At 36.6% G+C, this 72,089-nt stretch overlaps 1 pseudogene; it reads right to left on the bottom strand.

Moving 5' to 3' along the window:
* Positions 1 to 14,247: 14,247 nt before the first annotated feature.
* Positions 14,248 to 48,042, bottom strand: LOC149194510 (uncharacterized; annotated as a pseudogene).
* Positions 48,043 to 72,089: the final 24,047 nt, after the last annotated feature.

Here is a 72,089-nt window from a genome sequence, read left to right as displayed (position 1 = left end):
TTGGGACAAGAGGATGTCATGGGAGGGGTGGATTGCTTGGACAAGGGCGTTACTGATGAAGGCCACGGAGAAATTGTGGCCTCACACCTCCTGAGGCATCTTGAATTTAGGCCTTGTCAAGTAAGGCTAGAATTTCAGATATTAATGTTATTCTGCAGGTTGGGGGACCTTAAATTTAGGCCTTGTCAAGGCCAGAATATCATATATTAATGTAATTCTGCAGGTAATAATTTTATTTTTCGCTTAAATTTACTGTTACATAGTAAAATTTATGAAAACATTTTAATGTAATGGACTCGAAACAAATGTTTGTTTGGAGTGAAATATGCCATGGATGCTTAGAGTGATTTTTACGATGGTCATATTGAATTTAAATTTTCTAATTTTCTTTGATATGTGATGTAGCAGTGTCTGATAAACCACTTGGGGTTTTCATGCATCGATTCAGAATGCTGAAATCCAAGTGTTAAGTTTATTTTATTGGCTTAAAGTTATATATATATATATATATATATATATATATATATATTCCATGTCATTCTTGTTTCCATTTTCATTAAGCTCTGGAAACTTTAGTTGTTGCTTGCATTTTAGATTTCACAGAAAGTTTCTGCATTTTGTTTGTTTTGCACATATTATCCTATGCTTGATGTGCATCTCACTTTTGCTAATTTGATCAATTTTTAAACATTGCTGTTTTATCCTCAATATGTTTATTATTTAAGCTACTAGCTTACAACAATTAGGTATTCCACACACTGTGTGGCTTGACCGTAATTACTGGTAGAAGGAAGGATCACCTTTCCACTTTGTCTCAACAGGAAAATTACAATAGTGAGGTGAACATTCTCTTTCAATCTGACTGCAAAAAAGGATAACACTTAAGGGAAACAATAACTGTTATCCTTATGAAATTTTACGTTGGTGATGCAAAACAAGTTCAGCAAACCACAACAATTCTTTATGGCTTATCAACCAATAAGTGTGCAAAACAAATAAGTGTGCAAAACAAACAAAATGGCTTATCAACCAATAAGTGTGCAAAACAAACAAAATGCAGAAACTTTCTGTGAAATCTAAAATGCAAGCAACATCTAAAACAAAGGCTGCCCCAAGATGAAAGCTCCAATGCCATTTGTTGGAGCTCTATGTATGATTCACAAACAGCCCCCAATGCTCCAATTGATGTACTCCCAATTAGTTGGATGTTCCCTAAATGATGAACGACCAGTGCGCTGGGGATATGACAGAAATATCTGTCTCACCAACAAGTTTGCTATCTCAACATGCTCATTATCTATCTCATTAACGCCAATCCCTTTCAAGTGAGAGATTGCACATAAAGCTTGCAAAACAACTGCTTTCAAACATCAAGAGATGAGACTGTGAGAAGGAGAATCAGGTGTCTTCTTTATGGCTTCCTACATGGGCTAGCCATGGATATAATGAATCCTCTCCTCTCACTTCCAGGTATACGTCCTTGCCTCTTGTGTTATCTCCACTTGCATTCAATTCTCAAAATTTCCAGCAGAATGCATAAGTGATTAAATAAAGAAAGCATCATCAAGAAGCAAAGAGTGAAGGCAAAGGTGGATTATTTTGGCAATAGTAAAAGGGGCAATGCCTGTCGTTAAAATATTTTAAGGAAATTATAGATGAATTTTGAAATAAATATCAGCAGTATTTTCAATCTATAAAATTAATGAATGAAACATCACTAGTTTTATATGTTCTGTTTTTTCAATTAAGTGCAAGTATTCTTAAAGACAATCATTTTAGTAGCTGGCTTCTAGCTGTTTGAAGCTCAAATACTATAAATGCTATGTAACTAAAGATTTTCATCATGAAAACTCGAGTTTGAGAGGACCTTTTGAAATGCCTTAAGTGTTATCCTTTTTTGCAGTCAGATTGAAAGAGAATGTTCACCTCACTATTGTAATTTTCCTGTTGAGACAAAGTGGAAAGATGATCCTTCCTTCTACCAGTAATTACGGTCAAGCCACACAGTGTGTGGAATACCTAATTGTTGTAAGCTAGTAGCTTAAATAATAAACATATTGAGGATAAAACAACAATGTTTAAAAATTGATCAAATTAGCAAAAGTGAGATGCACATCAAGCATAGGATAATATGTGCAAAACAAACAAAATGCAGAAACTTTCTGTGAAATCTAAAATGCAAGCAACAACTAAAGTTTCCAGAGCTTAATGAAAATGGAAACAAGAATGACATGAAATATATATATATATATATATATAACTTTAAGCCAATAAAATAAACTTAACACTTGGATTTCAGCATTCTGAATCGATGCATGAAAACCCCAAGTGGTTTATCAGACACTGCTACATCACATATCAAAGAAAATTAGAAAATTTAAATTCAATATGACCATCGTAAAAATCACTCTAAGCATCCATGGCATATTTCACTCCAAAAAAACATTTGTTTCGAGTCCATTACATTAAAATGTTTTCATAAATTTTACTATGTAACAGCAAATTTAAGCGAAAAATAAAATTATTACCTGCAGAATTACATTAATATCCGATATTCTGGCCTTGACAAGGCCTAAATTTAAGATCCCCCAACCTGCAGAATAACATTAATATCTGAAATTCTAGCCTTACTTGACAAGGCCTAAATTCAAGATCCCCCAGGAGGTGTGAGGCCACAATTTCTCCTTGGCCTTCATTAGTAACACCCTTGTCCAAGAAATCCACCCCTCCGATGACATCCTCTTGTCCCAAGTTGTACCCCACTCTAACATTAGCCTCAGCCCTGTCTCTGCTTCCTTATGTGCTTCATCATATCTCCCCTGGGAATTGTATATCTAAGTAACAACAACACGGGGCTCTCCTATGAAAGGATTAAGCTCACAGGCTTTTGCAAGATGGGTCTCCACCTTCTCATGGGTCTTCTCCCCAGGGGGCATACAAACAGCTTCCCAATAGAAATCTCTGGCAATCACCTGATCTGATGAAAATAGAACAGCTCTGCAATGATCAAACACGAGGGATCACAAGCTCTATTTCTTCAAAACCCCTCTTCTTCTTCTCTTCTTCGTTCTTCTGATTCCTTTCTTCCCTCTGGAGCAGTTTCTCCTCCCTCACAATTACAGTATAGAGAGCTCCCATTCGAGAAATGAAATTCATCCAAAGCCCAGGCTTACCATCTTTCATATTATAAAAAATTGCAGGGAACGATATACTAACATTGGATAGGAGGCAAGAGATGTGAGAACGAGAAGAATTCATAGAACTGGCCAAGTTTAGAGGGAAGACACATTCCTGTCATATCCCCTTTATTTGTGGCCTCTTTGGTAGCAGCCATAGCTGCCATGGCCTCAGATTTCCCCTCTTTCGAGGATTTACTTCTTCCTTCACCCTTAGAAGAATGTTGCTTTGAGTTCTCCTCTCCATCATTTTCTTTTTCACTAGCCTCAACCTTACCTTCAAATTTTTGAAAGGTCTCTCGTTTATTATCTTTTCCATCCTTGTTTGCTTCTTTTCTTTCTTTATTGCTAGGTAAGATTTCTTTAGAGCAACATCGTTGTTTTGTTCAGCTACATTCTCTGCCATTGAGTGAGCTGATTCTTTTCCACCTCCCTGCCCAGACCGAGGTTCCCCTTGCTTTCCTGAAGAACCGAAGCATGTTGTACAGGCAACAATGATCAGTAATCTTCTAATGTGTGCAACTGCATGCTCTTCAGTGTAGTCCTCTACAAAGGAAAAATAAATGAAAATCATATATGGAGTATTATGCAAACTTTGAGTATAAACAATGCATATTCTTCTTTGCATATATATTTGAAGCACGTATGCAAGTAGAAATTTATTTTAGATCACTTCAAGAAACAAGAGAACAATTTTGTAATATTATGATTTAACATTATTTCTGACCCCTTTTCAAGATAAAAACATTTATATTTTAAAGAAAGGCAAGACAAAATTTCTAGCTATCTCTGTTGTTGGGAAAAGTATCCAATACGGAATGACCCTATCCCACTCTAAGGGTGATAGTTCCTTAGCAACAATCAAAGCAAAGCTATCTGAGATTACTTCTTTATGAGATGTAAAGAGGGAAGAAAGAGATCCACTAACCGATGTCTTTCGCTAATGGTTGATCCAATCTTCTCTCCTTGCTGCTTGCCCCCAGCTCCTTGCTCTTTCGCTGGCCCAGCTACACCAAGATCCTGCAAAATGGCAAGAGAGGGAAACGACAAGAAGCATACATTCATAATTGATTCAAGGATTAGAATAAATCAAATACACAAGCACAACAATACACCATTGAGACACATGCATATAGAAGAACCTCAAATGCTTTATTAATGGAAGAAGTAAGGTTCAGGAAGTGATACAACCATAAGAGGCCCAATCCAGCATCACCTTCCCAGCAGAAAGAAATATCCTCTTCACCTCCTTCAAAGAAAATCACCCAATAGTTCTAAACTCAAACCAACAGCAATTCTTTACATTCACAAGATTCCAGCCTCTGGATCTCATGGGAGAGAGATCCATATATAGGAGTTTGGAGAGAGGATGAGTCAGCCTGAGATGTGACTAGTGCCCTCTCCCACCCTAGTTCTTCTTCAGTTCTTGAGTCCACTTGGAGGTTCTTGCTTCCACTTGGAGATCTAGAACCTCTTACTCATCACCAGTCGAATTCCTTGATCCAAGTGTCATTTTGGAAGCTTCCTGGGCATTGACTCATTGAGGAATGAGACCTCCACATGTCAAAACTCGCTCAGCGCAGGTAGCCTTTGTTGGAGTTGACATTCAATGCAGGTGGTCCATGGAGCAGTTGACATTCAGCGCAGAGGCTCAGTGGAGCAGTTGACATGATCCAGAATTGCCTTGTTTTTGAGTAATTTGCAGTGGAGAACTTGTTTGGATTGCTGTGGTTTGCTAAACTTGTTCCCCTAGGGGTAGGAACAACATGTTTAGGGACTTTGGATCCCTTAGATTATGGAAATTTTGTGCTTCATGCTGTAAGGCACAAAAATTTCTATAACAGTTGCCCCCTAAAGTATGAGGTCGTTTATCAGGTGAAATGCTTTATTAGGAGGATCCGAAGTTCATTCAATCGCTGAGAGGTGACCTGTAATAAGATACAATACAATACATTATTTTTCATACTGCTTTCATGATCTAGCTGAGGCGGGCATTCCCATGCTCAGCTTTATAAATACATTTTTCTGTACATAGAACAGACAATTGTCTGATGGTAGACTGATAATTCTCTGTTGAAATTATCATCCTTTGAGTAGGATGATCATCTGCTGCACATGTCAATGTCTTTATTTCCTGAATATATATCGCAGCCCGGATGGATGAAACTAGATTCGGGGTCTTCAAGCTCGTCCGATCTTCATTCTAAGTACAAGTCGATCCATGTGAGAAATTCTTCGAGTCGAACATGGAAAGACATCGCTTTATTACCAGTCAATGATGTAAACTGTTAACAAGCGCGAGAGGAATCACCGATAATGATGATGACCCTCAAGGTACGGTAGTACAATCCCCGTGGTGTGAATAAAGGACTTGGCGTCGAACACCACGCAGAATCGTTCGGTCGAAGGTCATTGATGTATACCTGTCGCCGGAAGTGAGAAACTTGCCATTGAGGCATGCAAGCTTCAAAGTACTGAGGGGGTTGTTCCTAGATCAACTTCTTGGATAATGAGTTGAAGTCGACAAGAAGCGATCCATCAAAGGAGGGCCTTAATGAATCCCACATCAGTGACACGGAACGGAGCTAATGATTGTGATGAAGGTGAAAACGATCTGTGAAATATGATTCAGGGTGGCGGTCATGAAAGGATGAAAGATGATGTACGGTAGTGGATGGGACACGGTTGACTCTTTCTGAACAACATCTCTTAAACATATAACGACACTGATGCGATGGATCGGTAGCATTACCCCAAATGTGGATGGTTTGGCGAGACCATGGTGATGAGACCGGTGAATGAAACAACCCAACCCGATGTGGTACGGAGGAAAAGTGTCATGTTCAAGAGCGACTCGCTACCATTAAAGCTTTGAGGTTCTCCCAATTTGTCCCCAGTCATTTCTGACCAGTACCTCTTTATTTTTGTCAAGCTTGAGGAGGATAACATATGCTTGTTCTATAACCTGCCCTTCGGGCAAGCCCATCGCTATGTTTTAACGAGCCTAGCGATAGGGAAGCTCGTTCTCGTCTAAAGACAAGTTTGTCGCTATTTAATGCATTTTAACGAGTCTAGCGACAAAGACAACTCGGTCCTTTTCATCTTTAGAGAGTCTGAAAAGGTACGTAAAGTTAACTCCAAAGGTCCTTTTTCGTCATCTAATCCCTTAAGTCCGAAAAAGTATAAAACAATACAGAAGGGATGAATGTTCGATAGTTTTATCGAGCCGAACCAGACAAGCGCTTGATCTTTTTGTGCAATAATCCCTCAGGTCCAAAAAGATTAAAATCTAGAGGAGGGATAGCTCTTCCGGTCATTTTAACGAGCTGGAAGGCCAAAACTCGACAAACTTTTCATATTTTACGAGTCAGAAGAAAAGAGCTCAAAGAAGACTCGTATTTTGAGGAACGAGTGATAAACAGGGATAGCAGCAGATTCTAGGTATAGGTTGGAATTTTCCAATCGCGGCAGTGTCACAAGGATGGCTAGGCGAAATCACTCTTCGCAGTTGTCCCTCAAAATAGGTAAACAATCATATGGAGTTAAACGATCGGCCAAATGAAAAGTGGATGTGACGGTACACAAACACGACCAAGGCTTTTATGGTTGATCAGGTTACATTCTTAATGGTTATTTACCGGGATGGGTTCATTTTTTAACGAGCTTGAATGCGCCAAAACACTGCTCAATTGTGCGTTTATTTTTTAACGAGCATGAACTTTGCTAAAACTGCTCGTGTATACCAGTCATAAGATAAGAATGTCTCCTATAAATACGGCAGCTTTTGGATTTTTGCCCCACGTCCTTTCTTTATGCAAGTTCAGCTACGACTAATCCTACGAGTTTAAAGGGTTAGACCTACAGGTTTAAAGGGAGGACCTAAAAATTTAAAAAAACAAATAGCCGCCCTTGCTTGCACTCCAAAAGGTTTGCATGCCCCCAGGTATAATATACGATTTCAAGGTTACCCCTACTTCACCTCCGCCAAAACATTTGTTTTGCCGAGAGAGGCCTACCTCTTTCTGGTTACCCAAATATTGTCTCGTTCGCGGCTACGAATAAAACATTTTCTTAGGCGATGTCTACCTAAATAGACAACGGTGAATGACCATGTTCTGTCAAACACATAACTTTGACAAAAGAATCTTGCTCCAGAACAACCCCTCTTCCTCTACGGACGGGGTACGGACTAGTCATATTCTCCCGCGGAAACCTACCTTATACACAAGGTTTTCTCTGCCCGAAGCAGACCAGGATGCATGCCCCCTGGGTTCCAGTCCCATCTTTCTGAATCACTCGCACTCATCGGGAAGAAGGACTGGGGGTGGATACATTTCTTGATTGAATAGACCATTCAGGGTTGGTATGTGACTATTTGCGATGCGTGATCCCGGAAATGAAAGTTGGTCTACGAGCTTGACCATTCTTTCTTCGTGTGGAAAACACATTACTCTAAAGAGTGAGGATACTATTGCTCCCATGCAGTATATATAGTCTCGTCCAAGGAGTAGGTTATAATCCAAGGGTCCTTGAACGACCATCACGTTCATTTGAACGGCCTTCCCTTTCAATGTAATGGGCACATTGGGGAGGATCCCTAATGGTCGACTGGTTCCTTTATCGAAACCCGAGAGATTTCTTATCTCAGGCAAAAGCGTCGGGGAACCCAGTGCTTTCCAAGCAACAGAGGAAAGGATACTCACAGATTCCCCTTCATCAATGATAGTGCCAGCCATTACCATTCTGTATATTTGGACTATGATTCTGAATGGTATACTGGCTGGCAACCAGGGTCTGCCTAGTTGGTTCCAATCAAAGGACACAACCAGGTTGCTTGGTGGTGGGACCGAATACACGGCCGGATATGACCCTGAAGATGTTCCTTCTTGCGATAAAGGAATGGGCGCATTTCCCTGACGCTCGTCAGAGACTGTGTTGATGAAAAGAATCTGGATGGTGTCATCCTTATTCTCTTCGGTGAGGGTGTCATTTGAAGATGAATCTTGAGTGACGGTGTCATTTGAAGATGAAACTTCTGAAGGGAGAACCGGGTCAACTGCCGTTTCGACCTTTGGACTTTCGTCCGGTCTGGATTCAGTAGGTTAATTTTCAAATACTGACGCTTCAGCTGACCACTTGAGCGGGCCAGCTGTATTCTCAACCAACGAATGACTTGGCACGAGTTTTTTGTATCCAGGAGGAAGTCTCAACGGTGAAACCGGACGATCTTCCAAAACTCTCTTCGCTTCGTCTAAGAAGGGACAGCGGTGGATGGCGTGATCGCCTTCACACAGTCTGCAGGGGGATCTTGCTCCCCCTCTTTGTCTTGAACCTTCACTTTCGCTGGTTGACGGTAAGCATTCAACATGGCTATCAGAGGTTGATGCTCCCGAACTGTGCAAACGAGGGGACCAGTCCCTTAGTATCCGGGGAATATAGGGACAATCTCTATGGAAGTGGTCTCCTCTACATATGAGACATGGCGATTTAGGCCCGGTCTGTGTTGTGTGTGGATTTTTGTCAGATGTCTTTTGCTTGCCCCCAGTCGCCTTAGGCTCCTTCTTCTTCTTCTCTCTCTTCTTCTTCTCCTTCTTCTCCATGGGAGCTTGGCTTTTGCCGGCTCTACCTTGCGAAGATGAAGGATTGGAGGAAGAGTTATAGGAGGTAGAAGGCTGGTGGGCAGCTCTAGACTGATCTAACTGTTGACTCGACTATTCAGGAACCATGGTGTTCTAAACTACATTGGTTGAGAATAGCCAGATTGGCAGGCCAATTGTCAGTCCTGGAAGCGACAATGTGGCCATGTGGGGCGCACCAACTTCTCCCCAAGAGGAGAAAGGACTAGGATTTCCATCATGGGGAATTCCTTGGTTGGTGCGTTCCATGTTCTCAACCTACAGATCAACGCAGGAATAGGAGGTGATTATGTTCCGTTTTAAAATAAATTTTATAACGACGCTTTAGATACAACTTGCTTTTTCACTTTTTAAGAGTCGAGAAAAAGCTAAAGATGACTCTAGTCTCCTTCGATGTTTTAACGAGCCCAAAGTGACAAATGATCGGATGGACTTTTTCAGTTATAGAGTTTGAAAAAGGCCAAAAGAAACTACTCTGGAGTTCTAGGCAGAGGGTGTGCCAAACTTTTCGCAAAACCACAGAATACGTTTTACGGTACGGGTGGTCGATCTTCGTGAATGCTGTGTTCACTGCATTGCGATCAATAGGGCGGCTGACACAACTTCCTATGGATAAAGGCTTTGTTCCTATAGGGGTCTCCCAATATATACGTGATGGTACATGGGAGCAGAAGTCCATATTGATACTTATCGCTTCACCTTGGAGGAATCACCCAACCACTCAACGATAAGATATCACGTTTAACGACGCCGGAACACGTCTCTAGCTTAGACCTCTATGTTTGCGTTATGTTTCAAAGCGTTGTTATGTAAATTCAATTTATTTTAGGTTGATCTTGTTTAGCAGTTTGCCTTTATGGATCACCACGAGATGTATGGTACAACTCCTAAATGCAGTCTAAAGATGAGAAGCAAGCTTTTTCAATCTTTTCAACTTATGAAAATCTTAACTACTGAGGGAAAAGAAAGACATCATCTTTTCACCCAGATCATAGAGCACACACTAATGCACTTATTCCTACATCAACATGCAAGCTGTCAAAATGCACATGCACAATGCAGGTATTTCTTTTCTCTTTCTTAATGTTGATGTACTACAAAAAGAAAGTTGTTGTATAACTTTGAATTCAATTTCAAGTGAAAGCAAACAAGCTTTTGTCCAAAATCAAAAGACCCCTTAAGATTTACTTGTTTCAACACTAGAAATACATAAATTCAAACCATATGATGAAAGCAAAAGCTCAATCAACTATAAACAACAAACAAACTAACTCTTAAGGTCAGAACGACACTTATCACAGGTCTAGATCTAAGAGGCCACAACAAGACTAGTTCACTTTCGTTATGGGAAACTGCAAATGATGTAAGAAATACACAAAGAACAAATACAGTTTCTTTATACAACCGAGGCAGAATAGTGGCAAAGAAAGGTGGTTTCAGATAGGTACATTGGCTGATAACAGGCTGCAAAAACAGGGATGAAAACAGGGCAACAGAAAGCAGATAACCCCAGTTGCACAAGGCCTAACTGGTTCAGCGCAGGTAGAACACAATCAGTTTGACATTCAGCGCAGGTAGCCCCTTCGGGACCTGCGTTGAAATGTAGACTACCTTCACAGTGCCTGCAATGAAGGAGAAACTCTCGTTTCTCTTAGGTTCTGGGTCACAGATTGCTCAGAAATCAACAGTTTTTGGCCAAATCAAAGCTACCAATCAAGTACACACTAAAGGATGATTCAAAGGAGGATGAAAAGCTATCACTAAGAGTTGTTCAGAGTCCTTGTGTATCAGCTCTTCAAATCATAAACATGCCCAGAAACTGAGCTAGAGTAGCTGCCCTCTACTTTGCATTTGAAAGATCCAAATGCAGTTCGATTCGGTACTCCCTGTGTTTAGGAAATGAATAGCAAAAACACAAACAACCAACAAGATACGTTCCCCAGCGGAGTCGCCAATTTGTTGTTGGGAAAAGTATACAATACGGAATGACCCTATCCCACTCTAAGGGTGATAGTTCCTTAGCAACAATCAAAGCAAAGCTATCTGAGATTACTTCTTTATGAGATGTAAAGAGGGAAGAAAGAGATCCACTAACCGATGTCTTTCGCTAATGGTTGATCCAATCTTCTCTCCTTGCTGCTTGCCCCCAGCTCCTTGCTCTTTCGCTGGCCCAGCTACACCAAGATCCTGCAAAATGGCAAGAGAGGGAAACTACAAGAAGCATACATTCATAATTGATTCAAGGATTAGAATAAATCAAATACACAAGCATAACAATACACCATTGAGACACATGCATATAGAAGAACCTCAAATGCTTTATTAATGGAAGAAGTAAGGTTCAGGAAGTGATACAACCATAAGAGGCCCAATCCAGCATCACCTTCCCAGCAGAAAGAAATCTCCTCTTCACCTCCTTCAAAGCAAATCACCCAATAGTTCTAAACTCAAACCAACAGCAATTCTTTACATTCACAAGATTCCAGCCTCTGGATCTCATGGGAGAGAGATCCATATATAGGAGTTTGGAGAGAGGATGAGTCAGCCTGAGATGTGACTAGTGTCCTCTCCCACTCCAGTTCTTCTTCAGTTCTTGAGTCCACTTGGAGGTTCTTGCTTCCACTTGGAGATCTAGAACCTCTTACTCATCACCAGTCGAATTCCTTGATCCAAGTGTCATTTTGGAAGCTTCTTGGGCATTGAATCATTGAGGAATGAGACCTCCACATGTCAAAACTCGCTCAGCGTAGGTAGCCTTTGTTGGAGTTGACATTCAACGCAGGTGGTCCATGGAGCAGTTGACATTCAGCGCAGAGGCTCAGTGGAGCAGTTGACATGATCCAGAATTGCCTTGTTTTTGAGTAATTTTCATTGGAGAACTTGTTTGGATTGCTGTGGTTTGCTGACCTTGTTCCCCTAGGGGTAGGAACAACATGTTTAGGGACTTTGGATCCCTTAGATTATGGACATTTCGTGCTTCATGCTGTAAGGCACAAAAATGTCTATAACAATCTCCCCTGACTTGTTCAGATGGGGGAGTAGAGTTATTAGTTACCTTCTACAATAGTAAGGGCACAGGGCTTCAAGGTTGTAACATCTGATGAATACCTCAACCTGTTGCCACGAACCTGGTATAATTCAAGTTTTTACCAATTCATGCATATTTCATGAAAACTAAGATGGCCAATGTTGCCATGGTCACACTTAAGCTTTACAAACTAATAATAGAACCAGTTTCACTGTACATGGCTATTTCTATCTTGACACAAACACCTGTGTTGTTAATGCAAGTAGGGTCATACCACATGATATCCTTAACAGAACCAGTCAATTGCAATCCACCAGCCTGTCAAACAATCCCATTATTTAATGAGCTTCTGAACTACTGATTTTCTTACCTCATGGCATAAAGAAAAGTTGGTCAGATGGCATGTCTCCACACTCACAGCTAATAATCGGCATAAATCAAGAATACAGTCTGTGGAAATTCCCTGTTTCCATAAAACAAACATATACTAAAATCTACTGTCGAACCAAACATAACTATCCATAGGTTTAGATGTTGCAAGATTGGATTATATTCATCATAATTCTTAAAGCTGGATCGAACATCTATGACAAGACTTATGTTACCACATACCATCATAAGCACTGGATAATATTTTTTATGAGATAGCATACCTTTAAAATAACTTGAGAATCATCTGGAGTGTTCAACTGTGACGTCAAGCACAGTAGGCAGGACTGCAAGCAACAAACGATACCATATAGTCATTGGTTGCCACCCTAACAATTTCTTATTTTTAAAAGCAAACAGAGACCTCATATTTGTATTGATATAAAAGTACTAAGATCAGATGAACTTGTGAATAGCCAAGAAGCTTCCCACAGCTGGTCTTTGCCTTTTCAACCAATTAATCACATCGAGATCAGAGGAAACAACCACCAAAACTTAATGACAGGGCATCAGAGAGTAACCACAACAGTATAAGAACATCTAATATTACCATATAAAAGACATTTCACAAAGACACTTTATGAAGATGAGTAAAGAGAGATTATGAATCAAAGAGTTTTGACTTGGACAATGAGCAGGAAATTTTGGTGAAAATTGAGCCTTTGGAAGCTGAAAAAAGTTTATGAATTAAAAAGCTTTAACTCAGACAAGAATTAGGCAATTTTGGTGAAAAGTGAGCTTTTGGAAGCCGACTTACAGATGGTAGCTATAAATCCCTTGCTAGGGGTGGACCGAGTTAAAAGAAAAAGAAAAAAACAACAACATGATTGAGAATTTCTTTGTAAAGTGGATATTTTTGAATACCTAAAAGAGTATCTATTTGTATTTACTACATACCCTTGAATAATGTGATTTCCATTCTTTTTTATTTAGGTTGTACTACATATTTTTTTTAAATGATATCTGTTCCTTTTTGTCAAATAGAGGATTTGCAATACTTTTCCTTGAAAAAGGAAAAAGGAAACCACTCAGGTTGTAGAACACCATCATTTTTTTATCAGTAACTGTACATTGATGTATGACATAAAAAAATTTGACTCCTAAAGATGAATAGACAAAATTTTAGATGTTTGAAAGCAGTTGTTTTGCAAGCTTTATGTGCAATCTCTCACTTGAAAGGGATTGGCGTTAATGAGATAGATAATGAGCATGTTGAGATAGCAAACTTGTTGGTGAGACGGATATTTCTGTCATATCCCCAGCGCACTGGTCGTTCATCATTTAGGGAACATCCAACTAATTGGGAGTACATCAATTGGAGCATTGGGGGCTGTTTGTGAATCATACATAGATCTCCAACAAATGGCATTGGAGCTTTCATCTTGGGGCAGCCTTGGTGAATTATATATGAAGCTCCAAATATTGCCAATTATATCACCTATCCATCTAGCAGCTAATGTTACTATTGTGGGAAGAAAATTGTTCGTTTGTTCGTAAGTAATGTACCAAGAGATGAGACCGTGAGAAGGAGAATCGGGTGTCTTCTTTATGGCTTCCTACATGGGATAGCCATGGATATAATGAATCCTCTCCTCTCACTTCCTGGTATACGTCCTTGCCTGTTGTGTTATCTCCACTTGCATTCAATCCTTAAAATTTCCAGCAGAATGCATAAGTGATAAAATAAAGAAAGCATCATCAAGAAGCAAAGAGTGAAGGCAAAGGTGGATTATTTTGGTAATAGTAAAAGGGGTAATGCCTGACTTTGAAATGTTTTAAGGAAATTATAGATGAATTTTAAAATAAATATCAACAGTATTTTCAAACTTTAAAATTAATGAATGAAACATCACTCGTTTTCATAAAAATGTTTTCATAAATTTTACTATGTAACAGCAAATTTAAGCGAAAAATAAAATTATTACCTGCAGAATTACATTAATATCTGATATTCTGCCCTTGACAAGGCCTAACTTTAAGATCCCCCAACCTGCAAAATAACATTAATATCTGAAATTCTGGCCTTACTTGACAAGGCCTAAATTCAAGATCCCCCAGGAGGTGTGAGGCCACGATTTCTCCTTGGCCTTCATCAGTAACACCCTTGTCCAAGCAATCCACCCCTCCCATGACATCCTCTTTTCCCAAGTTGTACCCCACTCTAACATTAGCCTCAAACCTGTCTCTGCTTCCTTATCTGCTTCATCATATCTCCCCTGGGAATTGTATATCTAAGTAAGAACAACACGGGGCTCTCCTATGAAAGGATTAAGCTCATAGGCTTTTGCAAGAAGGGTCTCCGCCTTCTCATGGGTCTTCTCCCCACGGGGCATACAAACAGCTTCCCAATAGAAATCTCTGGCAGTCACCTGATCTGATGGAGCTCTGTAGTGATCAAACACGGGGGATCACAAGCTCTATTTCTTCAAAACCCCTCTTCTTCTTCTCTTCTTCATTCTTCTGATTCCTTTCATCTCTCTGGAGCAGCTTCTCCTCCCTCACAATTACAGTATAGAGAGCTCCCTTTCGAGAAATGGAATTCATCCAAAGCCCAGGGTTACCATCCCCAGGCCAGAGAGCAGTCCATGTATTCCCCTTATATGCTGTAATTTGTTTTCAAACACAACGTCCTAAAAATTGAATAGCTGATCAATAAAATCTGCCATCCTCATGAAGAGGAATATGGCAACCAATCTTCTGGGCACCTGAACATCCTCCCCACTTTTGATATGCTTCACTCTCACACCTTCAGCTAGCAATACCTTCTGTATTTTTCTTCTCATTCGGGAAGGACAACCCTTCCAGCTTCTCCTTGAATTGGATTCTGAGAATCTCATACTTCTCATGGATTCCATCAAGCCATTTGCCATTTTTGTCCTCAATTTCCAATTTTCGGAGCTCCATGTCTTCTTCCTCAACTTCTTTCATGGATTTATCTAATTCTTTGAGGGAAGAGACTAATTCTTCATCAGTAAAATGAAAGAGGAGATCATCATGGATGAGGGGTCGCTGACAGTCCAAGGCATCTAGTGGTGATAATCCAAGCCCTTTTTAGGCTAATCGAGACCTCCTGGAATCATCTCATGGGTCATGTAGCAGACTCGGTATGTTCTGAGGGTCAGAATATCATTTGCTACCTTATCATTGATATGAAGGGTTTCTTGAAGTCAATTTCCATAGATCCAAGGTCTGGAATATAGTATCGCCGAGCCAGGGAAAGTGCAAGGTCTCCACACGGAGAATCACCTGGAAGTAGCGTACACGGAGAAGCACCTGGAAGTACAAGCATCAATCTATTGGGTCGCATAGTATACCGTCTAATCATTTGGATGGGTAAGATTATTTTCATCGTCTAACACTGAAATCAAAGGCTCACAAATGTACACGTAACCCAAGAGGAAAGTTGATTTCAAAGGGAAACGCCTTACGGCGTAATTACATTTCTACATTAAAAAGTATTAAATAGATACTAAATAGATTAACGTCTTTAATACCATCTACTAATTGAGATAATTTCCCTCCTATCTAGCCATCAACATAAAATCAAGCATAAAAAAATGACAAAGAAGATAGATGATTTTCCCTCTAAATAGAGACCAATATAAGGATGAAGAATTATCATAAATGTCTATTGTGCTTGTTTAGGAAAGCTCCTTTTTTAATGCTCCATTTAAGAAGCACAAGTGTTGGAAGTTCATAGGAATAGTAATTGGATTTTTCAATGTTAAATGCTTCCTGACAAACAATATCAAATTTATCAAAGGAACTTAGATCAAGTGGTATCGTTCACGATTTTTGCTACAAAGTAGTCTGGGTTCAAATTCCCAGAGACATGTTGGCCTTGTGGCATTCATGAAATATTGGTTCTACTAGGTGGAATAGTTGCAATCATTTCTGTGATGTTACCAATTGTTCCTAGCAGAATCTACTCATTACTATTAAAAATAAAAAACGAAGACTATCAAATTTCTAGTTCATGACATGGAGTTTGTCCTACACAAAATTCTATTGGCTACCATTCTTCTTAACCATTTTCATAATAAACACCTTGTTGATCCAATGTTAATTCCATAAGTTATAAAATTTTGTTGTCCCTCATTTGAAAATAATTAGAACCGTGAATCTAGTCTTTCAATCTTTCCTCTAGTTGTCCCTTGGTGTTTTGTAATCTTTTCTATTTCACTTTACTCTCCATATTTTCAATCTTCCTCTCAGTATCCTTAGAGAATTGAAGCTAAAATGTCTAGGTAGCCTTAATTACACGTAGTTGAAATGTAGTTAGGAGTTCAAGAGTCTCACTAGGATGAAATGGATTAGGAGCTAAGGGTGTGCCTTTAGATTTTTCCTCATACTATATATGGATCCAATGGCCTAGCTAATAGTTTTTATGATTGAAAATAGACTCTTACCAAGAATCAACACAAGGCCACTTGAAATGAAGATGTAATAGAAGAACATGTCCCACCAAAGGAATAATGGTGAAAGCCACCCCATTTTTCTTATACAAGAAATATCAAATAGTGAAAGAGTCCATAATTCATATGGGTTATAGGAATTAAATATAGGATGATGATATAGTATCTTTCCCAGTTATATAATCATTCTCCCTAGTTACCTAGCCCACCACCACAAATATAAAAATGCAGTTATCCTAATTATGGAGCACCATCAACTTAGGAAAGGCCAAGAACTTATATAACTAATAAAAATGATGGTAGATAAGACCAAGAATAGAACCAAAAATGGCGAAGGGGCTCTAATACACAAAAGGAGATGGTAAAACAAGTTTTGATATGGGAATGGAGAATGCTTTTCTTCCAACAAAATACCCATCTCACTAAGGAATCTCAAGAAAGTCATAAAAATGACCTTGAATTCATAGAGGGGATAAAACCAAAAAAAAACCCATACCATAAAAACATGGAGAAAAGTACTTAGTATGAGAACTACAATTAACTACATGTTGCATATATCAAACCTTGATATCTTAATTTTAGATTAGGGTACCTCTCAATTAGTTTACTTATCCACCACCAAAATATTAAATAAAATATCCATATTCAATAGGTTTCGTGATTGAATGCCAAATTATTATTTCACCTTCATCAAACACACAACTATCATATGAAAGTCCCATCTCAAGCATAAAACATTCAATATCTATGAAGTACAAACCCCTTGCATTGAAAGAAATAAGGGTGTCATTTTCGTGCCCTTTCTTAGCCACAAGGAAGATAACCTCAATGATAAACTTTCCACATTATTCGTTTGGGTGTTGAGGGCATTTGAATAATAGAGTTGTGAAAAAAATAAACATAAAAAATCTTGAATTATTTGATATTTCCACTTATTCTTATATTCTTGTAAGAAAAATTTTATAGCAGCTTTTGGATAATCCTTATAATATTTTTATTTACTAATAGTATGTCTCACCTTTCCATATGTATTTTACTTCTTAATTCTATGGGTCATCACATGTCTAATTTTGTACTTTTTTTTTCTATCTTCAAATAAAATTCACGAAGAATATTCATACTTTTTTATGACCAATGTGGATTTTATGACCTATGCTTCTTTATTCATATAATAATTTTTTATTCTATGTGATTGGTTCTACCTTAGAAGTGGTTTGAATGACGTTTGTATGATTTTCTTATGTGAATTGATGTGGTCGACAAAAGATAATATTGACAGAATTTGATAAGCTAAAAAATTTGATCACCTTAATTAATTACCCCATGCTGGCAGAATTTGATAAGATAAAAAATTTGATCACCTTAATTAATGACCCCATGCCACCTTTGATGAATGATTTAGAAAATAAAGGGATCCTATTCTTTGGCCATATTTAGGGTTGCTAGCATTTGGAGGAAACAATAATGACCTCAAGAAATTTTATTCCTTGTAAATATAGGGATTTCAAATGACTAAAATGGAAATGAATCCCTTGGAATAGTGTACATAAAAATAAAAATATATGGGACAGCCCCCACCAATCAAGAGCTCAATGGGGGGTTTATATAGGACTCCTTTCAAGTTCAAATAGAGGAATAACTAATAGGCTAGGTAGTTAGTATTGTTCATTACATGTCCTTATTATTTTTCAACATAAATTGAAATGTGGAGAAGAGGCAGATTTCTTCCATCATGTTTTATGAAAATTTATGAATACAAGAGGCATAATTATTGTTCAAAAGTCTAGGGCAGAGATATTAGGTTATTTCACTTATAATGATAATTTCTTGTGAGGAATTTTTTGTTTCTTAATTAGGTTCTTCTTGTACTTAATTATTATTCTGTGTTATTTATTCATCACATAGATACCAAACCATAAAGAACAATGAGACAAAAGACAGAAGATGTAGGTGATCAACCAAGGCCAAAACCTCTCCAAGCTTGATAGGAAAACCCAACAATTTTTTTTTCTTATAGAATCTTCAATTTATGAATTCCAAGACCTGGAATCTTTACCAAGAAGCCTTCCAAGTCCAAGTCAATGCTCCTTCTTTTAGTAGGTCCTCTTTCCAGTAACTTCAACCTATCCTACAACTGCACCTTTGACTAGCCCAACAACTACAGCTTCAACTTGCCCAGAAACTGCAACTTTGACTACCCCTTTTACTGCAAATTCTACTGCAACTTCTACTACAACTTCAACTACAACTTCGATTCTCTTCTTAGGTAGATTATTTCTCTTATAGAAATTCACTTTCAGAACAATTCTTTTGGTGACCTAAATTTTCTTCTGCAACTTGAATTTATGGAAAAAATATATGCCCTAATTACTTTGCATGTGTGGAGATAAGTAGGCCAAAAGAAAACCTAAAACTTCAACTTCTTCTTCTTCCTTCGACCTCCTCTTCTTTGCACTTCTTTGCTTATTTATGATCAAACTTTTATGAATGTGAATATGTTATCAAAATGAGATTGAGGGCCCTATATATAGGCTTCCTTGAGCCTCCTATTAGGCCAACTTATTGCTCCATTATGCCAACTTGATGCTTCTATGGTTGACTTTGTCTTGGAGGGTCTTTCGACTCTAATTTGACTAAAGTAATTTTCTTTACAATATGTAACATGTCGAGAAAGGGTCATCCATGTATGAAAATAACTCAATAACTTTATAAAAAACCTAGAAGCACTCAATGGGTGATTTGACCTGTAAAATAAATTCTCTTGAGCACGAAACCCATCACTCAAGACTCACAATAATAAATTTTATTTTATCTTTTCATTAAATACATAAAATAATGATTACATATGTCATTATGAAGACTGAATCTAGTTACATATTTTAACACTCCCTCTTAACTGGGGAGGTATTCATAATACATACAAGGTATTTCAACATTCTAAATATGAAGCATTCTCATAGGAAGAGTCAGATTCATAACCTATTTTCATAGCATCATATCCTCTAGCATTGTAACATAGCAAGGCCTTGACTAACATATCTATCTATCCACAAGATTAGAGAACAATGTGGGGGAGACCAATGGTTTATTGAAATTTCCATCATTCTCTCTCTCGGAACATACCCCACTCAGTTTCTCTCAAAGTATGTTCCACCAAGCCTATTCTTGTCTTGGATTCCCAATCCTCAAACAATATCTATCCTCTATGACTACTCTTATCTTGGATGCCATACCACATTCTCAAAGAGTGTTGGATGTTGCATGCTTATCCAATCCTTTATTTTATCTTCCCAGGTGAAGATAATAATGATGTTTCTATCTCTCCTCATGGCCTTCACTAAGACTTACATTTGTTAGTCTTGGTCTAGTGCATGGCACATGAATCAAAGAACCATATTTTGTACTCCCTCTTAAAGAGGGATGTCAAACCCATTACATAAAAGGAATATACCAAAGCTCCCTCTTAATCAAGGACTCTTATAGGCTTCCTCTTGACTAGGGACTTTCTTCCCACTATTGTTTAGGTGGAGATCACAAGACAACCAATTTCTTGTAGAACTCCTTCCTTTGATGTCATGAATTTATTCCTTGTCATAGAGTCTACATCTTTCGAGACTTATTTTTAGGGTATATAAAATCCATCGAATTCATCTATGAGTCAATCATGTCATCATTCCTTTCATTGGAAAGTGATCCATTAGTCCAAATCCTATCTTCCTTCATGCCATGTTGCCTTTGTCATGCCATGGTTCCTGAAGGATCATTCATCATGCTATATGTGCATTAGTTTTGGAAGACATCCATAACTCTTCCCTTCGTAGCTTTGTATAAGCCCATCCAAATATTATTCAAAAAATAAGAAACCAAAATTACCTTTGCAATGGTCTTTCATCATGACATCTTCTTGTGAGCATCAACATCCCGCATAAATATTGACACATCTCCAAAATATATATACTCCCAAGGGTCTCTTTCTTTTTTATACATCATCAAGGTCTTCATATCTTTCATCAAGGTTTTATCTTCCTCCTCTTGACTAGTCCTTAACTATCCATGTCTCTACAACTATGACAAGCTCTGAAGAATCACCGCATTGACTTCTACCTACTTTTGTTGAGCCTTTCCACGTCTTTCCTAAGCCCAAGCCAACTTGTCATTTTTTGATTTGTGACTCTTGGTCTCTGCCCTCAAAATTCTTAATGTATTTGCTATAGCAAGAGAATAACCTCCTCCTTGTTGCCCAACTGATCTGTAGGGAGAGTCATGGGAGTTATAGTCTACCATTTTTCTCATCATCTTTGATTGTCTTCTTCCTCTAAGTATACTATGTCAGATAAACAAAATAGATACAAAAACCAAATCCATACCTCATTGACATTCTAGGGAGGCTTATCTCATTTGCAAAAAAAATCCACATTGGCCTTTAGATGTATACTCATATGAATATGAATACAATAACATCATGCATGACCATACAAATTGTATACCATGGTCATGCATGACAACCATAACCTTGACAATATTAGTTTTTTCCCATAGAGAGTGCAACCCAATTTGATACAACCTTGTAACATCAACTCCTTTCATATCTACCCATTTAACAGGCTTTCCTGGGCTAAACATGAGATGATATGTTACTTTGATAAGACTTCCCTCTAGTAGAAACCCAACCCCTCCAGGTGTCTAGCCCCTGAGTCACCTTTATTTTTCACTGACCTAGAGACATAGTCTCTCCCTTGGCAAGGCCTCCAAGTGACCGAAACTCTCTAATCACTCCCACATGCTTGCTTTCTAGTGACGGGGGTCTTTTCGAGTTAGATCTATGCTAGTGACCCTAAATTTTGAGCCACTTTTTTAGGTCTAGGACTCAGGCCTCTGCCCAGAACTGCGTGAAACTTCCAGAAATGATAAATAACATAGAGACAAAGGTTCTAAACGAAAGCTTGAATGAGGAATTGACTTGACCTCTCCCAACTAGGACTCACATTCTACCAAATACATGGTAAACATGAAACCTATAGGTCATGAATGCATATATGAGCAAAGTTATTTGAAACTTATCTAAATATTAACAAGAAGTATCAATGCCTTCTTACAAAACCTATCATAACACCATTTAGGTCATGCATTCATTAACCAAATATTCATAAGTAAAAACATGATAAGAGCCTTAACTTGAGTCTGCCATAAAACCATGCTTATAACCAGGATATAACAAGATATATAACAATGATAGAACAACCATGAAAGACACATAATAACAAGTATAATTAATAATCGAATACAAGAGAAATTTAGCACTTATTAACCATATGTAAAATCAAACCAAGTCAAGGACTTCCTCATACCACTGGACCATATATTGAATTGAACCAAATATTTCTTTCAACCAGTCACCCCCATGCCATATTCCAAGCGTGAATATGGGATCTGATGGGATAAACTAATCCATAAAAAATGAAGGGAATCCATAGGTTTAACCATATCCACCATCACCATACCATGATCTCACATAAACTGATGATGAGATCACAAAACAAAACTGAGATAAGATGCCTCATAATTCCTTCACCATCCCTTGAGGAATTTTATTGTCTCCACCCACCTATTGAGGGCTTCCTAGAGAAATCTATCTCCACCCCCAACTTGCTATATACATGAGAACACATCTCTCGGATCCAAAAACTTATGGAAATCTAAATATCAAACCAAAAATGAATCCTATCACACCATTTCTATCTCGAAATAGCAAGGCAAAGTTGACATTGTTGAAGAATTGGTAACTAGGTTCAGTCTTCATGAATATGATATGTACTTTTGATTCTTGTATTTTGTAAAATAAATAAAAACGATTATTATTATTTTTTAGCTTGGGTTTCTTGCCCAAGAAATTTGCTTTATAGGTCAAGCACTAATTGAAAGTGCTTCTAAGATTGTTCTAGGTCAAGAAGTCAAACAGGGACATTTTCATAATATGAAGACCCATCGAGCATCTTGTAAATTGTAAAAAGATTTATTTTTTGTATTTTATTGAGCCTTCCAAGACCAAGTCGACCTACAAGTTGGAATTTGTACCCATGGAAGACTTGTATATATAAGATAGTTTGACTTCATTTGGACACATTCATTCATATCTCTCTCATGTGAAGGAAGAAGCAAAAACTGGCAAGCAAAGAAGACAGAAGAAAGAGAAGAAGTGTTTTGGATTCCTCTATCTCTCTTTCTCTCCACACGTGCGAAGAAGAGGGTTGAAATTTTGTATCTTTTTCACTAGGGCTTCAGTGTGGAGGTTCAATCTAATGAAAAAGAGTTGAAGGAAGGGCCTACAAATTCCCATTCTAGATCCAAAAGACAAATTAGGTCAAGCGAGGCATCTTGAGGAAAATAAGATGCAGTTCTAGTCCAGACGTGTGCGGTCGAAGTCGCAGATCTTCAGCTAGGGCTGAAACTATGTGGCTAGTGGTAAAAGTAGTGTTTCTAGAAGATATTATATTGGGTTTAAAAAGAAGTGAAGAAAGTACATTCTTGACAAGCTGGTCTTGTTCTTGGAAGGGTTTTAGTGTTGATTAAGGGTCTTGGTATCCATCAATAAAGAATTTATAAGAAGAGATTGAAGGGTTTTCCTCTCAAGAGGAGAGGTTTTTCCCTGGCTTGGATCTTACATCTTGTGTACTTTTATCTTGTTTATCTTCTTTTTTTTGTAGTTGTTTGATGATTGAATAACACACAATAATAATAAGAAGAAGAATATAATCCTAATAAGTAAAAATACATCATAAGAAGTTATCATGGTTAGAAGAATCATTAATGTCATGTTGCCTTATACTCTTCAACATGGTATTAGAGCTATGGTTCGCAAAAGGCATGAAGAAGGTCAACTCTATTAAGAATAATCTTGACAAGAAATGTTCATCATTATCAAGTCTTGTCAAGCAAATTTTCAAAGAAGTATGGAATAGTCTCTTCTCTTCCAAAGATCTCAAATCTTCAAAGAATGACGGATTGTTCTCGGCCCTAACCAAAACATTCAAGATGAAAATACATGGGTGATAGATAGTGGAGCTACATGAAACATGACTGGATATCACAAGAAACTCAAAACCCTATCCAAAGGGAAGTCCTCATACTCTCTGGAGCTTGGTGACAACAAGATCTATCTGGTAAAAGGCATTGGATCTACATCAACAGAGCTAGAAGGAGGAGGTAACATTCATCGCAACAACATCCTATATGTTTTACGTTTGTGAAAAAATCTTATTTTTGTTTCATCAGTATAAGAAAAATGAGATATATTTGATTTTATAGACGATAAAGTAGTGGTTTGGGCTAAATATTCCAGCATTAAAAAAGAAAGAACCATTGGACTTCGAGAAGGAAGACTCTATAAAATCTCATCTCCTATAAATCAAGCGCTTGTCCACATTGAGATAAGTCGATGTGAAATTTGTCATAGAATATTGGGTCATATTCACTACAAGACCTTGAAAACTCTAAGCTCCATTGTAAATGGAATACCAAATCTCAAAGAATACCATGAAGGAGTTTGCAAAGGCTATGCTCTGATAAAGAACGCAAAGAAAACATTTGAAAATAGTACATCTGGAGCTCAAGAGATTATAGATATCATCCACTCTGATGTATGTGGCCCCACATCTAAATCACTTGGAGGTAATCTATATTATGCTACTTTCATTGATGTTCATTCAAGGAAAACTTGGGTTTATTTACTTAAATCCAAGAACAAAGTATTCATAAAATTTCAATAATTCAAGGCAGAGATAGTAAATCTTACAAAAATAAAGATAATTATTCTAAGGTCAGACAATGGCAGTGAGTATACTTATAAATAACTCATTTCTTTCTGTAAGGAGATTGGGATTAAGGAGAAGCTTATAGTTCCATACAATCCCAAGCAAAATGGAGTAGTTGAACGAAAGAATAGAGCTATAGAAAAAGGTGTCAAAGCTATGCTCCATGACCAAGATCTACTGAAATTCCTATGGGGAGAAGCAACAGAGACTGTAGTATACATTCAAAATACAAGTCCTCATAGGTCACTTGGTAATATAACTCTATAAGAATTCCTCACTAGGAAGAAACCAAATATTGGTCATCTCCGGATATTTGGGTGTCTTGTATACATTCACATTCCCAAGGAAAAAATAAATAAGCTATATCCTACAAGCAAGAAATGAATATTTTCTGGATATAGGAACTCTTCAAAGGCTTACAGGATCTACATAAAATAAGGACATCAAATAGAAGTAAGCAGATATGTAATTTTTTATGAGATCATTTCCTTCAAGAAATATAAAGATCACCCATCCAATTCTGATGAGGAGAATCTTCCTATGTTTGAGGAATAACTTAATAACAAAGAAGAAGTTCCTCATCATGAAGAAGAAGGTCTCAGTGAACCAATATCTCTCCATGAAAGAAGAAATATACCTAACTAGTTAACTTCTACACTTCAAGAAGCATAAGGTCACACCCCAAGAGAAAGATTCAGGCAAAGAAAGAAACCGAAAATATAGCCAGGATATGCAACATACATGTCAAAGCTCATTGAAGATGAAACTTCCACTTTCGAAGAAGCAACCAAACAATAAGAATGGAAGAATGAAATGAACAAGGAATACCAATATATTATGAAGAATGGAGTATGTAAATTTCTCCCAATGTCAAGAAACAAATCAATGGTAACCTCTAAGTGCTTGTATAAGATCAAGCATGATGGAGATGGAATCATAGACAAATTCAAGGTTGTATTCATGGCTCAAGGCTTCTATCCGGAAGAAGGCATTGGATATGAAGAGACCTTTTCCCCCACAACAAGGTATACCATGATGTGATCTCTAATATCTCTGGCAACAACAATGGGATGGAAGGTACATCAAATGGATCTCAAAACAACATTCTTGAATGGTAACATAGATGAATAAGTCTACATAGAGAAACCATTTGGATTCAGAGTAAAGGATAGGGAGACTCATGTTCACATATTGAAGAAGTCACTTTATGGCCTCAAGCAAGCTCCTAGGGCATGGTATGCTAGAATGGATGCATACTTGCAAAGGTTGAGTTTTAGGAAAAGCACAACAGATCCCAATATCTACATCAAAGTAGAGAAAGATGAAATTTTTATCACTCTTCTATATGTAGATGTTCTTATATTAACTGGTAATGAAGAAATAATTCAAGATTTTAAGAAAATGTTGGCAACCAAATTTGATAGGAAGGATCTAGGACTTCTGTATTATAATCTGGGACTAGAAGTCTGGCAGGAACTAAAAGAGATATTCTTGAGACAAGGAAAGTATGTGATCAAGATATTGAAAAGGTTTGACATGATGGAATGCAAAGCCATGACAAATCCAATGATCACAAACTTGAAAATGTTAAGTAATTTTGAATCCAGTCTAGTCGATCCTACTAAGTATAGACAACTGATTGACTCTTTGATGTATCTCGTGAATAATCCTCTAGACATATGTTTTGCAGTAAATGTTCTTAGTCAATTTCAAATGGAGCCAAGACACTATCATTGGATAGATTTCAAGCATTTACTGCACTATCTATAGAGAACCGTCCATTACTGCGTGAAGTATGAAAAAGGAAAATATGTTCATCTTGAAGGATTTTCTAATTCTGATTAGGGAGGCAATGAGAAGGATCGAAGATGCACTACAAGAGGATGTTTTAGCTTGGGATCCTCCATGGTCTCTTGGATGAGGAGAAATCAAGAAACAGTGGCTTTGATTACTGTTGAGGTCGAGTACATTCCACCCTATGTAGTGAGCAGGGAAGCAGACTAGTTAAGGAAGATGTTATATCATATGTTTGTAGGACCATTGGATCCGACCATAATACATTGTGATAATACCAGCTATATTAGACTTTTTTAGGACCCAATATTTCATCGAAAGGTGGAGCACATAAAAAACAAGTACCATGAAATTTGAACGTTGGTACAAGATACTATACTAAAGTTGGAGTATATCCCCATCGACGATCAAACTGCTTATATTTTAACAAAATATCTTCCGAATAAGAAGCTTGTGTATTTTAGAAACAAGCTTGAATGGGTTGACCTATCTTCCCTAGTTGAGAGGGAGAGATAGACATGTCGTTCTTGCCTTCATTTTGGATGAAATAATGGAGGATTGAGTAATCATCTAGCATTCAATACACTTTGAGGATATGGTAGGACATCGAAGATAAGAGTAAGAAAGAGGAATGATATTCTTTGAGGGTTGGGGACACAAGATAAGAATAGTGCTAGAAGGTCATACTCAGTGAACACCCGAGTGGGTATGTACCTTGAGAGACAATGATGAAGGTGTCTATAATCATTGGTCTCACCAACATTTTTCTCTGATCTATTGAGAGATAGTGTTTTCAGTCAAGGCCCTGTGATGTCACAATGTTGCTTATAATAATGTTGTATATGGATTACCTTTCTTGAAAGAAATAATATCCCTCTGAAAGAGCGGTGAATCAAAACGGCGAAGCAAAGGAACGACGTCAAAGGAGTGGATCAGTGATAGGAGGATTCTCTCAATGGAAGAGCGTAAGAGAGTGTAAGCAAGGAAGAGTGTAAGTCAGGCTAGGTAAGGGTCGGGGTGGCGTACGGGGAGGGATAGGGAAAGGAAAGGGTAGAAAGGAGAAGGGATAAAGGAGAAGGAAATAAAGGAGGAAAGAGATAAGGAGAGGAAATAGGGGAAGGAAATAAGGAGGAGAAATAAGGAGGTGAGAAAGTACCTGACGTTTTGCAAGGGTAAAGCTGACAGAGGCTCTTCGAGCATTGATGAATACGGCTCTAGCCATGGCTAGCTCTCAGAGAATTTCATTCTCTTCGAGCAAGATGGAAAGAGAATGGGGAAGGAAGGGAGCTCTTGGTCCCTCTTCCTTCCGCCTTCAACCCCCTTCCTTTCATTAATGGTATGGTACGACAGTGGCAGCTCTTCGAGCCATTGCTAGCTCGAAGAGAATTTCATTCTCTTCGAGCTGGTTCTCTTTTTTGGAAGAAAAAAAAATAGAGAACCAAACATTGCTCTCAGATAATTTCATGCTCTTCGAGCCATGGCTAGCTCCCAGAGAATTTCATTCTCTTTGAGTTGGTTCTCTTTTTTGGAAGCAAAAAAAAAGAGAACCAAACCTTGCTCTCAGAGCATTTCATGCTCTTCGAGCTGGATGAATACCCTCCAGGGGCAAGGATCCATTCTATGGTTCAAAGAGACAGAGAAAAGGATCCATTCTCCCTCTCCCTTATGGTCACTTTAAATGGTGTAAGCCTCTCCTTCTCCTTTATGGTCGACCAGCATAATGGCACCTCTCTTGAGAATCCATTCTTTGGCTCGAAGAGTCCATTCTCTGGCTCAAAGAGACAGAGTCATATTCATCAATGCTCGAAGAGCTCCTTATGCCTACTTGAGTGACTAACCCTTTGATGAAAAATGGATACATTAGTTTCACCCCAGCCCTGGGTAGACTATTCACCATCTTCCGGGCACCTTTCCTGTGGTGAAATCCAACTATGCAGCCACTATATATAGCCATTCTCTAAATAACCTGATACTTTCCTTTCAAATTATTTCACATATTTCAAACCAGTTCATATATCATGGTGTGAAGCCGCTTGTCCCTCGGGGGCATGGAATTCTTAATTCGTTCAACTTGAAGCACTCGACTCCCTTTTATTGAAGTCTGAAATATGTTGGAAAGTGGGGAACTCCCTGTTAAACTCGGTAAGTGGCCCAGATATCTGCTCGCGACTTTCTGCGGCGTATAGTATCGTGGCGACCATTCTGCCCATGAGCATAACATCGAACAAGTGGGGGTCCTTCCACTCCACCACATGGAGTCAGGAATCAAACTCTTCTGATCGCAAGGTTATCAGTACCTTGGGTAGAGCTGGTACCAAGATGACTGGTGTCTTGATCTCATTTCGGAATGTGTTTTCCCCTTGTGCCCCCCATTCATACAACCCAATCTCCCCATCCAAGAACCAAATCAAGTTGGTCCAACGTAAGTCGGGCTAGGTAAGGGTCAGGGTGGGGTATGGGGAGGGATAGGGAAAGGAAAGGGTAGAAAGGAGAAGGGAGAAAGGAGAAGGAAATAAAGGAGGAACGAGATAAGGAGAGGAAATAGGGGAAGGAAATAAGGGTAAAGCTGACAGAGGCTCTTCGAGCATTGATGAATACGGCTCTAGCCATGGCTAGCTCTCAGAGAATTTCATTCTCTTCGAGTAGGATGGAAAGAGAATGGGGAAGGAAGGGAGCTCTTGGTCCCTCTTCCTTCCCCCTTCAACCCCCTTCCTTTCATTAATGGTATGGTACGACAGTGGCAGCTCTTTGAGCCATTGCTAGCTCGAAGAGCATTTCATTCTCTTCGAGCTAGTTCTCTTCTTTGGAAGCCAAAGAAGGAGAACCAAACCTTGCTCTCAGAGCATTTCATGCTCTTCGAGCCATGGATAGCTCTCAGAGAATTTCATTCTCTTCGAGCTGGTTCTCTTTTTTGGAAGAAAAGGAAAAGAGAACCAAACCTTGCTCTTCAGTATTGAGAATAACCATGTACCATTTATGAATACCTCCCTAGTTAAGGTGGATGTTGAAGAAATTGTAACTAGGTTTAGTCTTCATAAATATGAAATGTACTTTTGATTCTCATATTTTGTAATTATTATTATTATTGAGTTTGGTTTTCTTTCCCAAGATTTTTTTTATAGGTCAACCAATAATCAAAAGTGCTTCTAGGATTGTCCTAGGTCAAGAAGTCAAATAGGGACATTTTAATAATATGAAGAGCCTGTCGAGCATCTTGTAAATTGTAAAAATAATTATTTTTGTATTTTACTGAGCTTTCCAAGACCGAGTTGCCTACCAGCCTGTTAAGTTGGGCTAGAAGATGGAATTCACATGCTTGGAAGACCTATATATGGAAGAGAGTTCGACCTCATTTGGACACATTCATTCCTCTCTCTTTCTCATGTGAAGAAAGAAGCGGAAAAGGGCAAGAGAAGAAGGAAAAATAAGGAGAAGAAGTGTTTTGGGTTCCTCTCTCTCTCTCTTTATCTCCACACATACAAAGAAGAGGGATGGAATTCTGTAACATTTTCTCTAAGGTTTCTGTTGTTGGGCTAGGGTTTCATTGTCGAGGTTTGATATGGTGAAAAAGAGCTAAAGGAAGGGCCTACAAAGTTAGCTTCTAGATCCAGAAGATAATTTAGGTAAATCGAGGCAGCTGGAGGCAAATAAGAGGTAGTTCTAGTCCACATGTGCGAGGTAGCTACTATTGTTGGAAATCTAAAGTTGCAGATCTGCAGTTAGGGAAAAAACATTGTGGATAGAGGTTGAAGTAGTGTTTCAGAAACAGATTTTGATGGGTTTGGAAAGTAGTGAAGCAAGTACATTATTGAGAAGTTGATCTTGGTTTTGGAAGGGGTTCAATGTTGATGAAGGGTCTTAGTATTCATCAATAAAGAATCTATAAGAAGAGATTGAAGGGTTTTCCTCTAGGGACCAAGAGCTCTAACCATGACTCTCATTTCGTCAAACATATAATGAACATGTGAGTTACAAGTCATGAATGCATATCTGATCATAGGAGTCTGAAACGTATTTGAGAATCACCAAGAAGATCCAATTCGCTCTCTGAATAGCTAAAATAACACTTGTTATCCCATGCATTCATTAACCATCATGTAATTATCAAATCCTGAAAAAAATCCATAGCTAGAGATCATTACATATTTATTCCTATAACCGACATATAACCAAATTATTAACCATGACATAATAACGATCAAATCATCATAATATCAAGTATAACTTGTCAAAGAATAGAATAGGAAAATATATTTTATTAACATATGCAAAAGTGAACCAAGTTAGGGACTTCCATGTACCACACACCCATAGATTGGACTGAACCAAATATTTCTTTAAGCCAACCACCCCCATGCCATATGCCAAGCATGAATTTGAGATCTCAAGGCATAAAAAACTAGTGCTTCCCGGATATTAAACCACCTCCACACTTAGGCTACCATGATCTCGCCAAATTCCGTGAAGAGAACATGAAACCAAAACAAGATGGATGCCTTAGAGTTTCTTCACCATTACATTGAGTAATTTGACTATCTCCACCCACCTGTCGAGGGCATCCTTGAGATTAAACCACCTCCACTTCCAACCCTTGGGAATTTTAATAACACCACCTCAACCGGTTCCAAAACCTTCTGAAATCCAAAGATCAACTAGAAACAAATCCCATCACACCATGTTTATATAAGAAATGGAAAGGCAAGGTTGAAACCACTGTCAAACCCAAAGCCCCATGCTAATGACAACAAATGAACCAAATAAACCAATGCATTTACCATGCATTCACACATCCGCTAGGAAATCCCACATGCAACCTATTACCTGCAAAATCTTCATAATGAAGTTGTTGATTCAATCTTCTCCTTGCTTTCCTTGCTTGTCCTTTCTTTTCCATTACCTTCATTTCCTCTCTTTCTTTCTTCTCTTAGTGCTCTTTTCTCTCTTTCTCTCTAAAATTAATTCGAAAGAAAAACTGACAAAAGGCTACAAATTTATCCTCTAACGCCTTTTTATTATTGATGTCTATAATTTCTTCATCTTATTTCAATTTTCTTCTCATGCGAATTTGTGACCCTTCATATCCCTTTTCTCCTATGTTCATTTATTTTCGTAAATAAAATGCCAAATAATGTCTCTTTTCCTTTCCCAATTCCTTTGCTAATTTCCTTAGCCATAAATAAACTAAAAGTGACACCCAATAGGATGTCTTACCCAACATTCAACTTGGAATATGTGTCCCATGACCTTGGTATTATTTTTGCGTTATTATCCTTTATTACATGAACTTTTAACGAGGGGTTGTTACACAAAGAAAATCATCCTTCTGCCATTATTATTGAAGAAAGCGTTGGTTCAAGGTTGGGAGAAGCGTGAAAGAATTGAACCAATTCCTTGGAGGACTTTGATAAGCATATGAATTAATTAAATAATGAATAATGGAAATGTGAATATTATGATTGTCCAATATAAAGTAGAGTAGATGATTACTGTAGAATTCAATGATTTGAAATTATATAATGCTAAATGAAAATTTTATTGTTGTCTATTAATGGACATAAGTGTTAATGAATCATAAAATGGAGTTGTTTTTTATTTAGTTGTGTTGTTGCAAGTAGAGAAGATGTGCATAGGTTCTATGACAAAGGTCCTTTTGGATAGTCGAAGTGGAAAGAGGGTACCTAGAATGTTTTGTTGAATTTTCCTAAGTAAAATTTCTATAATAAAATAAATACAATGTAGAATAATTGACCATATATATTCCCCTAAACTAGCATAGGGCCAAGTGGTAAGACTAGACATTCATAAATAGACATACACCAACTGTGAGGCTCACTAGTATTAGAAGATGTGTGTTAAAAGTTGTAGACTAAAAAGAGTTACAAGTATACATAAATAAACCTATATTTAATATTAAGGTTCAGGGTTGGGGTTTATGTTCATTTTAGATGTGCATATTGGTAGAAATAAAGGCATTCATAAATAGACATACACTAACTATGGGGCTCACCAGTATTAGAAGATGTTTGCTAAAAGTTGTAGACTAAAAAGAGTTATAAGTATACATAAATAAACTTATATTTAATATTGAGGTTGAGGATTGGGGTTTATGTTCATGTTAGATGTGCATATTGGTAGAAAGAAAATAAGTTGTGCACAAGCCAAGCACATACAATCCTGAACAAAAGAGGGTTAGAGTTTAGTAAATCAAAGCAAATCCCCCATTATAGGGGTCCACTATATATATATATATATATATATATATAAAATACTAATTGCATACCTAAAAAGAAATGACTAAATATATTTAAGAATTCTTAAAAAGTGCAATAGAGTCTAAGTTCCATAGATTAAGAATATAGGAAAACATATATACATTTATTAAGAAAAGAACATTATTTTGAAAGAAAATTATATTAGAAATTATTGTATGCATTAAAGGAAGCATAAACAGTTAATTTAGCATTATCATAATGAAAGATTCTAAAAGGAAGAAATGAAAAACTGCAAGCTTGAGCCATATATTTTTATACAGAAAATGTGTGTTTATATTGAGTGACCCAACCTAATAATAAATAAAACATAACCCTCAAACAAGAATTCACATACCAATATATAATATGTATATATTCTACAGGTGTATGAGAAAATGTATTCATGACTAAAGGAACCAGCATAGTATAAACATTCTTTAGTATAGTATAAATAAACCCTCGAAGAGAAGGCAAATCCTCACACTAAATATCAAATTCAATACTCAACAATCACATAATACAATTCTTCTGAATAAAACAATCGAACGAGGAGAAGTATGTCTACGACCATTCTAGGCCGAGATTGCAAAAACCCTATCTTGTAAATTTAAACGAGCAAAAAGCAAGCCAGATGGCCATATCGCCATGAAAAACTTGGCAATGTTTAATAGGGTAAACTGAACACCTGGCAATGTTTAATAGGGTAAAATGAGCACCTTTAATTCTAGAGCAAAAAGAGACTCCAAGAAAGACTCAAACAAAATTTTTTGTTGCATCTATTATTCACTGAAATTCATGGCGTCGTGAAAGCATAGCTATAGAAAGGATAAGTAGGGTTAAAGCTTGCCCAAACCCTCAGTGGAATTCATTAAAAGGGGAAAAAATATATGCTAAGGGTTAAAAAAAATGTTTTGCCTGTAGATGTTCAGATGAAGTCGCCATATTTCAAAGACAGTATTGAACTCTTAAATATATCCCTCACGAAGGAAGTGAAAATAAAAATAGAAAACCAGTGTAAGAGACTAACGCTAGAATTTAGGGTTCTAATGCTATAATTTATATATCTCAGTGGAATTCATTAGAAGGGGAAAAATATATAATAAGGGTTAAAAAAATAGATGTTCAGATGTGTTGACACCTAATCTTCTGCAGTTGGGTGAACCTGGAATGTGAACAGTCATCAGAAGATGAACTAAGTAGTCACATTCTTGTATATAACAATAACTATCTAATGTAATAAATTGAATCATTTTTTTTGAGTTTTCTGCCAAACTGGAGTTACTCCTGGCCTGACATGGTATCAGAGCCAACTCCTTTTTTAGCTCTTGTGCCTTGTAACTCCCTTGTCTGACTGAGTGCCTGAGCTCTGCCATATTCCCTTCCAGCGCTGCTCTGTCCATAACACGCTGCTCTGTCATATGCCTTTCATTTCTAAATGTTGTATGTCTGTGTGTCATATGCGTTTTTTTCTGAACATTGGCCCTGTCACAAGCGTTGTTTAATGTATTCATTGTATAGCATTGAGTCTACCATCGCTCATTCTATTGAACGCTCTGTCATAGTCTTTTTGAATGATGCCTGATATCAAAGCCTGATATATCTTTTTCAATGTTGCCTGATATATCTTTTTGAACGCTGTAATTTGAAACGCCATGCTTGTGTTTGCACAGAACACAGCAATCCAGTGTAAAGGAATTTTCGTAGCATTTCTCAACAAGTTTATTTAAGATGCTGAGAAGATGACGCTATTAAAGGCATCGCTCAATCGATTATGTGAAGACTTTGGTATCTGAAAATGCTGGTGGCAAACTCGCTTGCGGGGTTGTCGGTCTTCAAGGATGAACAGTGGAAAGCATACATTTGAACAAAAAGGAAAATTTTTGCAGCAGCAGTCAATCACGCCTGCGTACTTCATTATATGGTAATGTCATATGTCATATGTAATATAATGGGAGTATATTACATTTAAAGTGTTGATGTCATATGTAATATAATGGGCATATATTACAACATTGAAGTGATATGTAATATATAAATATATTACATTTAAAACATTGAGGTGATATGTAATATGCAAATATATTACAAACATTGAAGTGATATGTAATACATAATATTTGAATGAAATGCTGGATGCTTCTATCAAACATTGAGGGATTTGAAGAAAATAACTTTGGAGAAAATATATTGCATAAAGTTGTAGCGTGAGGAAGAGATTTGAAATCTTTTGAGAATGCCCTTTTGAGTACAACTTCACTGTATATCAGCAAAAAGTTTTTTTTATCAGCAGAAGTATTTTTTACAGAATGCATTCAATCATCTCTATGGTAGGAATAGTTCTCACTGGCAAGGAGAACTATCCTGAATGGTCTCGGATGATAAAACACACCCTCATCTTCAATGAGTTGTGGAAAGGAGTGTGTGTCGGAGAAGGAGACAATGACCCAGTGCAGCCTACATCAGACAAAGAGCTCGTCATTTGGGAAAACAAGAACAACAAAGCCTATGAATTAATCGTAGCATCTGTAAATGAAGAAGTAAGTCGCCATATTTCATCATATTCAACTGTCTTTGAAGCTTTACAAAAGCTGAAAGAACTCTATGACTCACATTTTTCACTTGAAGTTGTTCAGCTCATGATTAAACTCTTCACCCTTGAACTGAAAAATAATGATCCTCTTGCTCTTGCATCTGAAGTAAAGTCTATAATGCATGATATTAAATCCACTAAGGTTGAGTTGGATATCCCTCTTATTGCTTTTCTCAAGGCACTCTATCCTACCTACTCCAATTATCTTGAGTCTTTACAAGCAAATGGAAATCTTAAAGATATAACCTTTGACTCTCTTGTGAAAAAGTTTGCTGAAAGAGAGAAAGCCTCTGGAAAGAAGACAGTCCCTGAATCTTCTGAAGAGACTGTTTGCCTTGCTCACAAAGAAAAGCATCCCGCTCAAGATTCTACAAGACGAAGAGGTGGACGAAGAGGAAGAGGAAGATACTTCAGAGGCAGGGGGGGCAGACATTCTCAAGGAGAAAAAGCAGATCTACATTGCATTCGCTGCAAACGAAATGGATCACATGATGCTTCTACATGCAAGCTACCATGGGACAAAATTGAGCAGAAAAGAAATCAGCAGAAAGGTAAAACTGATGATACAGACAAAGGTAAAGCACCTGAATCCGCTCACTATATTGAGGCACAATGTAACATTGGAGTAAATGAAGATTTGTTTAATGCTTCACTTGCTTCTTCGAAAAATGATTGGTTGCTTGATTCAGGAGCAACCTGTCATATGACTCATAGGAAAGAATTTTTTGAAGATTTCACTGACAATGTTGATGGAGCAGTATACTTTGCAGATCAGTAAAAAATCAAGCCATCAGGGCTTGGCACAATGAGGCTTAAACTGCCTGGTCTTCTAGACTTTCTTCTGGATCATGTTCTATATCTCCCACAGCTCAAGAGAAACTTGATGTCCTTGGTTCACATCCGCCAACAAGGTCACTCCATTCATATGTTTGATGGCAAGCTTGAGGTAAGAAAAGCATCTGACCACTCACTTGTCATGAGGGGAATAGAAGAAGAAAGACTTCTCAAACTGCAAGGAACCTCTGCTCATGCACAACATTTCTCATATATTTCTCATCATGAAGAAGGTACACTTCCATCAAGTTTATTATGGCATGCTAGATTTGGACATTTAAACTATGACAGTCTCCGCTTATTGAAGAAAAATGGTGTTGTTGGTTTGCCTACAATTCCTAGAAAACATAAGCAATGTGATGCTTGCATTCTAGGAAAGCATAGCAAACAGTATTTTCATGATTCACATTCAAGAGCACATAGGAAGCTTGAACTCATTCATTCAGATTTATGTGGTCCAATGCCTGTTCCTTCTGCAAATGGAAATAAATATATCATGACATTTATTGATGATTACACCAGAATGTGTTGGGTTTATTTATTGCAGAACAAATCTGATGCTTTTCAAACATTCAAGAATTTTCATAAGTGGATTGAAAATGATGCACAATCTCATATTGGGTATATTCGCACTGATAATGGAAAAGAATATACATCAAATGAATTTGAAAACTATCTTTGCCAACATGGGATCAAACATCAAACAACTGTGCCTTATAATCCCCAACATAATGGTGTAGCTGAAAGAATGAATAGAACAATCTTGAATATGGTATGATCCATGCTTTTCTTCAAAAATGTAAAGATAATGTTTTGGGCTGATGCTGTTCTATGTGCTGCATATATAAAGAATAGATGTCCATCTAATGCTATAAGAAACAAGACTCCTTATGAATTGTGGTATGGACATGTTCCTTCGGTAAAACATCTCAGGATCTTTGGTTCCACCTTTTATGCTTTGATACCAAAGGTACATAGAAACAAACTTGGTGCTAGAAGTCGTAAGTGTATCTTCCTGGGGTATTCAAACACCTCTAAAGCATACCATCTCTATGATGAAGTAAATAAAAAGTTTGTTGTATCTAGAGATGTCATTTTTCTTGAATCATCCAAATCTGACAGTGTTGTTGAGCGGCAACTTGATCGCTTGGATAGATTCACAAAAACGAAATCATTTCAAGAGTTTGATAATCAGATTCCACATCTTGAAGGGGGGATTCCTATACTTGATCAACATGTGGAATCTTCTTTTGAAGAACAATCTCCCCTGCATGAAACTCCAACAACGGATGATCCTTTAAGTGATGTAATTGATAGAATTGGGAGACTCAATCTTGATTCAGTCCCAACTCAATCAACAGAGCAACCTGGACCATCTCAGAAAGGTCCCCCAAAGTGGCTGACAAAGACACTTGAAAGTGTTCATCCTGATGAAATTGGAAAAACATGAACCAGAAACTCAAACCGACAAAATGGAGGTGATGTAGATGACTCTAATTCACCTGTTGATATGGATGTTACTTATGATTGTGAATTGAACTTGTCTACAGATTTTGAACCAACTTCCTTCAAAGAAGTTGCTTCTCATGATGAATGGAAAGAAGCGATGCAAAAGGAGTATGATGCCCTCATAAAGAATGGCACTTGGAAGTTGGTTGATCCTCCATTTGGAACCAAACCAATTGGCTGCAAGTGGGTCTACAAGAACAAATACAAAGCTGATGGCTCACTTGACAAGCACAAAGCTAGGCTTGTGGCAAAAGGTTTTTCACAGAAGGAAGGGGTCGATTATGAGGAAACTTTTGCCCCCACAGCAAAATGGGCCACCATCCGGACACTCTTTGCACTAGCTGCTCAGAATGGTTGGAAAGTCCATCAAATGGATGTAAAAACTGCATTCTTGAATGGAGATATAAAAGAGAATGTTTTTATGTCCCAGCTTGAAGGATTTGTTGTGAAAGGACATGAACAAAAAGTATGCAAACTTGTGAAGTCCTTGTATGGCCTCAAACAAGCACCGCGAGCCTGGTACGAAAAACTAACTGAGCATCTTCTGAAACTCAACTTCAATCATTTTGATCTTGATGATGCAACTTTATTTGTCAAGAAATTTGGCAAAACAGTTGTATATTTTGTGGTATATGTAGATGATTTTTTAATGACAGGGAACAATGAAAGCTACATTGCATCCATAAAGAAGGAATTGGGGAAAAGTTTTGAAATGACTGATTTGGGCTATGTTCATTACTATCTTGGCATTGAAGTAACCCAACATCCAAAATCCATATTTCTTTCTCAAAAGAAATACATTGGAGATTTGTTAAACAGATTTGGCATGACAGAGTGCAATCCTCTTTCTACTCCAATGGAACAAAACTTAAAGCTCACATCTATTGAAGGGAAGGAATTTGAGGATGCAAAAAAGTATAGACAGCTTGTAGGAAGTCTCATCTGCCTCACTATTACCAGACCAGACATTTCATTTGCTGTTGGAATCCTCTCCAGGTCTATGAAAAAGCCTTGTGAGGGACATTGATCTGCTGCAAAAAGAGTTCTAAGGTACTTGAAGGGAACTCAAGACCTTGGAATCAAGTATACACAGGTGGACGACTTCAACTTGATTGGATACTCTGATTCAGACTTCGATGGAGACAAAGAAACTGGGGTATCTACTTCAGGATATGCTATGAGTCTTGGATCAGGAGCTGTCTCTTGGAGATCACGCAAACAATCAGTTCCAGCAGATTCCACAACAGAAGCAGAATACGTGGCAGCAGCTGAAGCAACAAAAGAAATTGTGTGGCTCAGGAAAATTCTTGAAGATTTGCAGGTAAAACAAGTACAATCAACTCCACTCATGATTGACAACACCTCTGCAATAAAGTTGGCCAAGAATCCAAAGTTCCATGATCGTACAAAGCACATCAATACTAAATATCATCTGATCCGACATCATGTTGAGGCCAAAACAATCCATCTCCGTCATTGTTCCACAAATGAGCAAATTGCACACATCTTCACCAAAGCGCTTGGAAGAGAAAAGCTTGAAAGATTCAGAATGATGCTTGGACTCACCAAAATTCCTTCAGATTAAGGGGGAGAATGTTGACACCTAATCTTCTGCAGTTCGGTGAACCTGGAATGTGAACAGTCATCAGAAGATGAACTGAGCAGTCACATTCTTGTATATAACAATAGCTATCTAATGTAATAAATCGGATCAGTTTTTCTGAGTTTTCTGCCAAAACGGAGTTACTCCTGGCCTGACAAGATGAATTCGCCATATTGCAAAGACATTATTGAACTCTTAACTATATCCCTCACGAAGGAAGTGAAAATAAAAATGGAAAACCAGTGTAAGAGACTAATGCTAGAATTTAGGGTTCTAGAACTCGTACCGCAATGAAAAACTCATTAGTTAAATCTTTCAAAAGGCCAAAAGCACTACCAAATCTCCTTGTGAAAGTCTGGTGCTATGGCTAAGAAACCCTCCACGCAGAGTTGTAACACTTACATAAATGATAGAGTGCAGTTAACATACATAAGTTTGCACCGTTAAGAAAAAAATAATATAGACGTCACTAAAGGGGAATACATACAAGCATCACTAAACGGGAATACACAAATTCTGTAAGAACTTACCAAAGGTCGATCCTGTATAATGTCCTAAACACACGCGCAACCATATTGAAATTTTGATATTTTTATTTGAGTAGAGTTAACAAGATTATGGTGCTTACTACTTTGAAAATAAGACAAAACACCTTGTTAGAGTAGGGTTTGAAATGAAGTCACAGAACCTCCTTCGCTACAAGAGAATAAACCTTATGAATCCATGACAATGGGGCTTGGTAGGGTAGCTACGCTAAGCATCTCTGAATTAATCTCCACCGTCTTATCAATCAAGATTTGTTCTACACCATTGAATCTCATAGCTAGATAGGGTTCCATGAGGGTGGTATGTACCCAAGCAAAAGCATAAGTCCACTTGAATGGTATTCTATGTGGTAGCCATCGTGAATGGTGGTGTAGTTTTAATTTTTACAAAATGTGTATACAGTTTACGACCACCAAGAAATACACACACATACACATATATGTTCACAAATTAGGTTTGGATTGCTTCATTTGCATAAAATTCTTTAAGAAGAGAAGAGATTTTTTGGGTTTTGCCGTAGCTTGGAGACTAATTTCTGTGTCCATTGTATTTTTTTTTTTTCTCTTGATAATTGTTCAATGAAGAAGATCTAATAAGGAAAACATAAGAAGATAAATAAAGTTCACAAGGAATTATTAATATTAAGGAAAATATGAATTAATAGCTACCATATTGCTAAGGTCAACAAGAGAAGGCATCTAAGAAGATCATATTTTGGACACAAAGAATTGTTTACCAAGGTAGATCACTTGCAAAAGGATCGAGACTACATCAAACTCTCATCAAAGAATATTACAAGAATATTGTTGATATCCCTTGAAAGGAGATCTATTTAAAGGCTCAAGAGAAGACATCCTTGAAGGAAACATCAATGAATATTGCAGTTGTTGTTGAAGGTATCGTAGAAGACATATTTCTAGGACATAATTAAAGTCTCTTTGAATATATTTAAAGCCTCGAGATAGTTGGAGACATCATTAGAGAAGGGTAGACTCTTGGTTGACAAGTAAGTATCATATTGTTATTGTATATCTGAATCTATAGGTCATATGAGTTTTTTTTGCAAGGAGAGAAATAAGCTTATTGGATCAAAAAAATTCCTAGCATGGAAGAAAATGATTGATATAGCACTTACATTACATGATTTAATGAAATATGTCCTCAGTGAAATTTTTGAACCTAGAAAACAAAAGAGTAAAGAGCGACAAAAATACAATAATTGAGAAGTGAAGGCACAGATGGTCGTTGTTGAATCCATTAAGTATCATCTTGTTCCATTTGTTACTAATTTCAAGAATTCTAAGTCTATGTATGACAACCTAGTAAATTTTTCCTCTATAAGCACATTAGCTCAAAATATTTCTTTGAGAAACCAACTATACAGAATATGGAAATCGAAGGATGAAGACATGACCTCCTATCTGATGAATATTTCAAAAATAACTGATTAGTTTCATGGGCTTGGGGAGACAATTTCTGACTCTGAAATGACCCTATTTGTATTAAATGCTTTGCCACTAGAATGGAGTATATTTTCAACTAGCATCTACTCTAAGAAATATACTACTCTTAATGAGTTGTGGGCTCTATGCATCTTGGAAGAGACTAGGATCAAGGGAAAGGATGACACTAAATAAAATTAACAATCTCAAGCCTTCATTGTAAGAACCAAGAAGTTGAAGAAGGGAAAGTTTGAAAAGTCCAAGAAGAAGTCAAATATGTGAAAGTTTGAATGCTTTAGTTGTAGTGAATATGGACACTTTAAAAGGGATTGTACAAACAAGTATATGAACATAAGGAAGGAAAGAAGTGAATCTCACACAACTTGAAAGAAGGGAAAACCTAAGAAGAATTCATAGAGAGAAGATGTCAAATATATTTACTATTGAAGAAGGCATCCTCTTTGTCCAGTTCTTTATGAAGTTTGTCTTTCCTTCATTTAGAATAACATGCATTATTGTTTACTCTAGAAGAGTTTTGTTTTTCTAAAATCATGGAATCATAGATAGAAGCATGTGATAGTAGAAGATTTAGTGTCTACTTGATTGAGTTTCTTTCTAGGAATAATATAATCCTTAAAATTCAGAATATTGGAATATTTTGCATATTATTCATCTCTGCATTATTTAACATTATGTGAGAAGTAGTCATGTTTCTAAGATGGATCATCAAGATCCTATAAGTGCCATCAATTTGAAAGGTTAGTGGAAAAAAATTATGACAAGCTTATTATATATTCCATATTGTATGGAAACAATACTCTTAAGTGATGAGGAATATGATTGGTCAAGTTGAAGGTTCATTTAATGTAAAATAAATAGATGATTGGATGAACGCATAAATATGCATACTTGAAGTACCTCTTCTCCTAAATAAGACTCATATGTACAAAATATTGTAATATGCTTGGTATGACTATATGATGCTTAAAAGAAGAATTTGACTTACTCGAAAATGAATAAAGAATTAAGACTTTCTCACTAGGTTATATACAATAGTGATCAACATCGAGTATAGTCTCAGGAAGAAAATTGTAACTTGGTAATCAAGTTCGATCCGTGGGCACCTTGATGCATGAAGGAAGATTCTTGTGGGATGGATGATGAGGAATCTTTTATGATAAATCCATCATGATGAGGTAAGTCTAATATTAATAATTTCTTGTTAGTTATCTGGTTAACATCTTGTTTGAATACCTAGAATGATATTATAGGAATATATGAAGAATATTGAGGCGAGCTCAACATATGATATTGGGCAATTATGATGTCAAGATGTTTTCATCTTGGGATTAAAAGGTGGCAGTGAAAGAACATAACTTGAAGTTCAAGCTCAAGTAAAGATTGCTTTCATGAGGAAGCTATGATTAACTTAAAGATCGGCAAGGCTCAATATATTTCCTTCATGAATGACAAGATGAAAGTGATGTGAAAAATTGACCCTGTCACAATATTGAAGGAAGAAGATGGCTCCATGATATCTAAGAAGGAAGAAAGTTTGATATAATGAGAATAGAGGTAAAGAGGGAGCCATGTAGCTATCTCCTTAAAGAACGAGTGGCTTATACTCCTATGGAAACAAGCTAGAGAGCATGTGGTTGACTTCTCAAATTGAAAAAGAAGTCAACAATCTCATCTAGAGTTGAGAGGGAGTGAAGGAGTCTCCTCAAAAATGAGCAAGGATCTACTACTTGATTCAAAGGGAATGGGGATATCCTCTCTGGTTGAGAGGTAGTGATGATGGACATCGCATGTGCATTATCTTATTCATGCGTCATGCACTTAAAGAGGATTAACAACTATAATTTTAAGTGGAGGCCATGGAAAAATAATGGCTGAGGACTGGATAAGCATATGTGGTTTCCTTGAGGATAGAAAAATCCATGAAATTAAAGGTACTAACACTCTTTGAGGATAAGACATGTATCCAAGATAGGGGTTGTCAAAGAGGACTGGTATTTTTTGAGGATTAAGTTTAAAAATTCAAGATAAGAATATTCCTAGAAGGACATACCTAGTGAACATATGGATGGAGTATGTGCCTTAGAGGTAGTGCAATATCTCACATAAATCCTCCCAGTGTAATGCTCTTGAATGAAGTTGAGCTTGTCTAGTTATGCCTAAAAAATAGTGTTGGTCATAATGTTTATGCTTGTAGCTAGCTTATCAACATGACTCTTCTTATGAGAAATATTTAGTTTGAGAATGATGTTTTACTAGTTTTACAATTATGAATACCTCCCTTAGAGGGAGTGTTGGAAATATACAATTCAATACATATATATTATGTAACAAAAAAAGGAAGAAAGACAATTTATTATTTTAAAGCATGGATTTCATGATTCTTATTTATGGTATTCCAGCTAAAAGCATGTTCTTCATGCTTCTAGGGTTTGTTAGGTTATAGGATTTATTTTCAGGAGTCAAGAGATTCAACATCATGATTATAAAACCATCTCGACCAAAATATACCTTCTCAAAGAATTTATTTAGATCCTAGAAAGCCTTGGAAACTCCAAAGTACAAGTTGGCCCTGACATCTATAAGTTGTCTTACAGGAGGCAATCCGACCCCTTGGAAAGGCTATAAATAAAAATAGATTTGACCTCATTTGGCACTCACTCACACAGAGGTTTGATCTCTCGAGAAAAGTTTGATATGAAGTTGAGATGACTAAGAAGGCTAGAGCAAATATCAAGGAAGGAAGAAAAATTCTTAGATAATTTTTTGGGGCTCTACCTCTCTCACACGTTTGAAGAATTAGGGTTTTGTAGCTTCAAGGAAGTCCAGAATTGCAAGTCTGAATTGTAGGAGATCATATTGTAGAAACAATTTTTTGGAATGCCACATATTCTGATGTGATCTTGTTGACCTTGGGAGACATTATCTTGCTCAAAGGAGGGTCTCTTGAAGAACTATCTTGGACCAAAACTAAGGTTTCTGTAGCAACTACAAGATCAAAATTGTAGGATGAAGATGTAGGAAAAAGTTGCAGTGTCAAAAGTTGGGGGTCGAAGTTGAAGGTGGAAGCTAGCTGATGTAAGGTTAAGCCTTGTGTGATATGATATAACTCGAAGGACTTCTTGGAGGGATGAATCGGTACTTAAAGGAGTACTTGGTCTAGGATTTGGGTATCGGTTGTATCATTTGAAGAAGATTCTATAAGAAAAGGAGATTTTATGGGTTTTCTCCTTTGGACGAGTTTTTCCCTGGCTTGGAGCCGAATTTATGTATCCATTTTCTTTATTAATGGCAGAGGACTGGATAAGCATATGTGGTTTCCTTGAGGATAGAAAAATCAACGAAATTAAAGGTACTAACACTCTTTGAGGATAAGACATGTATCCAAGATAGGGGTTTTCAAAGAGGACTAGTATTTTTTGAGGATTAAGTTTAAAAATTCAAGATAAGAATATTCCTAGAAGGACATACCTAGTGAACATATGGATGGAGTATGTGCCTTAGAGGTAGTGCAATATCTCACATAAGTCCTCCCAGTGTAATGCTCTTGAATGAAGTTGAGCTTGTCTAGTTATGCCTAAAAAACAGTGTTGGTCATAATGTTTATGCTTGTAGCTGGCTTATCAACATGACTCTTCTTATGAGAAATATTTAGTTTGAGAATGATGTTTTACTAGTTTTACAATTATGAATACCTCCCTTAAGAGGGATTGTTGGAAATATACAATTCAATACATATATATTATGTAACAAAAAAAGGAAGAAATACAATTTATTATTTTAAAGCATGGATTTCATGATTCTTATTTACGGTCTTCCAGCTGAAAGCATGTTCTTCATGCTTCTAGGGTTTGTTAGGTTATAGGATTTATTTTCAAGAATCAAGAGAGTCAACATCATGATTATAAAACAATCTCGACCAAAATATACCTTCTCAAAGAATTTATTTAGATCCTAGAAAGCCTTGGAAACCTCAAAAGTACAAGTTGGCCCTGACATCTATAAGTTGTCTTACAGGAGGCAAATCCGACCCCTTGGAAAGGCTATAAATAAAAATAGATTTGACCTCATTTGGCACTCACTCACACAGAGGTTTGATCTCTCGAGAAAAGTTTGATATGAAGTTGAGACGACTAAGAAGGCTAGAGAAAAGATCAAGGAAGGAAGAAAAATTCTTAGATAATTTTTTGGGGCTCTACCTCTCTCACACATTTGAAGAATTAGGGTTTTGTAGCTTCAAGGAAGTCCAGAATTGCAGGTCTGAATTGTAGGAGATCATATTGTAGAAACAATTTGTTGGAATGCCACATATTCTGATGTGATCTTGTTGACCTTGGTAGACATTATCTTGCTCAAAGGAGGGTCTCTTGAAGAACTATCTTGGACCAAAACTAAGGTTTCTGTAGCAACTACAAGATCAAAATTGTAGGATGAAGATGTAGGAAAAAGTCGCAGTGTCAAAAGTTGGGGGTCGAAGTTGAAGGTGGAAGCTAGCTGATGTAAGGTTAAGCCTTGTGTGATATGATATAACTCGAAGGACTTCTTGGAGGGATGAATCGGTACTTAAAGGAGTACTTGGTCTAGGATTTGGGTATTGGTTGTATCATTTGAAGAAGATTCTATAAGAAGAGGATATTTTATGGGTTTTCTCCCTTGGACGAGTTTTTCCCTGGCTTGGAGCCGAATTTATGTATCCATTTTCTTTATTAAATTTCTCTTGATAATTATTTGATGAAGATCTAATAAAGAAAAGACAGGAAGATAAATAAATTTCATAAGAAATGATTAAGGTTGAGGAAAATCTGAATTAATGGCTACCATGTTGCATTTTCCAACAAAAACAAAGCTAGGGTTTGCTTAAAAATTGATGTTTACTTATACGCACAGTGGTGGTCACCTCACTTCGATTACTCGAGTAAGGAATTTTGTTCCAGGGAAGATCCTTGTCATAGATTTCACCTAAGAAAGGACAATCAAAGAAAATTATTTACTAAGAAAAATATAACCAACAGAGTTACTATCGATGAAAATTATAAAAAGGCTAGACAAGTACTAAAATACTTTCAATAAACAACCATTTCATGTCGTTTAAGAAAGTTAAACCTAACCTAAAGAAGTCACTCTTTGTTTACCTACAACGAGTGCCATCATAGACTAGAACATTCAATATCGATGCATTCGACCTTTAAATAGAGAAGATAACCTTGTAACCATGGAATCATAGAAAAAGCTAAGTTACAGAGGTCTGTTGCAAGTTTCAAGTGTGAAAATTGGACCCGAATGAAAGAGAGGATACATGTAGTTACTCCAAGCTAACCCTAGGATATTTGGACTACCATTGTTAACAGACATTACAACATAGGTGGGCATTGCCTACACGTTCAATCACTTGACAGTTACATGGTCCCATTGTCGATGTGTTACCCCATCAAAGCAGGCGTCCACATTTATTACACTAACTAGAAGCTTTAGAGCAGTCAAGACATATTTAATAACAAACATTATAGACAAAGGCATCATACAACATAGCATAATGATATTATATATGTGTGAATCCTTCAAAATGTTGATGGGCCTTGTGATAGGTCAATAAAACCTATGATGAGTCTCAGTGGTAATATGACGTACCATAAAACAAGTTAATAATATTATTACAATCAATTGAAAAAAAATGGAAAATCTTCTAACTATAAGACAATGATTGTGTAGAGTGAGTCTCTTTATTAACATTCATCCTCCATGAGGCCAATAGGACCCTTATTTTAAATATAAAAGAAAAAAGAGATGGACATATGATTTTGGAATTGTAGAGAGAATATATATATATATATAGCAAATGTTCAACATAGGAATATGATATCTTGATCTAATCAATATTGTTGGTGAGAATTTCATGGTAAAGAAATTAGAGCCGGGTGGTTTTGGAAAAATATAAATAAAGATTGGAAATCGAGATAAAAATAAAAATATTATCATTCCTTTATTTCCTTTCAACAAAATATTTTATTTCCTCATAAGACTTCATGTATGCATATTTACTACTAAGGTTAAAAAAAATACATCTCTTGCTCTTCATAAATAAAATGAGAATAATATATAACATATATTTCCCTCTTCAGCGCCATTAATACCCTGAAATAGACGGAAATCTTCTTCACCATCATCCATGCCTTTAAAATGCTCACTTGGAAGGAAATCATCATTATCTTCATTGGTGCCTTGAAGGTCCTCGCTTGGAGGGGAATCATCATTGACCTGACTATTGCCATGAAAATCTTCACTTTGTATGAATACTTCATCATCCTCATTGGTGCCTTGAAAATCTTCGCTTGGAGTAAATTTTCCATCGTCCTCATTTGTGATTTTAAAATCTTTGCTCAAAGGATCTTCATAATCTTCATCAGTGTTTATAAAATCCTCACTTGGAGGAAATTCTTTATCATCCCCATCAGTTCTTTTGAAATCCTTACTTGGAGGAAATTCTTCATCATCATGATCAAGGCCATTAAAATCTTCATTAAAAGGCAATTCTTCATTGCCCTTGTCGGTATCTTTAATATCCTTACTCGAAGAAAAATCTTCACTTGAAAGAAATTCTTTATCATCCCCATCGTTATCCTTTCTTGGAGGAAATTCTTCATCATGGTGATCAAGGCCATTAAAATCCCCATTTGAAGACAATTCTTCATTGCCCTCGTCGGTATCTTTAATATCCTCACTCGAAGAAAAATCTTCGCTTGAAAGAAATTCTTTATCATCCCCATCGTTATCCTTTCTGGGAGGAAATTCTTCATCATGGTGATCAAGGCCATTAAAACCCTCATTCGAAGACAATTCTTCATTGCCCTGGTCAGTATCTTTAATATCCTTGCTTGAAGAAAAATCTCGACCATTATATTCAGAATCTTTTAAATTGTCATTAAAATTCCCTATCGGAGTCAAATTTTGAGTAATTTTCATATGACTAATGTTATCATTAGATAAATAACCTTCATAATATTCCCTCCCTTCATTAGGAGTGCCTACAGACTCCTTAGTACATGGAAAATTAGACTTTGATGCTGCACAAATAAAAAATAAAAAAAACTCACTATTAAATAGATACATAGCTTTTGCTAAAAACATAGAATTATGCAAAATACTCATACTTGAAATGACAAAGACATAATTTGTCAAAATAATTTTTTCCTTAACAAAATTTAAAACACTTTCAGGTTAAAACCAAAATAAACTAGAGAATGTGGCAATATCTTAGTTATGTGGGCTAAAACCAAAATAAACCAGAGAATGTGGCAATATCTTAGTTATGTGGGCTAAATTCGACAGCACAGCAAGGGGAGAAGTTCCAAGTCTCGAGGAGAGGACAAGTAAAGTCGATTAACCCTAAATTCTAAAACGCAAAATTACATAACATTCCAATGGAAGAAATGGCACAGCAGAATAAAATAAAAGCGTGTGAGTTGACAACATCGTCACTCTGATACTAACAATTACTTTGCAGGGGGCCCATCGAGCAATTTACCATCGTCCACAATTTCTGTGGGGAACAACCGACTCTTCTTAACGCGGAACCTGAAGTCGTCCCCTTCATAAATTCTAAGACCTGTTGCCCTTATTTTATCCATTCTCTCCATCAGAGGCAACCCTTCGGAGGTAGCGATGTTACGAAGTTCAGACTCATACCCTGAAACGATCTTCCTAATGGCAGCAGCATATGCTTGGTCCTCTGAATAATATACTCCCTCTATGGAATTCGTGGGCGGCTCATAGTTGTCAGATTCATCGAAGGCATAGGCTTCGCTCTTCATTAACACATACACGGTGGTCGGTGCAGGTGGTGGAGTAGCAGGAAGAGGTGGCGGAGCGGCTGCTTTCCTTTTCTTTGTTGCAGTACAACACTCGTTCAGTTTACTGGAATTAACCCATTTAGCGGCACGGGATCGCCGTAGAGCCTTTGAGGAGGAAGAGAACCATGCGTCTGATTTTTTTGGCTCCATTCCAAGTTACTCTGCAAGTAGAACGCTAAACGGAACATGAGGATCGAAGAAATTGAAAGGTAAACCTTAAACAGGAAGAGAAGAGCGAGGAAAATTCACAGTTCGTAGTACAATCTTCCATTAGACTAGGTAAATATATAGAAGAAGGGAGAAAATTTCACGGACATGATTAAGCTCTTCGTTGGAAATAGTCTGCATGCAATGTATATGTGAGTTAGTTCTACTTTAGTTTATAACAAGTTAACCAGAATTGAGTCCAGTTTATTATAATTTCATAAAGTTAACTTGAGTCGAGTCAAGTCTAGTTAGAGTCTGTCATAAATTCCATAATTAAAATGATTATAATTTGAGTCAAGTCTAATTAGAGTAAGTCATAATTCGATAATTAAAATGATTATAATATGTGAAAGCAAGTTAACTCGAGTCAAGTCTAGTTAAAGTCTCTCATAATTCTATAATTATCTCAATTATAGTGTGTGAAAGCCAAGAGTGGTTACCTTGTATGGATGTGAGAAAAATGTATAAATAAAATATTTATTTTGTGTGAAAAATAGTGTTTTTCTTCTTCTTCTTTCCAACTGAAGTAAAGTTACCTAGATAATTATGTAAAAAAAAAAATTATAAAGAATTTTTCACGGTAGCAAGGTAGAATTGATAAATGTTAATTGTCTGCCATTAAGTAATATACATAACCAAATAAGTCAAGCAAATATCATAAGGAATGATACGTTCGAAAACTGGGAAAAGTTTTACATGGTTAAAGAAATAATCACTCTGCAATTTCTAAGACAATTACGTACTTTTTCGGCGAAAAGTAACAACATTTGGAAATAGATAGAACATAAATCGTCGAGATTATTATTTTAAATTGTTACGAAATTGTGTATGAACTTCGTTATTTTGACTGCATACGTCATCATTTTCTAACTGCTTGAGAGAGTTTGTCTATTAAATAAATTTCGTAGCAAGTTTAAATTCTAATAAATATTTTGCTATGATCTTGAATTGTTTACATCAATTTCAATTTCTGAATGTAATCTTTATAGATTATTAATATCATAATTTATATATGATATTATAAAAGTATCTATGAAGTGCAGATTAATTGTTTTATGTGGATTTTCAAATTTTATTAGAGGTTAAAAAAGTGAGTCACTTTTAATGCATATAAACGGTGGCATAAAACAAAATTGGCATAATTTTTAATTTAAAAAACGATTTTATTTATATCTTTAATTTAGATTTGATTAATATCGCAATTGGAATAGGTATGGAATGAAAATTTGTTTATATTAAAATTTTATTTTATCATTAATATAACATTATTAAACATTTTTTATTAATTTTAATATATAATATTAAAATGTTAAATTTGATTTAAATATATGCGCCACGTAGTAATGTTCACCTTGACCCTTTTCCAAGGTTACCCTCATAAATTCATTTATTAACACAAATGGCACATGCCTTAAAAGATGCCGTACATATTGTATTTTACTGTTATTAGATATAACTGGCACATTATCTGAAAAAGGCACGCGCAATAAATTAATTTATAATTATTACTAATTTAGAATTATTATTTTACTTACTGATCACGGTCCTGTTATAGCGCATTAAATGCTCGCTTAGCTGCATATTCCTTAAGCCGATAACACACCACTGTTATTTTTTATTTATCTATTCACCGCGTGCGTGTGTTATCGGCTTAAAGAGTATGCAGCTAAGCGGGCATTTAATGCCCTATGGCAGGGTCGTTAGCCATTGCCTACTAATCACTCTATGTTGAATGACCACACTCATTTTTTTATCAATCTTGTGACGTTTTTACTTGAAATTTATTTAGAAATAATAATTTTTTTATAAATTAGTTTAGGTTTATCTTAATTTCAAATCTCCCAAGGGTGAAGGTATCAAATTTCTCGATATGTAAATTTTTGGAGGAGTGAAAGGAGATTTGATCCCTCACAGCTTTTGGTAGATCCAAAGTTAAGATGTATCTAGGCCCATTTTTTATTGTATTTTAACTAAGTCCAAAAGTTTACAAGACATTACAACATCTCTACATACTTCTCTAGGAACTTACTTTTAATTTTTTATTAATTTTTAATTGAGTCCGCATGTAAATGTTTACAAACATTTACACCACTACAACATCTCCCCAAATATCATGGTTAAAAATCTGGTTATATTTTCTGTTTAATATATTAATTAAGTTTTAATATAAAAAAATTAAATTAATGGAATGAGATGAAGAAAACGTTGCGGAGGAAATAGGGTTTTTTCTTCTGCTCTTGCTGCCGTCGTTGCGTTTGAGGCGGCAGGACCGCCTCTAGTGAGGTTTCTAGCAGCCCTTCTTGACGCCGGCGTTGGGAGCTTCGACGCCATTGCCGTGCTGCCGAAGTCTGATGTTTGAAATTTGAGTGTCGGGGGAAGATTCAGTTGGTTTTGAAGTTTTTACAGGTCTTGCACAGCCTGTGGCGGAGCTACATCTTTCGGCCCCCGCTATCCTACAGATCCGAACCCTCGCGACGCACAATATTCATTCACCAAAGCGCGGCACTAAGTTTTTTTCCTCGTTTTCGGCTCTGAGACTCCGGGTTGGAGGTCCGCTCGTCTTGGGCTCTGAGTATCAACGGAAGAGTTCCGAGGGACTTGCATTGTGTATTGAGTCGGGAGTCTGCGGCGAGTTTTCATGTCTTGCAGGTTTCGACAGTTTTCTATTCGACCCAACCGTGCCGCTCTGATTTGGTGGTCAAGCCAAGGAGTAGGCCTTTGGCATTTTTTATCGGAGCCGCAAAGCGGGTGCAGGGATTTTTGGTTTTAATTTTACTCTTCGTGGGGGCGAGGTGGCTGTCCTACCCATCTCTGCCCCCAGACTCGCCTCTGCTCTGGTTGGGACCTGATGGGTTCCTCTGCTGTGGCATATGGTGATATTTTTGGTCGCTTGCTAGCATACCTCTGTAGTTTTTTGGAGCATTGAGGGAACTAGGATGTTTCGTGCCACTTCATCATGGTTGTTTCTTGCTAGGGTTTCTGCAAGCTGCTGAGGATGTATGGGGCAGTTTTGGTTTCTACCTCTGGTCTCTTCGGTTTTAGGCGGAGAGTTTGAGGGGACGGGGGAGGAGTGGCTACTTTGGCTGCTCTCTTCCTCATTTCGTGCCTCTCCTACTTGTCTGAGAGGCTAGATTTAGAGTTTACTGTTCACATTTTCCAGCTTAAGGAGATTTTTTTTTGCATTTTGTTGTGATGGGTATGGGTATCCTCCACTGGTCTATTTTCTGCAGACTGTTTTGGGGTTTACATACCCATTTACTTGCTGCCCTGTCTGAGGGCTTTTTTGGTATACTTCTTTTGAAGTATAGTATTTGAGGGCTTTTTTGGTATACTTCTTTTGAAGTATAGTATTTGTAAGTGGCTTAGCCCACACTTCTGCATATGCGTTTCACATCTACAACATGTAAGTTTCTGAAATTAATGGAAATTACAGATTTTCTCCTCGAAAAAAAAAAAAAAAATTAAATTAAAATATAATATTTATAATTTTTTTAATTTTGAAATCAGTTATGGTTTTTGGGTATGTCATTGTAACTACTATTTATATTTATATGTTATATATTTCAATGTGATATATATATGATTTTCTTTTATTTAAAAAATTGTTTGTAATTTTATTAATAAAAATAAAATTACAATATAAAAAAATTGAATTTGAAAAATATTTACATCTAACGTGTCGTGTAACATGTAATGCCTAAATTATTTTTGTTTGGTAAAATCTTATCTTTCTAGGAGGTAAAGAATCTAATGCCTAAATTATTTTTGTTTGGTAAGATCTCATCTTTCTAGGAGGTAAAGAACAAGCTAAAGGCCCAAAACCTAGAAATATATGGTAGGAATGAAAGCCAACACCATTTAAAAAATATTTACATCTAACATGTCATGTAACATCTAATGCCTAAATTATTTTTTTCTGGTAAGATCTCATAGGTAAAGAACAAGCTAAAGGCCCAAGACCTAGAAGTATATGGTAGGAATGAAAGTCAACCCCTTATGGATCACCAACGGGTAATTCTAGGTAACTTGGTTTTCCTTGGATAACATAACTTGGTTTTCCTTGAATAAAAGAGATGATAGAAACCAATAATAACTATTACCATTGTTGATTTGACAATTGAATCATGATTATTTTTCCCACTATTAAAAATAAATAAAATGAAAAAGTTCAAAATCTTATATCTTAGATTAAAAATAGAATTTAACAATAATATATTAATTTCTCCACAAATATATTGTTAATAATAATATGAAATTTCAAGATATACATTAATAATAAAATAATATTATCTCATTCACAATCATTACTAATCATGCCACTCAATTTAAACTCAAATTGAACACTAAAATATTATGATGTCACCCGGATCACTTGATAATAATAATATGAAATTTCAAAATATACTTTAATAATAAAATAAAATTATCTCATTCGCAATCATTACTAATCACGCCACTCAATTTAAAATAAAATTGAACACTAAAATATTATATGTCACGCAGATCACTTGTTTAAGTCTTTTTGGCTAGAATTGTACGGGTTTTTTTGGCGAAATATTTTGTTTTTGTTAGTCCAAATGAGTTTTTTCAATATAGATTCAACACCTTGAAAAGTCCTTGTAGCACTAAGATTGCAAGAGTTTACAACTCAAACATGTGATTCTAAGAAATTCCTAACCAACAAATTAAACCATAAAATATGTTGAAAAACTCTCCCATAAATAAAAGTTTCCCTATACATTCAAAAACATTTGAAAAAAAAAAATTATATAATCAAAAACTCTAATAAGACCATCGTCCACACGACCAATTGCAAGGTTGAGAATTTGATGAGATTCTTTTCAAGTGTGATGGTGGTCATTTTGAAAGAGATTAATAGGTGTTTTGTCTTAGAACATTTTGTATTAAATTTTTTATATATGATATAAATATATTTTAATAATTTGTGATTTATATTATTTTTTTAATGGGAGACTTTTTATATTATAATATGAAATGTCATAAGGTTTTTTTTTTAAATAATTAAAAATATTACTAATTAAAAAACTAAACTTGAATCATAAATAAATTTTAATTTTTATGTTATTTTTACATCAATTTATAAGAAAGAAAAAATTAATTGAGAGTAAAAAAACAATAATCAATTTTTCAATATGAGAGAGATTTATAATTCGTTTACTATTTAACATGAAGTTGAGAGATATGCAAATAAAGTATTGGCAATATATTATATGTAATTCATTTCATGTCTCGTCTAGATGAAATATTTAAAACAAAAATAGATTAATAACAAAAAAATATTGTTAGCCATAAATAAAAAATTTCAACATCTATTTTCAATAACATATTTTTATACCATACATATATATAGATGTTATGCCGTTGACATATAATGTTTTAAAAAATACTAACAACAAAAATAATTCAATGTGTGTGTATAGATAGATAGATAAGCATGTGTGTATCACATTTGTTTTATATATATATATATATATCTTCTTAATGCGGAGAATATAAATCATAAATAGAACATTCAGATTTTAATTATGTATATATTTTAGAAAACAATTGAAAATAAAAAGAAAATATTATTGTTAAAACATTTTATCAGTGTTTTGCTCAAAATTAACGTAAATTCATAATTAAATATACTAGAAACTTAAAAAATCAAATCACTCAATATTTAAACTTTTTTCTCAAAAATTTCACTAAATATTTATATTCTAAATTAAAATAAATCTATACTTATTTATAAAATTTTAAATCATTAACCAATTATTAAAGACAATTTAAATGATAATAAAAATTATGATTTCTTTCCCTCTCAAAACTCAGTATTGTTGTTAACACCTTAGCCATAGTTTTAACTATCTAAGCGGCGTTGACGAAGAGTGTTTAAACCAATTGAAATGTTAAAAAAAACCATAAAAGATCTTGAATTGCTTATATTGTTTTCGAGTTACTTTTGGATAGTTTTTATATTGCTTTCATTTACTAGGATGAAGAAATCCATGTCTTTAAATATGTACATAGTCTAGCTCACATAGAATATATTTATATGTGAAAGTTTAGAGATATTATGTTTACAAACTTTAACATATTCGGCAAGGTTGAATACCTTGTTTAAATTGTTAAAAAATATATAAAATTATATTTCAATGAACTATTAAGATACCTTTATGCTAATGTTTAAGAGTATATAATCCAACATCATTTTTTATGTTCTTAAAATATTCACTTGAATGGTCTATACCTTAATCATAATTATCTTTATTGTTTTGATGATTTACATTAGTACTTCCCGAAAAATTTTTAAAGAAAAATCTTCATCTTTGTGAATGTCTTTAAAACCCTTAGAAGAAATGTTTCAACATCCTCATCAACATGTTTTAAGTCTTTAATTGGATCAAAATTATTGTCATTTCTTTTAAGTCTTCACTTGGATCAAAATCATTGTCATTTTTTTAGTGTCTCGAAATTTTTTCCTTAGAGGAAAAATTTCATTCGTCATGATAATTTCCTTTAGAATCCTCATTTGGAGGAACTTTTCAATCATCCTCATCAGTGTCATTAAAATTTTTCTTCTAGGAAATTCTTTATCACCTTGAGTGAGTGTCTTTAAAATCCTCGCTAGGAGGAAATTATTCAACATCCTCATTAGTGCTATTAAAATCCTTGATTGAAGGAAAATCATTATCATTGTTATCGACGTCAATAAATTCCTAAGACAAAATTCTTTGTCATCCTGATAAATGCATTTAAAATCCTCACTTGGAGGAAATTATTCAACATCCTTTCTAGTGCTTTTAAAATTTTCACTTGGAGGGAACTCATCATCATCCTCATCCATTCTTTTAGAATCCTCGCTAGGAGGGAAATCATGATCATCCTCATCAGTGCATTTAAAATCCTCACTTGGACGGAAATCATCCTCCTCTTCGTCAATGGCTTTAAAATCCTCACTTAAATTAAAATCATCATCATCCTCATTGTAACACCCCATGGAAAATTATTCATAGCTTTTTCATTTAATTGTGCTAAAAAAACTAAGAGCCTAAGTATATGACTTTTGACGCAAATATTTACTTTAATTAATGGAAGAGAAATTATTTTGGTTGTGTTAGCATTATTTGTAATGTGCTAAGGGTTATCATGTGGAGCTTAACTCCTAACTATCACAGAAATATTTAGAATTAATTATGTCCAAGAAGAGCAAAGGAATGAAGAAAAAATTATCCTTTTTCCACTATTCAACATAATTTGGAAAAGACGGACCAACAGAAGAAGCCATGACTGGAATAAATTTCATGGGGTGGAATTTGAATAAAAGCATTACGGGAGAGAAAGGAATTTTTTCTAAAGCATAACCAGTGGGAGAGAAAGACTAGATTGAACCCAAAAAAATGAGTAGGATGTTACTTTAAGGGCTCAGGAGAAGAAATTTTTGGAAAGTTCCTTAATTTTTTCTCAGACAAAGAGGAGAAGAGCTCAAGGGTAGCTAGCTAGAAAGGTAGCTTACAGATGGGAGGATCGTGGGATCCCTCATTACATTCTTAGGAAGAGCTTGTTCTTTGTTATTTTCAATTATTGTTGAATAATTATTCCACGAAAAACTTTGAAAATGAAAGGAGAATCAAACTTATATTGAAAAAGTACGTTAAGAATATATATATATATATATATATATATATATATATATATATATATATATATATCTATATATATATATATATATATATATATATATATATATATATATATATATATATATATATATATATATAGGGTTATAATTATCTAGTTCTATAACCTACAGGCTTGTATCTGTTAGAGTTAGTATTTGTATTTCTAACAGGCAAGAGGGGGCATAAAAGACTACAACTACATATTAGTAACAATAATATCATCAGAAATAGTCAATAGACATGCAAGGTAAACCCTAAATAGGGAAAATCCTCAGAATACATCTTGGGTTGTAAAGAAAAGAAAAGTTTGAACGCATGAAAATGCTATGTTAAATTTGATTCTTGCCTCAGAAGGAAGGAAAGGAAATATCAAAAGAATACTTGTGTATTAATGTTAGTTATATATATATATATAAATGAGTGAGGTTAGTTGCCTCAAGATCCCTTTAGACAATGGTTTGTCTACTTGTCCTCATAGTAATAGTCCTAAACTCAAAAGGTAATTAGCACACATAAAGAGTTGGTAGATCCCGTGATAAGTTCCACCAATAATTATCGTCTAAATAATTTGTAAACAAACAAAACATAGCATGCTTATGTATTGGCTTATATACATATTTGTAAATATATAACCAGAAGTAACACAGAGGTGGAGAATATTTATTGTAGGAAAAGAGACGAAAATTGATTAAACTATCTATTATGGAATATATAAGTATCACTTTGTCTTCTCCTTTGATAGGATCATTTATTTTGAATAATCCAAATTTTTTTATTAAATAAAGGAAATTGTACAAAGTATATCAAATAAATCATTCACCTAGACTTCATAGAGTATAAAAAGCCACTATAATAACTACGAAATATGTATCTATATTCAAGAAGCAAGGAAACTAAAAAACAAATTAAGGGTTTCATAAATTGTAAACAATGGTATATTTTTAAAAGAAAATATTATGTTTATAATTTTCCAAAAAACATTAATAATTATTAATGTGGCCAGGTATTTAAGGTCGAGGCCATTTCATTGAAAATTACAAGAAATTTCCATACTAACTTTGCAAAGGATGCAAAAATAAAACCTTGGGTATTGTAAAAGAACTACACTTTTTTTCTTCTAAATAAGGCTACTTCTATATTAATACAAAAATATTTTACTCCGAGACCATGACCTCGTAGATCTAGCCCAAAATTCTGACATGATTAAAAGCAAAGCAAATCTGTGTGCCAAAATCCAGTAGAGTATTGCCGTCAAGAATCGTAGAGAGCGTGTTCATGAGTAAAGCAAAAATACAGAAAGCTCCATAGTTGTACATGGAATTGAGAATTGAACCTGAGCGGTACGATAACCAAAACTTGGAATTGGGAATTAAACCGGAGCTATATGACAACCCAGACAGTGAAAGTAGACTTGGTAGTTGTGACTAGCTACATGACAACCCATAGTTGAAAACAAAGGTAACTGTGACTGCGACCGAAATTGGAAATTGAAGGTTGGTAGAATGCCCCTTGCGTATGAAAAACTGGCAGTATGATCTAATGCATTTTTCAACATAATTAGGACAGTGATGAGTGAACCTTCTCGAGCTAGCAAAAATCCAATAGAACCAAAAGGAACCAACCTGCTTAAGCATCAGGAGAGGAATCAGGCAGCTCCTCAGTGATGCGGCATCCATATTTGTAACCATCGTCGTCATCAGAGGAGCCCACTGGATTCTTCATGCTTTGAGAAGCCTTGCCTTTACCAGAGCCCAAAGCTTTGCTCTGATCAAGGTTTGCTTGGATGGGGCCTGGTTTGTCCTCCGTCGGCGTGTCCGAAGTGGCACTGAGGGAGCCAGCCCCTTGACTTGAATTGAACTCGATAAGTTCAATGGTGACGTGGCCATGAAGGTAGAAGAGCCATGATTGCAGGGGAATGTAACCAAGCAACATTGATCATGGAATGGAAGGAGCTAGGAGCTGGTATCTGTAAACCTCTGCCCCTACCCCGTCCGCTCTGAGTAGCAGGGTATCAATTTGAGCGAAGGTCTGGGTAGGAGGTGTAGAGCCTCTAACTTGCACCTAATTATCTATCATTACCTACAGCTTTTCCTCACTTATCCCTCTCTTTTGCCCTATTTTCCTCATAATCCTATCCAGATCATTACATTTGATGTCTTTAAGCATGATTGGTTAACTTTGCTAATGTTTGACTGTTTGTCTAGATTTTTGACATATGCACGGAGATTCCGCAGCTGTCTGGCAATTCCGCAGCCATTCAGCAATTCTGCAGCTATCTAGTCATTCCGCAGCCTTTTCATTGATCTCTATGTTCCACGTGTCATTTTGAAAAACGAATCACATGGGCACGTGGGAATGAAGGTGTTAAAGGTTCCTATGCTATTGGTTCGGTCAGCAACGCCACGCACACCTCCGGTCAATGTGGATCAAACTTCGGTCAACAAAGCCAGCTCAAACGGTGCTGTGTGAGCTGATAGGTCACGTCACTCCAGATGACGATTCCTCCACGCTATGCAGGTTATGGAAGACAGGATCCAACCTTGGATTCAACCTCCATGACGACCGTACCCTCCAGATAACACACGGACCTGTTTACGTGTTGTACCATTTAATTAGCATGACTGTCAGTTAATTTCTAGTTTCATGTTTTACGCAGTAGGTAGTTGTTCATACGCCTATAAAATCCAGCGTCTGCGCACGCTTAAGGATTAGTTTTTAGTTGCTTTGTTTATGTAATTGTTACAATTTTAGTGTGTACAGAAAATTTGTTTTGAAGCTGCTGTTTCAGCACTTTTTACTGTAATTTCTACATATGCGTTAATAGAAGACTGTGCTGTTTTGACTCCTTCAAGTAGCTGATCTTTCCTTGGGTTTCGTGGATGGAGGGCCCCCATTCATAACAGCCTTTGTACAGTAAATTTACCTTTATGTTCTTGCCATTTCCTTCTTTTGAATTCAACAATTTTCCTTTTCTTTAATACATGTACAGTTTTGATTTACTTTCACTGTCATCTCATTTCCAGCATTTACTTTAACTGATCAGGATTTTTTTCTGCAGGTGTTAGCCCGGGATTGTGTGTCTTTGTTGTATTTGCTTTATCTCTAATGGTATTTTCAGTTATCATATTCATAGTTGCTGCCTTTATTCTGTTTCTCTAGCTTGATTTCTAGTTTAGTTTCTCAACTTGTATGCTAACATATTGATGGTCTCCTTATCATAAGTTGTTCATCTTTAGGAGATCAGAATACTAATAAATCACAGCTTGCTTTGAGTAGTTTTTGACTTATATCACTAACTCTTTCTTCACTTGTTACACATTACAATGTATGTTGGAAGCAGAATGTTGGAGAGAGGCACAGTGGTGTTATAATTTGTCATCTTAGAGCTTGATTACTTTTTAGACTTATATCTAACTACTTCTTAATCGTGTTTCACATAGTACTATATGTTGGAAGCAGAGTGTTAGGAAGAGATGAACATTATAATTGGTCTTTAAAGTGGTTTTTCTTACCTTTTTATTGCAGCAGCATGAGTAGTGACTAGTGCCATTAGAAAGTGGTTTTTATGCTTTGCTTTCAGTTTCATTTCAAGTTATTTCTTTCAAGCTCTTTCTTTGCAAGTTTAGAAGGTAGTTAGAAACCACCAGTTACACACACTCACTCATTTAGAAACCACCATACACACACAAATCACTCATTTGTTTATAAAATCATCACTCCATCTTAGGAAGTTAAATTGACCACAACACCCCCAAACGACAAAAAGATCTAAGAGGTTACTTAAGTATATACTGTACACCTTCACTTCATCAGCTTACGAGCCCCGGGTTGACAATTTATGATAGCAATTTAGACAACACTAAATTGACTAAACATTTTGGCGCCGTTGCCGGGGAAGTGAAATTAAGTAGCCATATTCTTAGAAAAAAAAACATAAAATTTCAAGAAACGAAGTTGATAACCTATCAAAGTATGCTCTCCTCTTGCACTTCAAAGTGATCTGGAGGATCAAAAAAGAGAAAGTTATTGATTTAGTAGTTTCTTGAGTATGCTCTCTTCTTGCACCTAGAGTGACCTGGAAGATCAGAAAAAGAACTATTAACTTGACTTGAAGAAAAATAATAATAAAAAATGACATTCATAGAGCCAGAGATTCTAGGGGAAGGTTTTTAGCTAGAGCTCGAAGTTCAATTTTTACAAGTCCATCTGCTTCAAGGAATAGACAAGAGATACCTCCCTCATCTCCAACCGACACTCCTAGCTCTAGAATTCCTGGAATTCAAGAGCCAAGAATTGACTCTCCCACACCTTCTATTGAATTTGAACCAGGAAGAGACCCTTCTCTTTCTCCTACAGAAAGACCAATTGTAATTGAGGAAGTAGAATCATCTGAAGAAGAAGGAGAAATCTCTTCTCATTCACCCTTTGTAGAAGAACCAAAAGATCTTGAAATCCCTAGGGGAACCATCATGGCAGAGGAAGAAGGAGGTGGTAGAGGTAGAGGTAGAGGAGGAGGAGGAAACAACAATGGAGGAGGTAGAGGTCCCCTTGGAGGAGGAAATAGAGATGAGGATAACTCATTTGGGTTTCCTATTGTTAATGAGGATTCCCGGGCTACTATGAAAAACATATCGCCATCTGTCCTCCCAAATTTCCATGGGTTAAGAACTGAGGACCCTGAAACATTTTTATTTGAGTTTGAAGTTGTGTGTCGAACTTATGACTATCTGGATGACTCTCAGAAACTCAAATTGTTCCCTTCAACATTAAAAGATCAATCTTTGAAATGGTTCATGGGGTTACTCACTCAATCCATTAGGTCTTGGGATGAAATGAAACAAAAAATTTTGGATAGGTATCTGGACTATTGTATGCCTACTAATCACAAGGACGAGGTATTTAAAATGATACAAAGAGAAGATGAGAGCTTAGAAGATTTGCTTGAAAGATTTCAATATAACCTGAAAAGAGCGAAAATGAGTAACTTGGATGAAGAGACCTTAAAAACCCTCTTATTAAAAGCCATTAGAGATGAATGGATAGATATCTTGAACATGATGGGGAAAGGGGATATATCTCAACTTTCACTCAGTGATATAGCAGAACTATGTATCCATCTCTCAAGGGGGAAATCAAAAACTCAAAAAGGGCCTAGAGATCCTTCTCTCCTTAGAGTAAATAAATCTGCAACGGGATCAATAAGTAGGGCTGAAATCGGCAATATGCTTGATGAATTCAAAACTGACATCTTAGGGAGTCTTAGTGAACAATTAGATACCCTTAAGATTCACAATAAACAAAAAGCAGAAGCTGAGGCTTTGGCCATTTTTTGCCCGAAATGTAGAAAGAAACATGCTTTAAGGGAATGTACCTTGGATGCACACGTTGTAGAAACATGCGTAATTTGCTCAGAAACTCATGAGACCAAGGATTGTCCTTCAATTCCTGGCCTCAAAGTAGTCTTTCAAGAAGATCCAAATACACTTGAATCTCTCTGTTTTGTTGCAAGGAGACCTTGGCAAGGGCAGCAGAATCAAGGGTTTAACAACTCTATGAATTTTCAACCCCAACCAAATTGGAATCCTTGGCAACAACCCTGGTCTCAACCTCAAAATCCTTTTCAATCATGGATGCAAAGCATGCAAAATTCTTATGGGAGATTTGCTCAATTCTATCAATATCCTCCATCTTTTCAGAACCAGCAAGCTCCACAACTTCCAAATCAAGGTCAACAACTATCATTGCCATACCCTCAACAACAACAACCTCCTCCACAAAATCAAAATTCTCAACTCTTGCTTCAATCCCAACAGAAGTCAAATCAACTTCCCTCTCAGCCATTACCAAATCCCAATAATAGGAACCCTCAAAATGCTTACATGATGGAAGGTCAACCATTCCCTACCTATATGATTGTTCCTCTCAATGAAGTACAACTCAGATCAGGTAGAATCCTAGATCAACCTTCTATAAATGTTCAACAGCCAAGCATTTCTGAGGAAGAATCTCTTAAAGTCAATAAGGGTTCTGAAGCATCACTTCAAAACCAAAATATCCAAAAAGAAAAAGAAAAAGAATCAACCCCCACAACTCCCATAGTTGAGCAACCTACATCTTTAGCTACACCTCCTTTTCCTGAAAGATTACAAATTGACAAAGGAGTGGAAAAGCAAATTTGGTTGCCTGACTATAATTTTCTAGATGAATTGAAGAATGTCTGTATCAAGATCCCCTTGTTACAAGCCATTAAGGAAATTCCCATTCTAGCAAAGACAATAAAGGAGTTGAGTTTGAAGAAAACAGGAAAGAAAACCAAAGATACCAAAAGGATCCATCTGGTTGGAAAAATTGCAGACATTATGATGGGTAAGATTACCATGCAAAAATATGTGGATCCCGGTAGCCCTATTGTCAAAACTCATATTAATGGGGTTGAAATCCCAAATACTTTGATTGACTTAGGAGCCGCTATCAACATCATGAGTAGACAGACCATGGATCAGTTAAAGCTTCCTAACCTTCTCTTTACACCTACTTTACTGCAACTTGCAGATCGATCAATCATTAAACCTGATGGTGTATTGGAAGACATTCCAGTCTCCCTAGACTCTTGGGAATATCTAGTTGATTTTATGATTTTAACTCCCAAGAACAATCTAGGAGGACATCCTCTTATCTTAGGAAGACCTTGGCTAGCAACAGCTGATGCTTTTATCAGTTGTAGGTCTGGGGACATGTATATATCAGATGGTAATTCCACCAAGAAATTCAACTTGTATCCTCCAGCAAAGGCAATAACAGAAATAGGAGAAGATGAGTGGGTCGATGATGAGGATACTATACAACCTGTTCTAACCATCTCTGAGATCAGTGAAGACAGTCAAATCCTAAATACATTAGAAAATTTTGAAATATCTTTAGAATATGACTCTATACAGTTTCAGTTAGATGCGGACATTGAATATCTCTCCTCTAGACAGATGTCTCTCTTCTCAATGGAAGAGTTTGGTAGTTCTACAGTTGAAATCCTTCCAGGAAAAACATTGAACATTAATAGAAACTTGGAAAGACCACAACAAGAAAAATTAACCAAACTTTTGCAAAAACATTCTACTGCATTTGCATGGGAATACACTGACATGAAAGGAATCGATCCTAAGACTTGTATTCATCACATCTATATTGAAGAAAACAGCAGACCTATTAGGCAACCGCAGAGAAGGATGAATCCAAACCTTAGGGAAATCGTGAAAGAAGAACTCCAGAAATTACTCAAGGTAAACTTCATTTACCCCATTTCAGATAGCCAATGGGTTTCTCCCTTGGTTATAGTGCCCAAAAAGAATGGTAAATGGAGAGTTTGCATTGATTATCGAGAATTGAACAAGGCAACCTTAAAGGATCATTTCCCTCTACCTTTTATTGATCAGGTACTAGACACTTTAGCAGGTAAAAAGTATTTCTCATTCTTGGATGGTTTTAGTGGGTATAATCAAATTCAGGTGGCACCTGAAGATCAAGATAAGACCACATTCACCTGTCCATGGGGAACTTTTGCCTACTGAGTACTCCCTTTTGGATTATGCAATGCACCTGCTACTTTTCAAAGGGCTGTATTAGGTATCTTTTCAGATCTAATCCATGATTGTGTAAAGGTCTATATGGATGATTTTACAGTTTACGGTAATACATTTGAAGAAGCTTTGGAAAATTTGGAAAAAGTACTGATAAGATGTAAGGAAACAAATCTTTCTTTAAGTCATGAAAAGTGTTTTATGATGTTTACTGAAGGGATTGTTTTAGGACATCATATTTCAGGAGATGGGATTAAGGTTGATAGATCCAAAGTTGAAGTCATCTCTAAGTTACCGATTCCAAATTGCCAGAAAGATGTTAGAAGTTTTCTTGGGTTTACTGGATATTATAGAAGATTTATTGAAAACTTCACCAAGATAGCATCTCCTCTCTTCAAATTACTTACAAAGGACTGTGAATTCAAATGGGATCCTGAATGCCAATCTGCATTTGAAGCTTTAAAAACGAGAATATCTGAAGCACCCATTCTAAGAGGGCCAAATTGGAAACTTCCTTTCCATATTTCTACAGATGCTTCAGATACAGCTCTAGGAGCTATTTTGGGACAAAAGGATTTGATCCCTTATGCCATTTATTACACCAGTAAAAATTTGACTCCCACTGAGTTAAATTATACTGTGATAGAAAAAGAATTCTTAGCTATGGTACATGCAATCAATAAGTTTAGACACTACATAACCGGCTATGAAACTTTTGTTCATACTGATCATTCTGCCATAAGATATTTAATGAACAAACCTGTTACTAATGGCAGAGTCACCAGATGGCTCTTACTTCTACAAGAATTCAATATTACTGTGTTAGATAGACCAGGAAAACAAAATACAGTAGCTGATTTCTTGTCTAGAATCCAAAATACTAACGAAGATTCTCCTGTAGAGGATAAGTTTCCTGATGAGTATTTGTTTGCAATAACTACTAAAACCCCTTGGTATGCAGATATTGCTAATTATTTGGTCACAGGGAAACTACCTCCACATCTTTTTCCTAGTGAAAGGAGAAAGATTATTCAGCAGAGTTCAAGTTATTCATGGATTTCTAATGAATTGTTCAAAACAGGGCTAGACTGTGTGATTAGAAGATGTGTTCGGGAGGATGAAATGCCTGACATCCTTAAGGCATGCCATGACGAACCATGCGGTGGACACTTTGCTGACAAGAGGACAGCCTACAAAATCCTTTCTTTGGGATATTATTGGCCTACTCTCTTCAAAGATGCAAAACAATATGTCAGAAGGTGTGACAGCTGCCAAAGAATTGGGAGACCAACTCTTTCAAGTGAGATGCCATTGCAGCTACAGGTACTCATCGAACCTTTTGAAAAATAGGCTTTATATTTCGTTGGACCCATTAATCCGCCATCTAAACAAAAGAAGTATATATTGGTTTGTACTGACTATGTTACTAAGTGGGTAGAAGCAAAAGCTTTGCCTTCTGCCACTGAAAATTCAGTTGTTCAATTTCTTTTTGAGGATATTTTCACTCATTTTGGTGTCCCAAGAGAAATTGTAACAGATCAAGGAAGCGAATTTACATCTAATCTGATGGAGAAGATGATGGAGGAATACAAGATCAAGCATAGAACATCTACTCCTTACCATCCGCAAGCAAATGGTCAAGTGGAATCTACAAATAAAGTCCTTGAGAATATCATCACCAAGACTGTTCATCTGCATAGAAGAGATTGGGCTGAAAGGCTACCTGAAGCTTTATGGGCCTATAGAACTACATGGAGGAGTACCACAAGATATTCTCCCTATGAACTTGTTTATGGGAAAGAAGTCCTGCTCCCCATTGAGTTCCAAGTCAAAACTTTCAAGATGGCAGTCCAGTTGGGGATGAATCTTTCAGAAGCCCAGAAGCACAGAATGGAGCAGTTAAATGAACTAGATGAGATAAGACAAGATGCCATTTTAAGGACCGATCTAGTTCAGCATCAAAGAACAAAATGGCATGATAGATACATCAAGGAGAAGAAGTTTCAAAAAGGAGATTGGGCACTATTGTTTGATTCCAAGTTTAAGGACTTCAAAGGAAAATTTCAAACTCATTGGCTTGGGCCATATGAGATTGATGAAGTCTTTAGCAATGGAGCAGTTCGAGTAAAGACTATTGATGAATTTCATACTCCTCTTATTGTGAATGGCCATCGCTTGAAGGTCTACCAAAAGCCACTCTCAAAAGAGGAATTTGTCAAGTTGTTTAAAGAAGATTCTGCAATCAGGTTGGTGGAGAAGGATTCTTCTCCTCCATCAGCCTGATCTTTGGTTTTGAAAAAAAAAAGAATAAATGTATAAGCCTGAAAACCAATCTCTAATTGGCAGTCTTATGCAGAAAATCTGAGGTGAAAATCAGGGTCACCTGACACCTCATATTTTCCAAAAAAAAAATCTCTCTCTTCTCCTCGTTCCATCTCATTTCGCCCACTTCATTCACCATCTCATTCATCCAATCACTCTCACTCCACCTCATTTCTTTCCATCCATCCATCCATTACATTCTATCTCACCAATAAAGTCATTGTCAGATTTATTTCATACAGCCAAAGTTGTTTGTGTGGAGACAGAAGGTATTACTGCAGTTTCCGCAGCTGAGGAGCAATTCCGCAGCCAATATCACAATTCCGCAGCCGATACACTCTGTGCCTGCACATAAAAAAATACACTCTGTTTCAAGAAGAAATCTGCAGTCAGAAAAAATCACCAGCATTATTAGAAGGCAAGGTCATGTAGCAGCAATAAACAATTAAAGGTTAGCATCATATGAGCAAAAGGAATCAAGATGCGGATACACAAGGTATGTTCTAATTTCTGACCAACAGTTATATCATTATGCATGGTTTTCGGATTATGTTTTGAGGCACCTAATGTAATGATTGCAAAATCCTTCCACTCCTCGACCGAAAATCCACGTAACCCTCATCCATAACGGTCCCTACTCATTACAGTTTCAAACCCAAACATGGCTGCTCTTTCATTAAAACTCTCGTACCAGAGTGACGTATACAACTGTACTACGGCACCCTAAGTTATAATTCCGCAGCCAGATGTACACCAATGACCGACGTCTATGGGATTTAACCATTTTCACCCATTACTCGTAACCCTCCTACGCATACATAATTCCATTTCCGTTTTTGATTCACTCCCTCATTTCCATTGTTCTTCACTGCTTTGTCTTATTCACTATTCTGTCCACCGTAAGCACTCTCTGTTTCATTTTCTTCTCATTTCTCCACTAAAACCTTGACCACTGTTGTAAGTGCATCACGGCTATTTTGTTGTAGCCATAAACCCACTGTTCAAACACTTTTCTCCCGTACAACTCTTTCACCAAGTGTTAAAACAGTGCTGTTAAGGCAGCCAGAGAGCTGATGGGTAAGCTATTGAGGGCAGAGCCTGAGGGCTCTAAATTTTTAGAAGGCTATCCCCAAACTAAAGACGCTTTGCAAAAGGCCAAATGGCTCCAGTTCATTCAAAAATTCAAGGGATACCATAAGGAAGTCACAAAGGCTTTTGCTCGTTCTTTCAAAGACAACAAAGTGGAGATTGGAGATCTGAAATTTACAGTTACAGAAGGCATTTTAGCACAAGCAACTTCATTACCTCAGACTGGGGAAAGGTGGTTCAAGAATCGATCAGTGTAAGACCAGGAATGGAAGCAAATATTGAAAAATCCAGGTATGGACACTAGTATTTTTAAAAAGGGAATCCTTGTTAGTCTTGTCAAAGAAGAATGGACAGCTTTGCTTCTGTTAGTACATAAATTCTTTACATGTGAAGGAAGATTCAGAATTTTGTATTTTTACCATGCTAAAATTATGATGCATTTCATGGGTGAGCATGACATTAATCTTCCTTATTTTCTACTATCTAGCCTTAGAAAAATGTGCTCAACAGTCCAAAGAAACATAAATAATATTGAGCCACATTTATACCATCACGGGCTTGTCAAAATGCTAATTGAAGAACAGTTAAAGGCCAAAAGGGATACATGGGAAAGATTTCTTGTGAGGAACCACTTCCAAGAGGTAGGAGAAGCCTCTGGTAGTTCACCTAAACTGCCCAGAAAGAGTAGAAGAAGAAGAAGAAAAGAGGTTACCCCAGAAATTGCTGTCCAAGTAGAAACTGTCCCTGAAATTGTTTTCCAAGAAGAAATTGTCCAAGACCTTGTTGAAGAAGAAATTGCTGCCCATAACTCTGAGGGAGAAATTGACCCTGAGCTTGTTGTAGATATTGACCAAACAGCCCAAGAAATCATTACAGAAACCCTGCAAGAAATTGTACAAGAAGCTGCTCAAAAGAAAAAGGAGAGTAGGAAGAGACAAAAGAAGGATAAAGGAAAATCTATAGCCCAAGAAACCTACCTTACTCCTGAAAATTCGAGTGAAGAGGACACTCAGCCATTGGCACATAGATTGGCCCAATTTCATGAGGCTGCCCTTTCCAAGAAGATGCAAAAACAAAAGCAGAAGCAACAAAAGGAAAAACAGAGCATCACCACCGTGAGGAGGAGCAGCAGGCTACAAGACAAAGTGGGGGCCACAAAGAACAAAGAGTCACTCTTTATTGACTTGAGCACACCTGAAAAGGTTGCTACAAGACTTGACTTTGAGGCAAGGCCACCACATGTTGAGGTTACTCCTCCACGAGAGGAAAGCCCTTTTCAACAGGAGCATGAAATCAAATTTGAGCATGAGCCTAGTCCAAAGAGGTCACCAGAGATTGACCCAGATCAGCAGAGAGTATATAACTACTTGGAGACATTAGAACAAGCTGCTGCTGGTCCAAGCACTGTTCTACCTCTTGAACAGCAAGTTCACTCACTTAAACAAGAAATTTTTGAGCTTGAAGTTTTAAACCGCCACATCACACAAGAGAATGAAGCATTAAAGGAACAAGGTAAAGTGGACAAAATGGTCCACAATAATACAATGCTTCATTTGGGCCTTTGGCACAAGGAGAACAGAAAGCTAAAGAAAAAATGCAGGAAGCTAAGCAGAGCTTTGGTCAATTTAAAATTCAGATGCTTGGTGAGGAAACCAAGAGTCAATGTGGCTACACAGAGGAAGAGGAGAAGACTAGATGTCCTAGCAGAGGCATCTCAGCAGGTGGATTAAACAATGTTTTCGTTGCATGAGGACATGCAACACCCTCGTAGTGGGGGTATGTAGAGCCTCTAACTTGCACCTAATTATCTATCATTACCTACAGCTTTTCCTCACTTATCCCTCTCTTTTGCCCTATTTTCCTCATAAACCTATCCAGATCATTACATTTGATGTCTTTAAGCATGATTGGTTAACTTTGCTAATGTTTGACTGTTTGTCTAGATTTTTGACATATGCACAGAGATTTCACAGCTGTCTGGCAATTCCGCAGCCATTCAGCAATTCCGCAGCTATCTAGTCATTCCGCAGCCTTTTCATTGATCTCTATGTTCCATGTGTCATTTTGAAAAACGAATCACATGGGCACGTGGGAATGAAGGTGTTAAAGGTTCCTATGCTATTGGTTCGGTCAGCAACGCCACGCACACCTCCGGTCAACGTGGATCAAACTTCGGTCAACAAAGCCAGCTCAAACGGTGCTGCGTGAGCTGATAGGTCACGTCACTCGAGATGGCGATTCCTCCACGCTATGCAGGTTATGGGAGACAGGATCCAACCTTGGATTCAACCTCCATGACGACCGTACCCTCCAGATAACACACGGACCTGTTTACGTGTTGCTGTACCATTTAATTAGCATGACTGTCAGTTAATTTCTAGTTTCATGTTTTACGCAGTAGGCAGTTGTTCATATGCCTATAAAATTCAGCGTCTGCGCACGCTTAAGGATTAGTTTTTAGTTGCTTTGTTTATGTAATTGCTACAATTTTAGTGTGTACAGAAACTCTGTTTTGAAGCTGCTGTTTCAGCACTTTTTACTGTAATTTCTGCATATGAGTTAATAGAAGACTGTGCTGTTTTGACTCCTTCAAGTAGCTGATCTTTCCTTGGGTTTTGTGGATGGAGGGCCCCCATTCATAACAGCCTTTGTACAGTAAATTTACCTTTATGTTCTTGCCATTTCCTTCTTTTGAATTCAGCAATTTTCCTTTTCTTTAATACATGTACAGTTTTGATTTACTTTCACTGTCATCTCATTTCCAGCATTTACTTTAACTAATCAGGATTGTTTTCTGCAGGTGTTAGCCCGGGATTGTGTGTCTTTGTTGTATTTTCTTTATCTCTAATGGTATTTTCAGTTGTCATATTCATAGTTGCTGCCTTTATTCTGTTTCTCTAGCTTGATTTCTAGTTTAGTTTCTCAAGTTGTATGCTAACATATTGATGGTCTCCTTATCATAAGTTGTTCATCTTTAGGAGATCAGAATAATAATAAATCACAGCTTGCTTTGAGTAGTTTTTGACTTATATCACTAACTCTTTCTTCACTTGTTACACATTACAATGTATGTTGGAAGCAGAATGTTGGAGAGAGGCACAGTGGTGTTATAATTTGTCATCTTAGAGCTTGATTACTTTTTAGACTTATATCTAACTACTTCTTAATCGTGTTTCACATAGTACTATATGTTGGAAGCAGAGTGTTAGGAAGAGATGAACATTATAATTGGTCTTTAAAGTGGTTTTTCTTACCTTTTTATTGCAGCAGCATGAGTAGTGACTAGTGCCATTAGAAAGTGGTTTTTATGCTTTGCTTTCAGTTTCATTTCAAGTTATTTCTTTCAAGCTCTTTCTTTGCAAGTTTAGAAGGTAGTTAGAAACCACCAGTTACACACACTCACTCATTTAGAAACCACCATACACACACAAATCACTCATTTGTTTATAAAATCATCACTCCATCTTAGGAAGTTAAATTGACCACAACACCCCCAAACGACAAAAAGATCTAAGAGGTTACTTAAGTATATACTGTACACCTTCACTTCATCAGCTTACAAGCCCCGGGTTGACAATTTATGATAGCAATTTAGACAACACTAAATTGACTAAACAGGAGGTTGAAGAGTCTGTCATAGAGGAGGCGGCCTAGCACATAATTTGCCCGCGAGAGCTGCCCCTTCTGCAACTCATTCGTTGTCACAGTTTTGGCATAGTTGGAGGGGTGGGATGATCTTGGCTTCTTGGAAGACGAAGGAAGCAATGAAGGGAAAAAACTAACTTGGCTTCAGTGCTCAGGGAAGCAAGCAGGTGGCAAGCATAAGAGTAGGGGAAACAGAGGATGGCTTGAGGGCAAAGCCAGAAGCTCCTCTAGAGAAGCAGAGCCTAGTTTTCTCCTGAGAGAGGTTGAAAACAAGCCGCTGCAATTGCAATGGAGGAGGAGCCAGAGCGAAGAGGATAAACACTATTATGGCAGGTTGATAGCACCACGATCAAGAAATTAACCAGCGTAAATGGATGTATTGGCATCATTAAAGTCGCATTAGGCTAGAGCAGAGGAGGAGTTTTGACCAGAGCCGCGAGAGGATGTGTGGTGGTGCAGATCAACCACGTGCCCATCCAAACCACTGGCCACGTGCCTATGTTGTTGTCAGACACCCAGAACCGGGAGTAAAAGAACTACACTTATTATTGATAGAAATTTTAGATATCAAGGATGAACTACCAGAAAATAATAGGCATGCAAAATAGAAAAAAAATATACATCCATAAACAGACTAA

Source organism: Pinus tabuliformis, chromosome 2_2, assembly GCF_031772625.1.
Source record: "Pinus tabuliformis cultivar Carrire ecotype Pingquan chromosome 2_2, CPIR1, whole genome shotgun sequence".
NCBI lineage: Eukaryota > Viridiplantae > Streptophyta > Pinopsida > Pinales > Pinaceae > Pinus > Pinus tabuliformis.
Note: the sequence above shows the minus strand (reverse complement) of the source record. Positions and strands in the feature narration are given on the sequence as shown.